The sequence below is a fragment of the Rhinoderma darwinii genome, chromosome 11 (assembly GCF_050947455.1).
Source record: "Rhinoderma darwinii isolate aRhiDar2 chromosome 11, aRhiDar2.hap1, whole genome shotgun sequence".
NCBI lineage: Eukaryota > Metazoa > Chordata > Amphibia > Anura > Rhinodermatidae > Rhinoderma > Rhinoderma darwinii.
The window spans coordinates 87,797,797-87,865,726 of record NC_134697.1 but is presented as its reverse complement, the minus strand read 5'-3'; the positions used below and the strand labels follow the sequence as shown (position 1 = coordinate 87,865,726).

Sequence of the window (67,930 nt, the reverse complement as noted above, 5' to 3'; positions counted from 1 at the left end):
AACTGCCTCCACACAGTATAATGCCACCATAACTGCCTCCACACAGTATAATGCCCCTATAACTGCCTCCACACAGTATAATGCCACCATAACTGCCTCCACACAGTATAATGCCCCCATAACTGCCTCCACACAGTATAATGCCCACATAACTGTCTCCACACAGTATAATGTCCCTATAACTGCCTCCACACAGTATAATGCCACCATAACTGCCTCCACACAGTATAATGCCCCCATAACTGCCTCCACACAGTATAATGCCCACATAACTGTCTCCACACAGTATAATGTCCCTATAACTGCCTCCACACAGTATAATGTCCCCATAACTGTCCTCCACACAGTATAATGTCCCTATAACTGCCTCCACACAGTATAATGTCCCTATAACTGCCTCCACACAGTATAATGACCCTATAACTGCCCCCACACAGTATAATGTCCCTATAACTGCCTCCACACAGTATAATGTCCCTATAACTGCCTCCACACAGTATAATGACCCTATAACTGCCCCCACACAGTATAATGCCACCATAACTGCCTCCACACAGTATAATGCCCCCATAACTGCCTCCACACAGTATAATGCCCACATAACTGCCTCCACACAGTATAATGCCCCTATAACTGCCTCCACACAGTATAATGCCCCCATAACTGCCTCCACACAGTATAATGCCCACATAACTGTCTCCACACAGTATAATGTCCCTATAACTGCCTCCACACAGTATAATGCCACCATAACTGCCTCCACACAGTATAATGTCCCTATAACTGCCTCCACACAGTATAATGTCCCTATAACTGCCTCCACACAGTATAATGACCCTATAACTGCCCCCACACAGTATAATGCCCCTATAACTGCCTCCACACAGTATAATGCCACCAAAACTGCCTCCACACAGTATAATGCCCCCATAACTGCCTCCTCACTGTATAATGCCCCTATAACTGCCACCACACAGTATAATGCCCCTATAACTGCCTCCACACAGTATAATGCCCCTATAACTGCCTCCACACAGTATAATGTCACCATAACTGCCTCCACACAGTATAATGTCACCATAACTGCCTCCACACAGTATAATGTCACCATAACTGCCTCCACACAGTATAATGCCCCCATAACTGTCCTCCACACAGTATAATGTCACCATAACTGCCTCCACACAGTATAATGCCACCATAACTGCCTCCACACAGTATAATGCCCCCATAGTGCCTCCACACAGTATAATGCCCCATAGTGCCTCCACACAGTATAATGTCACCATAACTGCCTCCACACAGTATAATGCCACCATAACTGTCCTCCACACAGTATAATGTCACCATAACTGCCTCCACACAGTATAATGCCACCATAACTGCCTCCACACAGTATAATGCCCCCATAGTGCCTCCACACAGTATAATGCCCCATAGTGCCTCCACACAGTATAATGTCACCATAACTGCCTCCACACAGTATAATGCCCCTATAACTGCCTCCACACAGTATAATGCCCCTATAACTGTCTCCAAACAGTATAATGTCCCTATAACTGCCTCCACACAGTATAATGCCCCTATAACTGCCTCCACACAGTATAATGCTCCTATAACTGTCTCCACACAGTATAATGACCCTATAACTGCCTCCACACAGTATAATGCCCCTATAACTGTCTCCACACTGTATGATGTCCCTATAACTGCCTCCACACAGTATAATGCCCCTATAACTGCCTCCACACAGTATAATGCCCCCATAACTGCCTCCTCACTGTATAATGCCCCTATAACTGCCTCCACACAGTATAATGCCCCATAACTGCCTCCACACAGTATAATGCCCCTATAACTGTCTCCACACTGTATGATGTCCCTATAACTGCCTCCACACAGTATAATGCCCCTATAACTGCCTCCACACAGTATAATGCCCCCATAACTGCTACCACACAGTATAATGCCCCTATAACTGCCTCCACACAGTATAATGCCCCATAACTGCCTCCACACAGTATAATGTCACCATAACTGCCTCCACACAGTATAATGCCCCTATAACTGCCACCACACAGTATAATGCCCCTATAACTGCCTCCACACAGTATAATGCCCCATAACTGCCTCCACACAGTATAATGTCACCATAACTGCCTCCACACAGTATAATGTCACCATAACTGCCTCCACACAGTATAATGCCACCATAACTGCCTCCACACAGTATAATGCCCCTATAACTGCCTCCACACAGTATAATGCCCCTATAACTGCCTCCACACAGTATAATGCCCCTATAACTGCCTCCACATAGTATAATGTCACCATAACTGCCTCCACACAGTATAATGCCCCCATAACTGTCCTCCACACAGTATAATGTCACCATAACTGCCTCCACACAGTATAATGCCACCATTACTGCCTCCACACAGTATAATGCCCCCATAGTGCCTCCACACAGTATAATGCCCCATAGTGCCTCCACACAGTATAATGTCACCATAACTGCCTCCACACAGTATAATGCCCCCATAACTGTCCACACAGTATAATGCCCCTATAACTGCCTCCACATAGTATTATCCCCCATAACTGCCTCCACACAGTATAATGCCCCTATAACTGCCCTCCACACCGTATAATGCCCCCATAACTGTCCTCCACACAGTATAATGTCCCTATAACTGCCTCCACACAGTATAATGCCCCTATAACTGCCTCCACACAGTATAATGTCCCTATAACTGCCTCCACACAGTATAATGCCCCTATAACTGCCCCCACACAGTATAATGTCCCTATAACTGCCTCCACACAGTATAATGCCCCTATAACTGCCTCCACACAGTATAATGTCCCTATAACTGCCTCCACACAGTATAATGCCCCTATAACTGCCCCCACACAGTATAATGCTCCTATAACTGCCTCCACACAGTATAATGTCCCTATAACTGCCTCCACACAGTATAATGCCCCCATAACTGCCTCCACACAGTATAATGCCACCATAACTGCCTCCACACAGTATAATGCCACCATAACTGCCTCCACACAGTATAATGTCACCATAACTGTCCTCCACACAGTATAATGTCCCTATAACTGCCTCCACACAGTATAATGCCCCTATAACTGCCTCCACACAGTATAATGTCCCTATAACTGCCTCCACACAGTATAATGACCCTATAACTGCCGCCACACAGTATAATGTCCCTATAACTGCCTCCACACAGTATAATGCCCCTATAACTGTCCCCACACAGTATAATGCCCCTATAACTGCCTCCACACAGTATAATGTCCCTATAACTGCCTCCACACAGTATAATGCCACCATAACTGCCTCCACACAGTATAATGCCCCTATAACTGCCTCCACACAGTATAATGCCACCATAACTGCCTCCACACAGTATAATGCCCCCATAACTGCCTCCTCACTGTATAATGCCCCTATAACTGCCACCACACAGTATAATGCCCCTATAACTGCCTCCACACAGTATAATGCCCCATAACTGCCTCCACACAGTATAATGTCACCATAACTGCCTCCACACAGTATAATGTCCCTATAACTGCCTCCACACAGTATAATGCCCCTATAACTGCCTCCACACAGTATAATGCCACCATAACTGCCTCCACACAGTATAATGCCCCTATAACTGCCTCCACACAGTATAATGTCACCATAACTGCCTCCACACAGTATAATGTCACCATAACTGCCTCCACACAGTATAATGCCCCCATAACTGCCTCCACACAGTATAATGCCACCATAACTGCCTCCACACAGTATAATGCCCCTATAACTGCCTCCACACAGTATAATGCCACCATAACTGCCTCCACACAGTATAATGCCCCTATAACTGCCTCCACACAGTATAATGTCACCATAACTGCCTCCACACAGTATAATGCCACCATAACTGCCTCCACACAGTATAATGCCCCATAGTGCCTCCACACAGTATAATATCACCATAACTGCCTCCACACAGTATAATGCCCCCATAACTGTCCTCCACACAGTATAATGTCACCATAACTACCTCCACACAGTATAATGCCACCATAACTGCCTCCACACAGTATAATGCCCCCATAGTGCCTCCACACAGTATAATGCCCCATAGTGCCTCCACACAGTATAATGTCACCATAACTGCCTCCACACAGTATAATGCCCCCATAACTGTCCTCCACACAGTATAATGTCACCATAACTGCCTCCACACAGTATAATGCCCCTATAACTGCCTCCACATAGTATTATCCCCCATAACTGCCTCCACACAGTATAATGCCCCTATAACTGCCCTCCACACAGTATAATGCCCCCATAACTGTCCTCCACACAGTATAATGTCACCATAACTGCCTCCACACAGTATAATGCCACCATAACTGCCTCCACACAGTATAATGCCCCATAGTGCCTCCACACAGTATAATGTCACCATAACTGCCTCCACACAGTATAATGCCTCCATAACTGTCCTCCACACAGTATAATGTCACCATAACTGCCTCCACACAGAATAATGCCACCATAACTGCCTCCACACAGTATAATGCCCCCATAGTGCCTCCACACAGTATAATGCCCCATAGTGCCTCCACACAGTATAATGTCACCATAGTGCCTCCACACAGTATAATGCCCCTATAACTGCCTCCACACAGTATAATGCCCCTATAACTGCCTCCACACAGTATAATGACCCTATAACTGCCTCCACACAGTATAATGCCCCTATAACTGGCTCCACACAGTATAATGCCCCTATAACTGTCTCCACACAGTATAATGACCCTATAACTGCCTCCACACAGTATAATGCCCCTATAACTGTCTCCACACAGTATAATGTCCCTATAACTGCCTCCACACAGTATAATGCCCCTATAACTGCCTCCACATAGTATAATGCCCCTATAACTGTCTCCACACAGTATAATGACCCTATAACTGCCTCCACATAGTATAATGCCCCTATAACTGTCTCCACACAGTATAATGTCCCTATAACTGCCTCCACACAGTATAATGCCCCTATAACTGCCTCCCCACAGTATAATGCCCATATAACTGCCTCCACACAGTATAATGCCCCTATAACTGTCTCCACACAGTATAATGTCCTTATAACTGCCTCCACACAGTATAATGCCCCTATAACTGCCTCCACACAGTATAATGCCCCTATAACTGTCTCCACACAGTATAATGTCCCTATAACTGCCTCCACACAGTATAATGCCCTTATAACTGCCTCCACACAGTATAATGCCCCTATAACTGCCTCCACACAGTATAATGCCCCTATAACTGCCTCCACACAGTATAATGCCCCATAGTGCCTACACACAGTATAATGCCCCCATAGTGCCTCCACACAGTATAATGCCCCATAGTGCCTTCACACAGTATAATGCCCCCATAGTGCATCCATACAGTATAATGCCCCCATAGTGTCCCCACACAGTATAATGCCACCATAGTGCCTCCACACAGTATAATGCCCCCATAGTGCCTCCACACAGTATAATGCCCCCATAGTGCCTCCACACAGTATAATGCCACCATAGTGCCTCCACACAGTATAATGTCACATAGTGCCTCCACACAGTATAATGCCCCCATAGTGCCTCCACACAGTATAATGCCACCATAGTGCTCCCACACAGTATAATGCCACCATAGTGCCTCCACAAAGTATAATGCCACCATAGTGCCTCCACACAGTATAATGCCCCCATAACTGCCCTCCACACAGTATAATGCCCCCATAGTGCCCCCACATAGTATAATTCCACCATAGTGCCTCCACACAGTATAATGCCCCTATAACTGTCTCCACACAGTATAATGACCCTATAACTGCCTCCACACCGTAGAATGCCCCTATAACTGCCTCCACACAGTATAATGCCCCATAGTGCCTCCACACAGTATAATGCCCCCATAGTGCATCCACACCGTATAATGCCCCCATAGTGCCCCCACACAGTATAATGCCCCCATAGTGCCTCCACACAGTATAATGCCCCCATAGTGCCTCCACACAGTATAATGCCCCCATAGTGCCTCCACATAGTATAATGTCACATAGTGCCTCCACACAGTATAATTCCCCCATAGTGCCTCCACACAGTATAATGCCACCATAGTGCCCCCACACAGTATAATGCCACCATAGTGCCCCCACACAGTATAATGCCACCATAGTGCCTCCACACAGTATAATGTCACCATAGTGCCTCCACACAGTATAATGCCCCCATAACTGCCCTCCACACAGTATAATGCCCCCATAGTGCCCCCACACAGTATAATGCCACCATAGTGCCTCCACACAGTATAATACCACCATAGTGCCTCCACACAGTATAATGCCCCATAGTGCCTCCACACAGTATAATGCCCCATAGTGCCTCCACACAGTATAATGCCCCATAGTGCCTCCACACAGTATAATGTCACCATAGTGCCTCCACACAGTATAATGCCCCTATAACTGTCTCCACACAGTATAATGTCCCTATAACTGCCTCCACACAGTATAATGCCCCTATAACTGCATCCACACAGTATAATGCCCCTATAACTGTCTCCACACAGTATAATGACCCTATAACTGCCTCCACACAGTATAATGCCCCTATAACTGTCTCCACACAGTATAATGTCCCTATAACTGCCTCCACACAGTATAATGCCCCTATAACTGCCTCCACACAGTATAATGCCCATGTAACTGCCTCCACACAGTATAATGCCCCTATAACTGTCTCCACAGTATAATGCCCCTATAACTGCCTCCACACAGTATAATGCCCCTATAACTGTCTCCACACAGTATAATGTCCCTATAACTGCCTACACACAGTATAATGCCCCCATAGTGCCTCCACACAGTATAATGCCCCCATAGTGCCTCCACACCGTATAATGCCCCCATAGTGCCTCCACACCGTATAATGCCCCCATAGTGCATCCACACAGTATAATGCCCCCATAGTGCCCCCACACAGTATAATGCCACCATAGTGCCTCCACACAGTATAATGCCACCATAGTGCCTCCACACAGTATAATGCCACCATAGTGCCTCCACACAGTATAATGTCACCATAGTGCCTCCACACAGTATAATGCCCCTATAACTGCCTCCACACAGTATAATGACCCTATAACTGCCTCCACACAGTATAATGCCCCTATAACTGGCTCCACACAGTATAATGCCCCTATAACGGTCTCCACACAGTATAATGACCCTATAACTGCCTCCACACAGTATAATGCCCCTATAACTGTCTCCACACAGTATAATGTCCCTATAACTGCCTCCACACAGTATAATGCCCCTATAACTGCCTCCACATAGTATAATGCCCCTATAACTGTCTCCACACAGTATAATGACCCTATAACTGCCTCCACACAGTATAATGCCCCTATAACTGTCTCCACACAGTATAATGTCCCTATAACTGCCTCCACACAGTATAATGCCCCTATAACTGCCTCCCCACAGTATAATGCCCATATAACTGCCTACACACAGTATAATGCCCCTATAAATGTCTCCACACAGTATAATGTCCTTATAACTGCCTCCACACAGTATAATGCCCCTATAACTGCCTCCACACAGTATAATGCCCCTATAACTGTCTCCACACAGTATAATGTCCCTATAACTGCCTCCACACAGTATAATGCCCTTATAACTGCCTCCACACAGTATAATGCCCCTATAACTGCCTCCACACAGTATAATGCCCCATAGTGCCTCCACACAGTATAATGCCCCCATAGTGCCTCCACACAGTATAATGCCACCATAGTGCTCCCACACAGTATAATGCCACCATAGTGCCTCCACAAAGTATAATGCCACCATAGTGCCTCCACACAGTATAATGCCACCATAGTGCTCCCACACAGTATAATGCCACCATAGTGCCTTTACAAAGTATAATGCCACCATAGTGCCTCCACACAGTATAATGCCCCCATAACTGCCCTCCACACAGTATAATGCCCCCATAGTGCCCCCACACAGTATAATTCCACCATAGTGCCTCCACACAGTATAATGCCCCTATAACTGTCTCCACACAGTATAATGACCCTATAACTGCCTCCACACAGTATAATGCCCCTATAACTGCCTCCACACAGTATAATGCCCCATAGTGCCTCCACACAGTATAATGCCCCCATAGTGCATCCACACAGTATAATGCCCCCATAGTGCCCCCACACAGTATAATGCCACCATAGTGCCTCCACACAGTATAATGCCCCCATAGTGCCTCCACACAGTATAATGCCCCCATAGTGCCTCCACATAGTATAATGTCACATAGTGCCTCCACACAGTATAATGCCCCCATAGTGCCTCCACACAGTATAATGCCACCATAGTGCCCCCACACAGTATAATGCCACCATAGTGCCTCCACACAGTATAATGCCACCATAGTGCCTCCACACAGTATAATACCACCATAGTGCCTCCACACAGTATAATGCCCCATAGTGCCTCCACACAGTATAATGCCACCATAGTGCCTCCACACAGTATAATGTCACCATAGTGCCTCCACACAGTATAATGCCACCATAGTGCCTCCACACAGTATAATGCCACCATAGTGCCCCCACACAGTATAATGTCCATATAACTGCCCCCACACAGTATAATGTCACCATAGTGCTTCCACACAGTATAATGCCACCATAGTGCCTCCACACAGTATAATGCCACCATAGTGCCTCCACACAGTATAATGTCACCATAGTGCCTCCACACAGTATAATGCCACCATAGTGCCTCCACACAGTATAATGCCACCATAGTGCCCCCACACAGTATAATGTCCATATAGCTGCCCCCACACAGTGTAATGTCACCATAGTGCCCCCACACAGTATAATGCCCCCATAGTGCCTCCACAAAGTATAATGTCACCATAGTGCCCCCACACAGTATAATGTCACCATAGTGCCCCCACACAGTATAATGTCACCATAGTGCCCCCACACAGTATAATGTCACCACAGTGCCCCCACACAGTATAATGCCCCCATAGTGCCCCCACACAGTATAATGCCCCAGAGTGCCTCCACACAGTATAATGCCACCATAGTGCCTCCACAGAGTATAATGTCACCATAGTGCCCCCGCACAGTATAATGTCACCATAGTGCCCCCACACAGTATAATGTCACCATAGTGCCCCCACACAGTATAATGCCACCATAGTGCCTCCACACACAGTATAATGCCACCATAACTGCCCTCACACAGTATAATGCCACAATAGTGCCTCCCCACACAGTATAATGCCACCATAGTGCCTCCACACAGTATAATGCCACCATAGTGCCTCCACACATTATAATGTCACCATAGTGCCTCCACACATTATAATGTCACCATAGTCCCTCCACACAGTATAATGTCACCATAGTGCCTCCACACAGTATAATGTCACCATAGTCCCTCCACACAGTATAATGCCCCCACACAGTATAATGCCACCATAGTGCCTCCACACAGTATAATGCCACCATAGTGCCTCCACACATTATAATGTCACCATAGTGCCCCCACACAGTATAATGCCACCATAGTGCCTCCACACAGTATAATGCCACCATAGTGCCTCCCCACACAGTATAATGCCACCATAGTGCCCCCACACAGTATAATGTCACCATAGTCCCTCCACACAGTATAATGCCCCCACACAGTATATTGTCACCATAGTGCCTCCACACAGTATAATGCCACCATAGTGCCCCCACAGTATAATGCCACCATAGTGCCTCCACACAGTATAATGCCACCATAGTGCCTCCACACAGTATAATGCCACCATAGTGCCCCCACACAGTATAATGTCACCATAGTGCCTCCACACAGTGTAATGCCACCATAGTGCCTCCACACAGTATAATGCCACCATAGTGCCTCTACACAGTATAATGCCACCATAGTGCCCCCACACAGTATAATGCCACCATAGTGCCTCCACACAGTATAATGCCCCCACACAGTATAATGCCACCATAGTGCCCCCACACAGTATAATGCCACCATAGTGCCTCCACACAGTATAATGCCACCATAGTGCCCCCACACAGTATAATGCCACCATAGTGCCTCCACACAGTATAATGCCACCATAGTGCCTCCCCACACAGTATAATGCCCCCATAGTGCCTCCACACATTGTCACCATAGTGCCCACACACAGTATAATGCCACCATAGTGCCCCCACACAGTATAATGCCACCATCGTGCCCCCACACATTATAATGTCACCATAGTGCCTCAACACAGTATAATGTCACCATAGTGCCTCCACACAGTATAATGCCACCATAGTGCCTCCACACAGTATAATGCCACCATAGTTTCTCCACTCAGTATAATGCCACCATAGTGCCTCCACACAGTATAATGTCACCATAGTGCCTCCACACAGTATAATGTCACCATAGTGCCCCCTCACAGTATAATGTCACCATAGTGCCTCCACACAGTATACCACAATAGTGCCTCCACACAGTATAATGCCCTCATAGTGCCTCCACACAGTACAACACCACCATAGTGCCCTCCACAGTATAATGCCAAAATAGTGCCCTAAACACACAGTATAATGTCACCATAGTGCCTCCACACAGTATAATGCCACCATAGTGCCCCCACACAGTATAATGTCACCATAGTGCCTCCACACAGTATAATGCCCCCACACAGTATAATGCCACCATAGTGCCTCCACACAGAATAATGCCACCATAGCGCCTCCAAACAGTATAATGCCACCATAGTTCCCCCACACAGTATAATGCCACCATAGTGCCTCCACACAGTATAATGCCACCATAGTGCCTCCCCACACAGTATAATGCCCCCATAGTGCCTCCACACAGTATAATGTCACCATAGTGCCTCCACACAGTATATTGTCACCATAGTGCCTCCACACAGTATAATGCCACCATAGTGCCCCCACACAGTATAATGCCCCCACACAGTATAATGCCACCATAGTGCCTCCGCACAGTATAATGCCACCATAATGCCTCCACACAGTATAATGCAACCATAGTGCCTCCACACAGTATAATGCCACCATAGTGCCTCCACACAGTATAATGCCACCATAGTGCCCCCACACAGTATAATGCCACCATAGTGCCTCCACACAGTACTGTATAATACCACCATAGTGCCTCCCCACAGTATAATGCCCCCATAGTGCCTCCACACATTATGTCACCATAGTGCCTCCACAGTATAATGCCACCATAGTGCCCCCACAGTATAATGCCACCATAGTGCCCCCACACATTATAATGTCACCATAGTGCCTCCACACAGTATAATGTCACCATAGTGCCTCCACACAGTATAATGCCACCATAGTGCCTCCACACAGTATAATGTCACCATAGTGCCTCCACACAGTACAACACCACCATAGTGCCTCCACACAGTATAATGCCCCCATAGTGTCTCCACACAGTACAACACCACCATAGTGCCCTCCACAGTATAATGCCAAAATAGTGCCCTAAACACACAGTATGTCACCATAGTGCCTCCACACAGTATAATGCCACCATAGTGCCCCTACACAGTATAATGCCACCATAGTGCCTCCCCGCTGCAGGTCTCCACTGGTCTGTGCGGTTTGTGACTTGGCGTAGGCAGGCTTGAAAACGTCACTGCATTGTGCCCCTCTGCGCCAAGCCGCTCACGGCAGGTGTCACAGTCTGACGGTTCCCTGCGTCCCGCTGGATGCTAGACGGTTGGGAGGTGTGAAGGATGGTTTATTTGCTTATATTCTCTGTATTAAATTACATTATGAATTACCAAGCAGGATGCCGAATTACTACGATATGTATTCTCCATTTTGTATTCTTCACATGATGTGAAAGTGATTATAATAATGTTTAAATGATTTAGTTTCGTGCAGCAGCCATCTTGTCCGGAGTTCCCATCTTGGTTCTTTTGTAGTGAATAAGAAAGACACTGTTCCTTTCGTATGTTTCTTAGTCAGTTAACTTTGACCTTGGCTCCCATACGAAGCTTGCAGAGAAGGAGGAGGGAGTGAGATGGGAGGGTGGCAAATATGCATGTGGCGATGCCTCCCCCATCTTACAGGAATATCCTTGCCAAGAGAGATAAGACACCTGTAAACCTGATGTGTGAAGAATTATAATGATGTATCTGGAATGTATCTTATGTCTGTAATTGGCTGAATAAGAAATATTGTCACATTGCCTCTGATTGGTTAACCTCAATCCTACACCCCTTCTGAATGATAGTATTGTAATTGAGTTTGGCAATAAACGGCAGAGGAGTTTTTTTGAGACTACCAGCAGCGTCTGTGTGTTATTTCTCCTCTCTCAATATATCGGCATGAAATATCCTGATTAGGATGCTGGATGAAGTGCCTGGCGTGAGTCTAATATATTTTGAGCCATTGACTTCCACGACAGAGGCATGTCTAAATACAAAGGTGTAGTGCATAGATACTGTAGCAGAACGAAGCTCAGTACATATATACAGCACCGGAACGAAGCTCAGTACATATATACAGCACCAGAACAAAGCTCAGTACATATATACAGCACCAGAACAAAGGTCAGTACACATGTACAGCACCAGAACGAAGCTCAGTACATAAATACAGCACCAGAACCAAGCTCAGTACATATATACAGCACCTGAACAAAGCTCAGTACATATATACAGCACCAGAACAAAGCTCAGTACACATGTACAGCACCAGAACGAAGCTCAGTACACATGTACAGCACCAGAACGAAGCTCAGTACATAAATACAGCACCAGAACCAAGCTCAGTACATATATACAGCACCTGAACAAAGCTCAGTACATAAATACAGCACCAGAACAAAGCTCAGTATATATATACAGCACCGGTGTGTCTACAACCACAATTTGAACAATGCCATCACATATCATAAACGGATCCACACTTGGATATTTTTTCAGGATCTCTTTGCAGATCCTCAACAAGAAGTATATCCTTTCCATGTTATTATAGTTGGGATAAAATTCTGGTAACAGTTTCCGACCTGATGAGTAATCCCCAACTTTAGTCCTTACCATGGAAACGACTGCTATATTTAGCGTACACTCCACCGGTGCCTTTGCATCCAAACCTGGAGTATTGGAACCCTGATCCTCTGAAGACATAGAAGTCGCTGCTCCTGTTTCTTCTGTACTGGGCCGAGACAGATCAGTGATGACCTAATGCAAATTCAAAATGATTTGCGCCTTCCCGAGTGTCACTATCATTGCATCCATCCATAGTCCCGTTCTTAAACTGATTTATCTCGGTGTACAATCTTAGCTCTTTGCCCATGTCAGAAAAAGGATCCCTGCTCATATAGCGGATCTGTCGCAGATTTTGCGCCTAGATTTGCGGGCGGAAAAAACGCAGTGGTTACAGGCAAGTGGATGAGATTTAAAAGATCATCCACATGCTACTGAACCTTTTTCCGCATGGAAATAAGAGCATGCTGCAGATTTGTAAATCCGCAACATACCAATTTTGTTCTGAATATTAAATCCGCAGGTAACAATGCAGATTTTGCTTCAGCGGCACTGCGAATACGATGTGGAAATCTGCAGCAAATCCGCCAATGTGCGCTGTGATCCACGACACTTAATGAAGGTAAATAAAATACGATTATTGACTAACACTATAACACATTCGCAACGTGCCGGCACCTAAAAGTTGGATTCACACATCGTGTAGTTGTTGCAGATTTTGGTGCCGTTTTTTTTAACCAAAGCCAGAAGTGGATGATGGAGGAAGAAGTTTTTGTTAATATTTCCTATTCCTTTTGAAGCCACTCCTGGCTTTGGCTCAAAAATCTGCAATAAATACGTGTTATGTGAATTCTGCTGAATACCTCCCTTTTGCAGATTTTTTTTTTGCCCTTCTTGATTGTACTTCGGGCTTCTTATGTGCATAAGCCTGGACCTCAGAGCAGTATGTAGTGGGGGCACTGGGTTAAACATGTTGTGTTTTGTTAGATGTTTAAGTATGGAGGAATCCATACTCGCTCTTTCCGCTGCCATCTTGGTTAGTGTTGTCCTGCTTGTCCTTCTGCGCTGCTTTAAAGAAGGTCCTTTTTCTTCCGGAACACCTTTTCCTGACCGGCTGGATCTCACCTGAACACCACCTACGTCTCTTTGGAAGCCTTGGTATGGATCGCCCCACAATTAGTTTGCGGAAGAACGGCACACAAGTTTATTGAAAATCTGGAAAAATAAAATGGAAATTATTTACGCGGTTTCTTTGTATTGTATTCTGAGTCAATGTCTAAAACGGTGCTACCCTGAACTTCAAGGTTTAGGCGTACAGTATAACATGTTTCACCGTATACGTATGTTACCCGTCTGTGCCTCTGTACCTTGTCTTCCTTCATGGCATACCTCAATTTCATGACTACAAAACACAAAAATAAATCAAAACCAGTTTGGGCTAGGCTCGCCTAAATGGTATAGGGTTGCATAGGTTACCTATTTTTCCCTTGTATTAGGAGTGGTATACAGTAAGATATGGACTTAGTGCTAGGGTTATAGGTGGTGGATATAGGACAGGAATAGTTGGCCTATAGTGTAGAGGGGCTGTGGGGAAGAGCAGGGTAGTTGAGGGCTATATATATATAAATATACACACACACACACACACACACACACACACACACAGTATATTTATGCCATGGATATATAATATATAGGGGTTGTTTATAAAGGTCTTGTAGTGCAGGGTTAACTTATTGCCTAGGGGGTGAAGTTATCAATGATCGTAGCCTTGGGGAGTTAGGGTGAAGTATAGTAGAGGGAAAATTGCTTGTTGCGTAGGGCCTGCGAAATGCTGATTATGGGAACCTAAGGCTCCCGTGCACCTTCAATTTCGTGTTGTGATACTGCTTCTCCCTGGTTTTGTGATCCGGCTGCTATTTCAACAAAAACCCCAGATCAGACCCCAAACCAGATTCCTTAATTAATTCAAACCAGATCCCTAAATTAATTCAAACCCCAGACCAGACACCATGATTTATTCAGACTCCCTCATAAATTCAGAATCCAGAAAAGTCCCCTAAATTAATCAGACCCTGGACAAGAGACCAAAAAAAAATTTAGACCGCAGACCAGACCCCATTTATTCACTCACTCACACACTGACACATACACTACACAGCTCCTGATACTGGGGCTCTGCTCACAAAGTCCTGATGCCAGCATGCTTTAGGACCTTGTGTGTATTGCATGATGGAGAAGTATCTGCCGGTATTTCTCAGCATTGAGGACACCATTAACCAAATCCTCAACTCCATTTCCTAAAATGCAGCCCGAAACTTGCAAGAAACCTCCACCGTGCTTCACATTATTGTACCGCTCTCCAGCCCTTCAGCGGACAAACTGTCTTCTGTTACCGCCAAATATTTCACATTTGACTCCTCAGTCCAGAGCACGTGCTGCCATCTTTCTGCACCCCAGTTCCTAAGTTTTCATGCATGGTTGAGTGGCTTGGCCTTGTTTCCACATCTAAGGTATGGCTTTTTGGCCGCAATTCTTCCATGAAGACCACTTCTGGCCAGACGTCTCTGAACAGTAGATGGGTGTACCTGGGTCCCACTGGTTTCTGCCAGTTCTGAGCTGATGGCACTGCCTGACATCTTCCAATTTTGAAGGGAAGTAAGCATGATGTGTCTGATCTGCTGCACTAAGTTTCCTTGGCCGACCACTGTGTCTACGGTCCTCAACGTTGCCCGTTTCTTTGTGCTTCTTCTAAAGAGCTTAAACAGCACATCTTGATTACCCAAATGGTTTTGAAATCTTTTCCTGGGAGAAACATTGCTAATGCAGTATAACTACCTTGTGTCTTGTGGCTGTGCTCAGTCTGGCCATGATGAACCTGTGACATGAAACGGTCTTCCACAACCTCACCTTTGTAGCAAGTTTGGCTGTTCCTCATCCAGTTTTAAGTCTCATACACAGCTGTTTGTTACAGTAAATGACTGTGCTTCAACCTACATATGAAAATGATGATCGTTATCGCCTGTTTGGTATAATTGGTTCATCATACACCTGACTATAATCCTACAAAATCCATGACTTTATGCAAGTGTACCTAGAAGAATTGATGATGTCTTGAAGGCAAAGGGTGGTCACACCAAGTATTGATTTGATTTAGATTTCTCTTCTGTTCAATCACTTTGTAGTTTGTTAAAGATTCCAAAAAATATGAACACTTCTTTTTTTTTTTTAAACCATTCTTACTTTGAAGCATTTTTCCACAACTGCCTAAAACTTTTGCACAGTACTGTCTATATATCTATACACACACGTACGCACGCACCTCTTAATGTAAAGTACTATAATGAAGATAACACAGAATGTAGTTTGGGAAATCTTTATTAAACAGCTATTCTAGGAGACCCCTTTAGACTGCAGTTACAGATGCAGCATTGCTTACAGATGATACTCAATTTAAATGAAAAATTATTCTTGTGACCACTTAAATCTACTATTTTCATGTCCTGTCACGATTCCATGCACTGTAGCGCTCCACTTTCTGGGAGGAACACATAGAACTGTTCATTCTAAGCCTCCTGGTTCATGACTAGATGCCAGGACTACAGACGACATACACGGTAAAAACAGTAGGAGAGGAGCAGTAGAGTTGGAATGTAATGGCAACCCCTGTTGTGTTACCTCAGCATCTGTTATCCATGTCACATAAGGAAAGATATACCATCTTCCCTCTGCTGGGACCCAATCCCATTTTCTCCAAAAATATACAGAGCTGTATAAATGAGCCCGAACTGTGAAATGGCTGAATAAAATATTAATACACTTTACGCAGGAACTTTTATTTCCAGTTAAGTTTATGATTTAGGGTAAAATGGTACTTAAAGAGTGTTTGTACAATAAAGTTACCTTCCAAACATTAGCAGCCATTTTGGACTTAAAGGGTTGAGTCTTCCAGCCATCAGGTCACCCAAAGCGCATATAAAATACACCACATCCTTACCATCTCCTGTCAACCTTGTGTATTTACGCTCATAGTCATGCCCCTGTGCCTACTGGGTAAAGTACATAAGGGGAAGACATATATTGAGGTAGGAACACCTACACATTCATGCCCTGGGAACTAGGATTTTTTCATTTATTTCAATGGAGAAAGCAGTCAGACGCAGCCTAGTAGACAACAGCTAGATAAGTATACAGTAAGACATGCACTTTTCAAATGAATAATATAACATGTTAATATTATATCCTGAGGCATAACTCTACAAGGAAATTCAGTTTCCATAAATCCACCTAAAAAAAACATAAATCCCCTATTCATCTGTCAGTTAATCCCTGGCTTACATGTGCAGGCCTAAATTCTAATCTAATCTACACACCCTATACCCATAGCTAACCCATCTAAAGTGACAACCGTTCTTTTTTTCATAAAAATTAATGAGGTGATCATCTGTTTACCGTACATTTCCAAACATGAACTTTCCCCTACAACTTTCCATTGCTGATGCCTCAAAGGGTGTACATGGTGACCCCACACTAACCCATCCCCAGACCCATTGTGCGTGCTAGCTCATGTGAGCTCTTACATCCAGGAGACGTACGTACAGCTCTCACACTTATCCCAAGTTTGGCAAAACAGTACTTGGGATAGGTGTCAGAGGAAAGGTCAAGAGCCGAAGCCTCCTTCCCCGAGTGAGAATTTTAGAATTTGGGCCTGGAGGGAAAAAAACGATTTCCCCCAGCCCCCCGTATGACTGGTGTGCCGCTGCCTCAAAACGTTCAATTGAGGTTAATCCATTTCCTATACTACCATGTGATGAGTGCAGAGGAAATAAAATTAGGATCTATGTTGGCGCTGCTGCGTGGTGTAGAAAGGATGAAGATCCAAAAGCCAGATAAAAGTAAAATGATTTATTGCTATGCAACGCGTTTCAACGCCGAACTGGCGTTTTCATCAGGCATGGGGAACATAAAAGAAAGGGCATGTATTTATACAGAAGAACAAGTCATCTGATTTGGGGCAGTTCAGACTGGGTAATTAGGTAAAAAACCGCCAAAAAGACATCAGGAAGGGGGGGGGGGGTCGGAGGGGGTTCAAAGTTCAAAGTTACATTTTATTATAATAACATTTGTTGGTGTTAAAACATATATACACAGTAAAATAAATTAAATAAACAAAGAGACGAGCTGTCATAATAAGGAGTTCTCTTTATGATGTGTCGGTGTGGAAAGGACGGCTGAAAGGATTTTGTTTGCGGGGGACGGCAAAATTTTATTATTATCAAAAGGTATAGGGAAGGAGTGGGAGGTGAGCAAGTAATAACTAGATACATATTCGTTTGCTTGTTTATTTGTTTTTATTAATGTAAGGTGTTGTGACATTGACATATACGTGTTTTGCGTGTATGAATGAACGTTGTTGTCTGTTGCCAAGGAGACCGCCTGTATTACAGTGGCCGACGCGGTCCAAAACGAGATGGAACGCACGGTGAACCGCAAAACGCCAAAGAACGCCGGACTGTGCTGCAGGGGAAATTGATGAAGAACGGAGAGAAGGCGAAAAAGAAGGGGGAGGTTGAGGTAAGTATAAATGAAGTACAAGTAATGAAGTAAGGATTTTATTATAGAAACGGCAATGCTATGTGTAGTGATTATTTTATTTTATTTTTTGTTTTCGTTTTGTGATTAGTTCATTTGGGAGATCATTTGAAAAATCGGAATAGTTCTGGAGGGTGAGAGTGGTAGGGAATGATTTTGCTGAGGCAATAATCGAATTTATTTGGAGTGAAAGTGGAAGGTTGGTTTTAATTGAATTTTGGGTTTGTTTTAGAGGAAAAATCCGGGATTAGTGGCGTATTATGGTTTTTTGAAAAACAACACAACCACAAATGCAGAACGGATGGTTGTCTAGTTGTCGAATTATAGAGGGAAATGAGGGAGTGAGAAATTGTATCATATTTCCGTATAGGGGCTATTTAATTGAGATACGTAGATTGATGGATATTGAGTTCAGGTATATGTTTATTGGTGGGATCCAGAGGTAATTTTAATGATTGGGATTGGTTCAGTATTTAGTCTAGGGATGACTCTGTAATGTCGTTTAGACCCAGTGGGTGTAATGTGGATCCCACCAATAAACATATACCTGAACTCAATATCCATCAATCTACGTATCTCAATTAAATAGCCCCTATACGGAAATATGATACAATTTCTCACTCCCTCATTTCCCTCTATAATTTTTCCTCTAAAACAAACCCAAAATTCAATTAAAACCAACCTTCCACTTTCACTCCAAATAAATTCGATTATTGCCTCAGCAAAATCATTCCCTACCACTCTCACCCTCCAGAACTATTCCGATTTTTCAAATGATCTCCCAAATGAACTAATCACAAAACGAAAACAAAAAATAAAATAAAATAATCACTACACATAGCATTGCCGTTTCTATAATAAAATCCTTACTTCATTACTTGTACTTCATTTATACTTACCTCAACCTCCCCCTTCTTTTTCGCCTTCTCTCCGTTCTTCATCAATTTCCCCTGCAGCACAGTCCGGCGTTCTTTGGCGTTTTGCGGTTCACCGTGCGTTCCATCTCGTTTTGGACCGCGTCGGCCACCGTAATACAGGCGGTCTCCTTGGCAACAGACAACAACGTTCATTCATACACGCAAAACACGTATATGTCAATGTCACAACACCTTACATTAATAAAAACAAATAAACAAGCAAACGAATATGTATCTAGTTATTACTTGCTCACCTCCCACTCCTTCCCTATACCTTTTGATAATAATAAAATTTTGCCGTCCCCCGCAAACAAAATCCTTTCAGCCGTCCTTTCCACACCGACACATCATAAAGAGAACTCCTTATTATGACAGCTCGTCTCTTTGTTTATTTAATTTATTTTACTGTGTATATATGTTTTAACACCAACAAATGTTATTATAATCAAATGTAACTTTGAACTTTGAACCCCCTCCTCCCCCCCCCCTTCCTGATGTCTTTTTGGCGGTTTTTTACCTAATTACCCAGTCTGAACTGCCCCAAATCAGATGACTTGTTCTTCTGTATAAATACATGCCCTTTCTTTTATGTTCCCCATGCCTGATGAAAACGCCAGTTCGGCGTTGAAACGCGTTGCATAGCAATAAATCATTTTACTTTTATCTGGCTTTTGGATCTTCATCCTTTCTACACCACGCAGCAGCGCCAACATAGATCCTAATTTTATTTCCTCTGCACTCATCACAATCAAGCGGTTACCTCGGCAACCGGTATCGGATCTGGCAGCAGCTAATACGTGGATTTCTACATTCAACTCCTCTAACCTCACGGTGAGCATTTATTATTTTTATTTCTCACCTACACCTCCTTTGATCCACACCAAGTGGCGCCGTGGTTTTTGCCCTCTCTCTATACTACCATGGAAATTTCACTCTTACTTACTTTTTCTGTTGTTAGAAAGTGCGTGTGTGTTGTGGGTGGGGGTGGATGCATGTACTAGAACACGTTGATTAGAATGGGACAGCATTGTCTTAATTCGGATGAAAACTGGAAGCGACACTTTTTTGAGTAACAAAGAACATAGTCTGAAAAAAACAAAATGCACCAATTTGAATGTAACAGCTGCTTATCTAGGCTCAGGCAGTACAACACCAAAATGTCATTCTATCATTGACCCTTCATCTGCAAGGCATAAGAAACGAATACCTTTCACAATATACTGTAACTGGAGATAGCCGGCTTTATCAGCCTAGATTATATCTACAGTGAAGGAAATAAGTATTTGATCCCTTGCTGATTTTGTAAGTTTGCCCACTGTCAAAGACATGAACAGTCTAGAATTTTTAGGCTAGGTTAATTTTACCAGTGAGAGATAGATTATATTAAAAAAAAACACAGAAAATCACATTGTCAAAATTATATATATTTGCATTGTGCACAGAGAAATAAGTATTTGATCCCCTACCAACCATTGAGAGTTCAGCCTCCTCCAGACCAGTTACACGCTCCAAATCACCTTGGTGCCTGCATTAAAGACAGCTGTCTTACATGGTCACCTGTATAAAAGACTCCTGTCCACAGACTCAATTAATCCGTCTGACTCTAACCTCTACAACATGGGCAAGACCAAAGAGCTTTCTAAGGATGTCAGGGACAAGATCATAGACCTGCACAAGGCTGGAATGGGCTACAAAAGCATAAGTAAGATGCTGGGTGAGAAGGAGACAACTGTTGGTGCAATAGTAAGAAAATGGAAGACTTACAAAATGACTGTCAATCGACATCGATCTGGGGCTCCATGCAAAATCTCACCTCGTGGGGTATCCTTGATCCTGAGGAAGATGAGAGCTCAGCCGAAAACTACACGGGGGGAACTTGTTAATGATCTCAAGGCAGCTGGGACCACAGTCACCAAGAAAACCATTGGTAACACATTACGCCGTAATGGATTAAAATCCTGCAGTGCCCGCAAGGTCCCCCTGCTCAAGAAGGCACATGTACAGGCCCATCTGAAGTTTGCAAATGAACATCTGAATGATTCTGAGAGTGATTGGGAGAAGGTGCTGTGGTCAGATGAGACTAAAATTGAGCTCTTTAGCATTAACTCAACTCGCCGTGTTTGGAGGAAGAGAAATGCTGCCTATGACCCAAAGAACACCGTCCCCACTGTCAAGCATGGAGGTGGAAACATTATGTTTTGGGGGTGTTTCTCTGCTAAGGGCACAGGACTACTTCACCGCATCAATGGGAGAATGGATGGAGCCATGTACCATCAAATCCTGAGTGACAACCTCCTTCCCTCCACCAGGACATTAAAAATGGCTCGTGGCTGGGTCTTCCAGCACGACAATGACCCGAAACATACAGCCAAGGCAACAAAGGAGTGGCTCAAAAAGAAGCACATTAAGGTCATGGAGTGGCCTAGCCAGTCTCCAGACCTTAATCCCATCGAAAACTTATGGAGGGAGCTGAAGATCCGAGTTGCCAAGCGACAGCCTCGAAATCTTAAAGGAACAGTGTCATCGCAAATAATTTTTTTATATGTTAAAGATGTTAGTGCTGTAATAAAAACGTTTATATTCATTTGTGTGTTTGTGTTTTACTGTTTCTTATTTTTACACTTTTTCTTCCCTATGGGGGCTGCCATTTTTTGTTCCATTTCTGTGTGTGCCGATTAACGACACACACAGACATGGAATACGGCAGCCACAGTCCCATAGGGACTGCGAACGGCTCCCGTCCCATTGACTGCCGTGTACGGCGTCTGTGTGGGAACTGCGCATGCGCCGCTCCCACACAGTCCTATTCGAAATTGGCGCCGTCCGGCGCCATTTTCCTGTGGACCGGAAGTCGCAGCCGGACAGTAATATTACTACTTCCGGTCGCGGCTTCCGGACTTGTGCACATGGAACAGCGGCAGCAAACGGAGCGGACGGGCCGGAGGGAGCCGCGGCGGCAGGAGCAGGTAAGAGATTTCAATGTATGTTAGTGTTTGTGTGTGTTTACTACTGTATGTAAACCTACTACACTGTGGGTTACCTCAAAAAATGGCGACACACAGTGTAGGAGGTTAAACCTTTCAAACCCCTCGTTTATCCCGGCACTAGCCAGGATAAAGGAGGGGGGGATGCTGAGAGCTCACTAGAGCGAGGGCTTTTAACCCAATGTTGCAATGCTGCAATTTGGGAACAGCCCCATCTAGTGACCAAAAATGGGTAGTATTATAAATTAGAAATAATTTATAATATTTCCTGGCTCGTGCCAAAAAAAAAAAAAAAATTTGAACAATGTTTAATCACCCACACACTAAATGTTTAATTTTTAAAAAAAAAACATGTTTTTCTGGCAACACATTCCCTTTAATGATTTACAGATGATCTGCAAGGAGGAGTGGGCCAAAATTCCATCTAACATGTGTGCAAACCTCATCATCAACTACAAAAAACGTCTGACTGCTGTGCTTGCCAACAAGGGTTTTGCCACCAAGTATTAAGTCTGGTTTGCCAAAGGGATCAAATACTTATTTCTCTGTGCACAATGCAAATAAATATATATAATTTTGACAATGTGATTTTCTGTTTTTTTTTTAAAATATAATCTGTCTCTCACTGGTAAAATTAACCTAGCCTAAAAATTCTAGACTGTTCATGACTTTGACAGTGGGCAAACTTACAAAATCAGCAAGGGATCAAATACTTATTTCCTTCACTGTATATTATGCTGAGACCTGGTGGCCAATATGAAAATTGCAAAATTTCTAAATTCCTTTCTATACGGATACTCATGATTGGCGGGATTCCCTGGGGTCAAACCTGCACCAAACATTAATAACTTATCCAAATGATAGGCCATACAAATGTTTAAGTCTGGAAAACCCCTTTAAGGTTTCAACCTTTAACAATTTTAAATGAAAGGTGACTTCCCCCTACAAGCTACTTTGATGCTGAATACTTAGGGTAGCTCGGCAAGGCAGCCATCGAGACATTGTATCAGGGAAGCTAAATAAAAAGGTTTGGTGGTCTTTTCCGTTCATTAATCTACACGCTCAGATCAGCCATAAAATATCTCCAATATTCACTTCATATAGAGAGAAGAGTCTTCGATGGTCTTGACAGAAAATGATCCACATCCTAATAAAACTAAGGCTCATCTTCAGCCTTAAAGCTCAAATTTTTCAAACCTGTATGAATCCTAAATTCATATAATATAAATGTCCTCTTGTGTGGAAGAGTGAGGGTTTTCGGTAGCATGAATCTGACTGTGCTGAAGAAGACGCGCCTGGGAACTGAAATATTTCCCACATTCGAGGCATGGGAAGGCTTTCTTTCTCGTATGGCATTTCTGATGCCTTTTGAGATGGGAGTTTCTAGAGAAACTCTTTCTACATATAGGACAAGAATACGGTCTCTCCCCTGTGTGAATTTTTTGATGCCTATGAAGATACGATTTACACGTAAAACTTTTGCCACACTGAGAACAAGAATATGGTCTTTCAGTCCTGTGTATCCTCTTGTGCTGGACAAGACTTGAGTTGGTGGAGAAACCCTTACCGCATTCGGTACAAAAATGTGTTCTCTCCATTAAAGAAGCCCTCCAATCCTTGGTGGGATCGCCTGGATCATTTAAGTATTCCTCGCCAAGGGTCTCGGAATAGGGCCTCTCTTCAAAGTGTGTTCGCTGATGTCTTTTAAGCTCGTAATTGCTAATATAACATTTATCGCATTCCGTGCAAGAGAAGGGCTTGTCCCCCGTGTGGACTCTCTGATGTCGGACGAGATGGGAGTTTATAGTGAAAGATTTACCACAATCCGAGCAAGAGTATGGTTTCTCTCCTGTGTGAATTCTCTGGTGAAGGGCAAGGTTTGCACTAGTGGTAAAACCCTTTTCACATTCGGAACAGTGATACAGTCGGGCACCTGTGTGGATCTTCTGGTGAAGAACAAGATTTGATTTGGTTGTAAAGCATTTGCCACATTCCGAGCACGGATATGGTTTCTCTCCCGTGTGTATCCTTAAATGTATAGCGAGATTAGAGTTATTTGTAAAACATTTGTGACATTCAGGGCAGTAATATAGATTTTCGCCGGTGTGAATCCTTTTGTGGATGGTAAGATTTGAATTGGTGGTAAACCGTTTTCCGCATTCGGAGCAGGAATATGGCCTCTCTCCCGTGTGTGTTCTTTGATGTATAAGAAGATGTGAGTTCCGGAAAAAACGTTTTCCACATTCCGAGCAGGAATATGGTCTCACGCCGGTGTGTATCATCTGGTGCCTATGGAGCTGGGACTTCCGTGTGAAGCACTTCCCACATTGAAGGCACATGAATGGTTTCGGTTTGGATGGATACATTTGACCATTTTGCTGTATATGGTTTACTCCCAAATAAATCTCTGCGAGATTTTCTTCATCACATAACATTGGTTCCTCCTTAATATGGTGAGATAAAGCTTGCTGAATATTATCTGATGTATATAGGTGTCTATCCTCCAGAATTATTTCTTCAAAAGAAAGTGGTTCTACCTTAATATGAGCAGATGGATATTGCGGTCTATGATTTGTGGAGGTATATACGTCGGTGTCTGTGACATTTTCTTCATCACATGAGACCGGCTCCTCTTTAATGTGAGTAGATTGATATTGCGGTGTTGAATCATCTGTAATTGTATAAATGATTGTATGTTCTGGATTTTCTTCCTCCTCGGAGGAGAATGATTCCACCTTAAAATAGGAAGCTGGATAATGTTGTTTGTGAGCTGGGGGTGTATATATCTGGCATTCTTTGAGACCAATTTTTTGACATAGTTCCTCTTTAATATAAGGTGATGAGTACGGTTGTTTTTTATTAGTTGTTATATATACGTCGGCGTCAGTAAGACTGACTTCTTCACACGATGGAGATGACTCCGTGACGTTCTCTAGACACTTCACTACATGTGACGATGAGCATTTTGGAGTCTGAATACTTAAAACACTGGGATCGTCGTTCATACAATCCAGTGAAGAAACAGGGATGTGGGATGTGTGGGATATTTTTGTGGCTTCAGTAAGATCTATGGGAGAGAAACAAATTGTGCTTAGAATAATTTTACAATTAAAGCGGACCCGTCACTTCTCCGGACATGTCTATTTTAGTAAATACTTGTATTCCCCATAAAAGATAAATTCTTAAAGTGTAGCTAAACGTTTGACAAACTTCTGACATGACAGAAGTTTGGATTGGTGGGGGTCCGAGCACTGAGACCCCCACCAATTGCTAGAACGATCTGTTCGGCTTTTTCCGGAAAGCCGATGTATCGGTGTACAGGCTCATAGACTTTCTATTGAATCCGTACTCCGATACATTTATTTCCGGAAAAAGCCGAACAGACATGAAGCGGCTGAGCGCTCACACAGGACCTTCAGCTGCTTTGTTCTAGCGATTGGTGGACAGTGTCAGTCTGTGTAGGGACACACCCGCAACTGGTAACACCAGTTGTCAATTTATTCATAAATTTCAAGGAGAAATAACAGAGGAGCGGCACAACGCAGCAAATCTGTCCTGGGGCTAAAGAGCTGTTCAAACGTGCGGCTCAGTTATTTATATACTGCAGAATTATGAAATAAATCTACAAACAAAATCTACAATAAAAAGTGTGAGAGCGGCTTTTCTATGTTGCTTTGTGGATAGGTGATCAAATTAAATTAAAGGCCAAAGCCTCAGGCTGCACTACCGAGCCATTCTAATGACAACCTATCCTGGTCCCATTTCTGCCATCTACATCAATGTACCAACATATAATCATAGAACTGCCACGATTCCATTAAAGCAAGATGTAGATAGTTATGCGGATGTTGGTTTGGATCTTCACTACGTCTCTGTGACGACATCTGACAGAAAATATGAGGTCTTTATATATGTCAACATCATCCAAGCCCTATCATCACTGGTGTCCCATTAATATCCTGTAGGGGGTGTGGTCATCATTGTAACATTATGTCACTCTGTGTATATTTCCTATACTGACTCACATGACATCACTGCTGTGGTGTTACAGTCGGCACAGGCTTCAGCTGCGGCCAAGCAGGGGACATTGGAGATCTATGTAACGGCACCATTCAGCTAAATGAAACTTTGGGAGCTTATGGAGCTCCATGACTCTGACCAAAAGTTGACTTTTTAGTTTTTGACTGGAATGACCCCTTATCCTGACATCACAGTGCAAATATTGATCTAAGGGCACAGCATTAAAATTAAGCTTTACACTTTATAGAAGCTCAGGTTGGGTGCACAACTGCTTTGGGTTTTCCGTTGTTCTGGTTCGTCACAGGACCAGAACAATGAAAATACCAGTAGTGCCGGTTCCGTTGCACGACAGACACCACCAGCTGCCGACGGCAGGCATTGACTTTAATGGGTTAGGTCAGGGTGTCCGTGGTTTTGGCTGCGCTATCGTTTCTGGTATTTTTGGCTGGACCTGTGACTAAGGCCCCTTACGGAGCCTCTAACACAGATGTGAACGAGGTCTAACTGTACGATCCATAGGACTTGGTTGGCTTTTTGACCAAGATCTCATTTAACGTTTATGAGATAATGGAACAATTGCATAAGCACATATATATATATACCTATAACCTGGTGGTCTTCATATTGATCTCTAAAATTCCTATATTCAAATTGACTAGATACCCAGTGGTCATGTAACTTCACAAAGCACTATGTTCAATAAAACCCGAAGTTTAGCTATGACTTAGTTATGACATCAGCTTAATAAACTGAAAAAAAGTCTCTGCTTACCCAATGATGAAAGTGGCCGGTGAGTCTTCATCAAAACCTCCTTGTAGAGATTCTTGTGTTCTTCTAAATACTCCCACTCCTCCATGGAGAAATGGACAGTGACATCCTGACATCTAAGAGGAACCTAAAACACACAATGATGTCATCAGGTAGACATCTCCCTCAGCATTAGTGCATGATATCCCAGCATTCCCAGCGGCGCTCACCTCCCCAGTCAGCAGCTCCGTCATCATGTTGATGAGTTCTAGAATTGTCTGCTCCTCGTTTCTGCCCCATCCTCGTGATAAACAGGGGTGTCTCTTGGGTTTCACGGGGTCACTGGACTTCTTCAGAGGTCCATAGTCCTAAGTTATTAGAATATACATGTCACAATCTTGGTCGATCTACATTCAGTAGCTGCAACAACACAAAGGATCTTCCAAAATGGAAGTTTAATGTGTGCGAAGTTCACACCTTTCGGCTCCCTGCTCTACCACTGGTCTCACCTGTATCTGAGGACACAGCAACAGTTGAAACCCCTGAAAAAATAAATGAAGAACCTGATTTGCGCAAGATGACGACTGTTAATTGCGCTGAATTTCTGTTTCTGGGGTTTTTTTTTTCATTAGTTGCCCAGAACTACCCGAGCGCTTCTGCCACTTTGTTTTAGGAATTGGGGTCTCGGTGCTCGGACCCGCAGCAAACAAAACTTCTGACAAGTCACTATGAAGTTTTACAGAAGTTTAATTTTCAAAGGAAACCAGGGCTTGTACACGTATAAGGATCTCATTTCAATTTCCCTCCTCCCTATACAAATTCGAAGTCTGAGCACTAATAAGGAGCGTGAACGTGCACAGATTTTTCATCGGACTTGTAAATAATCGTTCAGATCGACAATCAGCGCAGGATAAATGTCTTCTCTCCATTTCTGTCCACAAAAACTGACGGCCTGTCCTCAGGATAGGCCATGAATATGCGATCAGTCTGGGTCTGACTCCCGGCACCCCCGCCGATCAGCTGTAATGAAGGTGCGGCAGTGATCGGACCCGGACTGATCACATATTGATATCCTGAGGACAGGCCATCCATTTTTTTGGGACTGGAAAACCCCTTTGACACTGAAGCTCATGTATGGACCAGGGTAAGAATTGCGTCATGTATAGCCTTTATTAATATGTGATGGTGCGTGCGGTGCGAGGGATCGGTGCGACTCATTCATAATCCGGGTGCCAGTAAACATCTGCGTCACTGCTCGTCATTTCCTCCTTTTAATAGAGAGAGAAAAACCCGAGAACAAATACGGTGCGGATATTACAGGTGAACATAACGTCGGTCAGAGAAAGTCTATGCAAAGATCACAGTCACCGACTTCCTCCGACCATATCCAGACATCGAAGGAGGCAGGTGCGATATCAGGCGGCTCTTGGCTCCGCTGGGGCCCCAGTTCTAGTCGAAATATAAAGCCAAGATTCTTGGCTTTACGATGACACCGGAACCAGCGGTGATATTCCCGTCACAGCACAGGACGCATTGTATCGTCATTCCCAGGACCGCTCACCTCCCAGTGTTATGAAGACGACCCCGGTCCTATTAGGGCATATGGACATGACAGAGGGGAACCCTCGACCCGTTCAGTATTACAGGGGGAACGCCTGGCCGGCCACGGATGCCCCCTGCGGTTTGCCAGGGGTGACGGGAGCCTGACCTGCATGTGTGACAGAACTCCCAGAATCCCTCACCTCTCCAGTCAGCAGGTAGATGATCTCCAGGGTGAGGTGCAGCACCCTCTCGGTCACATGAGTCTCGCCCTTGTCCATCCTCGGTACGAGCGAGGTCCCGCTGGTTTGGGGTTTCGCACGTTGCCCTCCTGTCCGTTACATACAGGAATAAAACAACACAAGTCAGTCTATCAGGTCACGCCATTACTATCCCATATTAGACTGTTAGCTCTTGTGGTTGGGAAACTCTTTGTAAATAATGAAGCCCCTAACTTGTCATTGTGCGGTGTTCCATTGTGGTACAGCGATAACTACAGCGCCCCTACTGGCTGCAGGCTGTCATGACACTGGAGATGTATAAAATGAAGCCCCGGCATCCTGTATTATGTGACGTGGTATATAAATGGCGACCTTTTCACATTCCACCATGGCACAATGCCGCCCGTCCATTCACCTGCGCTTATTAGCACCGAGGACGCGCATCAGCCGCTTCTCCGAACTCCTCACGACAGGAAGTTTAGCCGCCACTTCCGGCCTCTGTGGTGCGCGCCTGCCATGCGTTCCGCCTAGTGCGTTCCATTGAATACATGTGCGGTCTGTTTATTCTTCCGCCGCGTCCCGCTTCTATGGTTCCGTCCGAAATAATCACGACCCTAGAGGTCCCTGGCATCGGTGAAGGAGAGTTCATTACTGTAAATCATGACTGTTCATGGTGATATTACAACGTTATAAAAGTGGGTGCCATTATCTGATGCTTCAGCTGAAAATCCCAGTCCTGCCTTCTTGTTCCTCATTATCGACAAGTTCTTTCATAGATGTTGCAATAAATACAGCTTGAAGATTATCGATTACATCTCAGTCCATGACTCGATAATAGCTGCGTGTCCAGCGTTCACTGTAGCCGTCAGTCTTGAAGACCTGACGGATTCGGCTTTGACAGCAAGATACAGCTTCTATGTATACAGGATACATAGAAGCTGTATCTCAAAAAGTATTTTTTTTTAATAGAAACCAATAGTTGTTCAAAATGAAATAAAACTGATTTATTTAAAAAAATAATAATAAAAATGTCTTCGAGGAACGCTGCATAACGAGAGTGTTACGATTGTGGGGTATGTGGACCCAGTAGGCCGCTCCACCGTGGCAGCTGGCCAAACAACAGTCCATGGAAAGTATGAGAGTCCTGACAGACACCGGATGTAGCAGATGCTTTGTCGCAGGTGATTCGTGGCACAGACTACGCTGGACATGGCAGATCGGACAAACACGACTCCAACACTAGACTTCAGCTCAGGAACAAACACAGATACAGGGTACGGGTAGCAGGATACATCTAAGGGACCATTTGCTTAAACTAACATAGGGAGACAACAACAACGCTCAGGCAAGGAGAGGAAGGGCAGAGCCCTTTTTATAGTCCAGGGTGAAAAGGGATTGGGTAGGGAACATTTCACATGTGCATGCGCTGGCCCTTTAAGGCCTGGGATGAGCACACGCACCCTAGTGGAGACAGAGGAACAGTGCAGCCACGTGTGCTGGCGTCTCAAGGGATGGAGACGCCGGCAAGCTCCAAGTGTCTTACGGTCGCCGATGAGTATAACGTGCCGGTGGTCAGCAACCGCGGGCACAACAGAACGCACATGCTAACCTCCCCCAAATGCTAAACCCTAGCCCCTTCACACAAAAAAAAAACATGACACGAGATTTGGCTAAAAGGTTATGGCAGAAACCAATTTGTTTATTAATCCATATACAAATACAATTACAAAGTAGGGGAGCCCAGCCCACATTACGACACCTCAACCTCACCAGCCGGACCACAGTCAGTCATTCGTTGGCAATCAGCGGCTTTGCTATGACTATCAGCCGCATGGCCATGTCCAGTCTCGTCCTGGGCCCAACTTATACCATGCCATTGCTCGTTGAAGCGTCGGGATTCCACCTCACAATTTCATCATCCTAGCAAACAAAAATACTTAAAGGGGTTGTCCGAGATTTTATGACTTTGTGTAAATGCTTGTAATATATAAATGTAAATACATCTGTAATATACTTAGGTTTTCCAAAGTGGCCCCGTCGCTCTCTGCTCTGGCTCTGCCGCTTTGTTGATCTTGAATTCTTTGCTGGGTATACGACACGTCACTTGTCACGTGGTGTATATCGGCTTGTTTTGCTTCACAGCCCGTAACGCGCATGCGCTGTCAATGCTGCTCTCGAGATAACAGCAGGGGCTGCGCATGCGCATTACAACAGAACAAGCCGATATACACCACGTCCCAAGTGACAAATCGTATACCCGGCAAAGAATTCAAGATCAACAAAGCGGCAGAGCCGGAGCAGAGAGTGACGTCACCAGTCAAGTTCCCCATTAAATCTCGGACAACCCCTTTAACACTACCACTACTTTTTCTTCACCAAAGTGCGGGAGGGTGGATAAATCCAAAATGGTCCTCCCTAGTCCATCCGCCGGTCACACCTATACACCCCCAAAACCCCCGCCCCTCCTTTCTACCTGGCCGTCAGCTCTCTTCTACTTTCTGCAACAAAAGCGACTAATTGTCCGTAGCACACACCCCGCACTAACACCTACGCCCCAGCTCCCTTTTATCGAAACTGTCTCTCATGCCAAAATCACGGTCACAAACACCACATTAACCATTTGTCAGATTGCAATGGCCCCTCTTATGGCTTTTTGCACTAAGCCGACGGCACTCGTTGCTCTTTCTCTAAATGCGGGCATGGTTTAGGATGCACAACCCGAGGTACCCAGCCTTGTCGCAGCTTAAAGAAGAGGGCTGACCCCCATAACCATCAGTTTTTCTATATAAAAATAATATTTTATCAGCATTTATATAACTTTATGTGCTTAGTGACAACACTTTGCTGCCAGAGTAGCAAGACAGGAAGTGTAATCATGGGGACACAGGCAGAGAAGTTTTTTCCACTGACAATCTGTAACCTCAATTATAACGTACATATTAAAATATTATAGGGGCTTTTCTATACGGTGCAGATGTATAAACGTTTGATCAGCGGGTCCAGCAGATGTGCACCTATGCCATGAATATGAAAAAAGAAATAAAAGTTGAATTCCGTGTCAGTTGCAAATATTTTAAATCGTTCCGAACATTTCAGGTGACTTTTTAAAATGAGCTGTCATGTGTGTACATAAAGAATAACACTATTTCTGGCCATTATATGACTTGTATGTGGCATTGTTAAGCAGTTTTCCCCTCTGCAGCCTCGACCTCTAATTCTTAGTAGTCTCTGAGCTAGTGGGCGGGGCCTAACTGTTATATCTACTATACACTGCACATAGAGAAGAGAAGAATCCTGTTCTATCACATATATAAAAGCTGCAGCAACATGGAGGACATTATACAGCAGTCAGGAGAACTGTAGGTGAGAATCCAGCACTGGAGTGAGATATAACTCTTACTAGAAGTTGCAGAATGTCTATGTCTCCTCACTCTGCTCCGTCCTCCGCTCTTCATAGACTTCAATAGACAGTATGTGTGTGTGTCTCTCACTCTGCTCCCTCCCCCTGCTCTCCCTCTTAATAGACTCTATGGGCAGCGTGTCTGTGTCACTGCTTCAGCTGCTCTTTCTCCCTCCATAGACTTCTATGGGCAACAGTACCGGTGTCTCCCTCTCCTCTCCCTCTTCATATACCTCTATGGGCAGCAGCGTCGGTGACTCTCTTTCGTCCTGCGCTGCCCTGTCCATAGACTTCTATGGGCAGCCTCTCTCTGCTCCCTCCTCCTGCTTCCCCTCTCCATAGACTGTTGGTAGGCTGTGAAGATACACAGTGCAGTCCACATCCTCTGCTCTGTAACTAGAGATGGATTTTGCTTGACAAAGGAGAGTGAACAGCAGATTACAGGAAGGGATAAAACAGCTACATTTTAACAGTAAGTAAATTACAAAGTTGTTCTATATCAGGTAAACTATTAGGCTGCATTCACACGACTATGAAAAAAAAATGGCCATTACAAACTGATCTTCAACTGATGTTTTTCATGAACATTTTTCATCAGTGTGTCTCTAAATTTTCATCAATTTCCAGTCCGTCTGTCTGTTTTTAATGGCCGTTACAAAAACTGACAGATTTCATTTGTAAGTTTTTTTTTTCCCCAAACCCCCTGAAAACACCACAGTGCCCATGTAGATAGTGCCATTGTGCCCACATAAAGTGTCTTAGTGCCCACATATAAAGTGTCTTAGTGCCCACATATAAAGTGCCGGTACCCACATAAATAGTGATAGTGCCCATGTAGATAGTGCCACATTGCCCCTGTAGATAGTGCCACTGTGCCCACATAAAGTGTCTTAGTGCCCACATATAAAGTGCCAGTGCCCACATAGATAGTGCTACAGTGCCCATGTAGATAGTGCCTCGGATTTTCCATTTTTGGACCAGGTCAACTTTTGAAGGGCGAGTTTAAGACTGGGCCATCTCTTTTTTTAAAGCACGGGTATCATGAAAAAAAATATTTTTATGTTATTGCTTTTATGTCATTAAAATAAATTTTATTTATTTGTGTTTTTGTGTTGTACTTTTTTCTTTTTTCTTCTTATTTATGGGGGCTGCCATTTTTTTTTTCATCTCTATATGTGTCGATTAAAGACACATACAGAGATGGAATACGGCACATACATCCCCATAGAGAATGCGAACGGGAGCCGTTCAATTCACTATAGTGTACGCCGTCTGTGTGGGAACGGTGCATGCGCCACTCCCACACAGTCCAAAAGGAAGGTCTTCGGCCGAGCGACATCCGGCGCCATTTTCATGTGGACCGGAAGCCGCGGCCGGACAGTAAGATGACGAGTTCCGGTTGCGGCTTCCGGGCATGTGTTCTGAAGCAAGCACTAGGAGCGGAGGGAGCAGACGGACCGGAGGGAGCGGTGGCGGCAGGAGCAGGTAAGTTAGGTCTGTGTATGTTCATGTTATACTGTGTGATTACCACTGTATGTAATCCTCCTACACTGTGCATTCGCTCAAAAATGGCGGCACACAGTGTAGGAGGCTTCAACATTCAACCCCCTCCTTCGCCTGGCATTAGCCAGAATAAGGAGGGGGGCTTGTGTGAGGACACTAGAGCGAGTGAGTTTTCTCAAATTTTGCAGCATAAAGCAATGAGTTTGCTTTACCATATGCAATGCTGCAATTTTGGGAATTGCTCCCTCTAGTGACCAGCACTAGGAAATGTTATAAATTAGAATCAAATTTATAATATTTCCTGACTTGTGAAAAAAGAAAAAAAATTAGAACAATGTGTAATCATTTATATACTAACAGTTTAACTAAAAAAATAAAAATAATTTTCTAGCGACACATTCCCTTTAAGTTTAGTGCTGTGCTTTATAAAAGTACCCCGGAGGACGCACTTAAGTGCCTCCGATTGCATTGTGAGGGGAATGGGGGAGAGCGCGTGATTAGCTAGGCAGTGGGTTATAGTCTGGGTAATGTCTGTGTTACAGACGGAGTCCAATAAAGACTTATTTACTCTCCAAGACCATGGATCTTTAGTGCGGAAGGGAAATCGAAGTGTCCAATATACCGGAGAATGATCCGACCAGAGGAAATTTGCTATGGACTATGAAATTAGTTGTAGGGGGATATGGTCCAGGCGGATGCATGTGCCATGTGGGTGTGAATAGAAGCTAGTCCTTATCAGAGGGATGTCACACAATTGCAACTGTATGAGTGCTCTTGACCCTTTTAATGGCCTATAAGGTAAACTGGATTGACCTCTAGAGTCCAAAGTCGGATACAGCGTAAGGTTGGGGTCCCCGCAGAGCAACACAGTCCCCCATACCAGAGGAAGGGCAGTAATTATCAAATCATGGAGGAACGGGACCTGGCCCTGATTATCTTAAAGTGGTTCTCCTGAAAGCAAATAATATGTACATTACGACGGTGGAAATGGTAGAATACTTTTATATTGTTTCTCATATTGAGAGCAATAAAACTTCTTTCATGAATGGGCTACTGATGTTGGGGGAGGGGGTCTGGCTCGTCATCTCCGTCCTAGTTCATCTCGAAGGTGTTGAATGTGGTTGAGGTCAGGGGTCTGCGCGGCCAGTCAACTTCTTCCACATCCAACTCACCCTTTATGGTCTTTATGGACCTTGAGTACTGGGGCGCAGGTCATGCTGGAAACCCAAAAGGGCCGAACCCCAAACTGTTCCCATAAAGTTGGAAGCTACAATTGTCCAAAATATCTTTGTCTTCTGAAGTATTAAGATTTCCCTTAAAAAAACATCCCTATTAATCCTGAGCTAAATTAAAACTCAACCTTTATTAGCAGAAATTATAATCACGGTAATTCAGAATTTTGTCCCTATAATGTTCTAGTTAAAGACCCTACAATCTCCACTCATTAAACTACTAGGGGTCCAATCCCTGAGTAATTATAGAACCTACAACAATGATGAGCACACAAGGCTACAATATACAACATGACCACTTTATAGCATCCAAAAAATCTTCTAAAATTGCTGAATTAAAAGGAAAGCGGCAATGGGCACCTATTAAAGGGTTCGCCCGCTACTGAACAACTGACAACCTATCCAGCGGATAAGTCATCAGTAGATCATCGGTGCGGGTCCGGCACACAGACCGTTAAGCCGCTCCGGCTGCCTCCTGGCAACGGATGATATGATCCATTATGCGATATACGGAGACAGAAGCAGTTGGCCCTGTACATAGCGGAGCGGCCGGGCAGCGCTGCTCCGATTCACTGTAATGCAGCTTGACCGCTGTTCAGTGGCAGAGCCAACTACGCCTGGCATGTACATTCAGTGCTCGGAGGCAGCCGGAGCGGCTTAACCGTGCGGGGTTCGGGTGTCGGACCCCCACAGATCGCATACCAGTGGATAGGTCATCAATAGTCCAGTAGTGTACAACCCCTTGTACTTATGCTGAGACCGGCGTCCATCCCTCGGAGCGAGTCCGTACACCGCTTCCAGGAAAGACGATCAGTAACGAAACAGTGCAACGCTCACCCGAGGACTCCTGCCGCTTTGTTTTAGCGATTGGTGGGGGTCTCAGTGCTCGGACCCCCACTGATCAAAACGGTGCACTATTAAATGTCAAAAGCTTTTTTAAAGGTTTTGTTACCCTTTACAGCCTTCAGACACCGGTCATACGTAACATACTCTAGCAGAATATTTCCTACTTTTTTATCTTAGAATTTCATCTGTAGAATTCGTCATTTTAGTTATAACTGAATTTGGCTGACTTTTCGTGCCTTAGCTGGGAACTATAGGGATAGGCGCTGTATAATAAATATATCATTATATCGGCCTATTATTGGCCCCAGGTTCATTCCTCCGAGGGTGCAGTGTATGTATGAGGAGTCCAATGTCCTCGACATTCATCCGTCACCGAGAATACAACAGCTTCCGCTATCTACATTATTAGAACAGGAAGTTCCGGTCTTTGCGTTCCACAGACCGGATGTTCCGCTCCCTTCAATCCTCCGCCGTAGTACTGCTTTAACAGTTCCGCTTTCACATAGGTTAGAAATGTTTCGTGTCGTGGTACTGATAATGGTCATATCACAGGGTATCTCCGCCATTTCTTCTCTTATATAACATTTGACTATTATCTAGCGCAAACGATAGTTTTGTGGTTGCAGCTTCTGCTATAGAGCGCGGCGGCCATTTTGTTGAAGTCCGGAAGTGTGAGTGCTATGGGAAATGTGTATGTTGTGACCATTAGATGTTTCTTGGTCCCCTGTCAGCAGACTGCATGTGGAGGTAACAGACCTATACTCATTACTATTATTATTTATTAGTATTAGGGTAATGTTTATGGTTTTGCCTTTTCCTGTAAATCAGTGATGACATGGTAACCATAGAGATGTCAAACCTGACAGATCTCCCAGGAGAGCACTAGACAATGGCACTGACCTCATCAGGTGTCAGCAGCCCAGCAGTGCAGCAGAGGACTCAATACGGGGGAGCAAAATAGGGACATGTTATGGAGATGCTCCTACAGAAGGTTCTGGTCTGTGGGGGGCACTGTAGCTTGAATTATTGTTTTGGCGCTAGTACTATAACGGGGAATAATTTCTTGGGGGGGGCACTAGGGGTGGAACTATTGCATGGCCGCTACTACAGCAGGTAATAGTGTACGGCAGGTACTATATTGAGGTTCACTGTGGCTAGAACTATTGTACGGGCACTACAACAGGAGGTACCAGTCTATGGTACCAACTTTCAATTATTGTAAAGAGGGAGAACTTCCCCCTCCCTTTAAGCCACACCTCTAACCTCGCCCAATCCCCACTCATACCATACACATTCCGTTCAGCCCACAAAGTAAATGTAAAGGATCTGCCAGACACCGCTTCTGTGTCGACGCCCGTGGTTAATCAGTCTGCACCTGCTCCTAGGTCTGATAGAGTGACTCGATCTGCTACCACTCAGGCTGGTAGACTCAGGAGTGGGAGAACCTATCACAGCCTGGCCAGACGGTTCTAGCTCCCGCCCTCGGGCTATTTATACCTTCATTTCCTGCTTGTCTCTGCCTGTTATTCTTTCCTGTTTCCTGGCTCTGCTGCTCCTGCTATTATTAGTGTCCCTGCTTCATTTTGACCCTGGCTTTACTGACTACGCTCCTGCTCTGTGTTTGGTACCTCGTACACTCCTGGTTTGACTCGGCTCGTTCACTACTCTTGTTGCTCACGGTGTTGCCGTGGGCAACTGCCCCATTTCCCTTACCTTCTGTGTACCCTTGTCTGTTTGTCTGTCGTGCACATATTGAGCGTAGGGACCGTCGCCCAGTTGTACGCCGTCGCCTAGGATGGGCCGAGCAAGTAGGCAGGGACTGAGTGGCGGGTATATTATGGCTCACCTGTCTTCTCCCTACCCCGAGTAAAGCCACCTATTGTTCAATAAATAATTATTATTATTATATATCTTCTATCTTTCATTGACTTTCCACCACAACCACGCAGCAGCGCCCTATAGGATCCTCCTTTTTTCTTCCTTCATATGCTTCAATTAGCGGTGACCATTCGTTTTCACCGGTTTTGGATCCTGGCAGCAGCACAGTGGAGTTATTTATTGCCTTTACCAACTACTACGTGGTGAGCACATTAACTACGTTTTACATTTATTTTTAGTCTGATTGACCTGCACTATGTGGCGCCGTGCCTTTTGCTTCTTTATTTTCTCCCTACCCCGTCACTACAGAATAATGCCCCCATAGAGCTTCCCACACAATATAATGCCCCCATAGCTGCCCCACACACAGTATAATGACCCCGCCTAGCTGCCCCGACACAGAATAATGCCCCTATACCTGCCTCCACACAGTAGAATGCCCCTATAACTGCCTCCACACAGTATAAATCCCCTATAACTGCCTCCACACAGAATAATGCCCCTATAACTGCCTCCACACAGTATAATGCCGCTATAACTGCCTCCACACAGTATAATGCCCCTATAACTGCCTCCACACAGTATAATGCCCCTATACCTGCCTCCACACAGTAGAATGCCCCTATAACTGCCTCCACACAGTATAATGCTCCTATAACTGCCTCCACACAGAATAATGCCCCTATAACTGCCTCCACACAGTATAATGCCGCTATAACTGCCTCCACACAGTATAATGCCGCTATAACTGCCTCCACACAGTATAATGCCCCTATAACTGCCTCCACACAGTATAATGCCCCCATAACTGCCCTCCACATAGTATTATCCCCCATAACTGCCTCCACACAGTATAATGCCCCTATAACTGCCTCCACACAGTATAATGCCCCTATAACTGCCTCCACATAGTATTATCCCCCATAACTGCCTCCACACAGTATAATGCCCCTATAACTGCCTTCCACACAGTATAATGCCCCCATAACTGCCCCCACACAGTATAATGCCCCTATAACTGCCTCCACACCGTATGATGCCATAACTGCCCTCCACACAGTATAATGCCCCTATAACTGCCTCCACACCGTATAATGATGCCATAACTGCCTCCACACAGTATAATGCCTCCATAGCTGCCCCATCCAGTATAATGCCCCTATATCTTTCCCCCACACAGTATAATGCTGCTATAGCTACACCCACACAGTATAATGACCCCTATAACTGCCCCGACACTGTATAACGCCCCTATAACTGCCTCCACACAGTATAATGCCCCCATAGCTGCCCCCCACAGTATAATGTCTCTAGATGCCCGCCACACAGTATATGTCCCTATAGCTACCCCCCACTAAGTATAATGTCTTTATAGCTGCCCCCACACAGTATAATGCCCCCATATTGGGGCATGAGTATATTGTATATGCGCTGTCATGGGTGGCACCATTGTATTGGCCCTTTCTGAAATCGGTAGCACTATTAAAAAATATTAGAACTTTCCATCGTACAAAAAACTAGTGGAAGAGTTATATATTATTTCTTTATATTTAGAAGAACATAATGATCTCATTGAGGACGTCGTGATGGAGATTCACCAGACCCTCATATCAGGTAAGAGAGTAGACTCTGTAGACTGGAGTTAGCGACAATTAAAGTAAAGCTCTAACTACGTCGCCTTTCTCTCGAACAGATTTTCCTAGAGTTGAGGAATCATCTTCATGTAATGGGGAATATTCATCAGACGATACAGAACAAGAGCCGTCTTCTTATGTCGGGGAAGAACCAGCCTTGCGTGATGAAGAAACGGATATGTATATGTCTCCTCATATTAAGGAAGAATCTATTTCAGACGAGGAGGAGGAGGAGGAGAATCTCACAGACACTGACATGCATACCCCTAGGGAACATGTAGATTATATGTCTCTAAATATTAAGGAAGAATCCATTTCTGGTGACGAGGAGAATGTCACTGATTATTCACAAGATCCATATCTTCACATTAAGGAGGAATCATTCTCCTGTGATGAAGGAGATGACGCTGACGGTTTTTCACCCACAGATCATAATCAACAAGATCCGTTGGGTGATACGAAACGGGAATCGCTTCCTGATGAAGGAGAAGACCTTCGTACACGGCAGACAGGCCACGTGACTAAAGGAAAAACATTCAAATGTTCGGAGTGCGGTAAATGTTTTCTGAAAAACTGTTTTCTTTCTGTACATCTGAGAATCCACACAGGAGAGAAACGATTTCAGTGTTCTGAGTGTGGGAAGCGTTTTTTGGACAGTTCCCATCTTGTGGTCCATCGAAGAATTCACTCCGGTGAAAAACCTTATCCTTGTTCTCTGTGTGGCAAACATTTTCGTAGCAAGGGGCATCTTGTCTCGCACGAAAGAGCTCATGCGGGAGACAAGCCATATTCATGTTCTGAATGTGGGAGATGTTTTTTATGGAAAGGTCAGCTGGTGGTTCATCAAAGAACACACACTGGAGAGAAGCCCTATCAATGTCCTCAGTGTGGAAGAAGGTTTATTGCAAAAGACAAGATGGAGAGGCATCAAAGAATGCATGCCAAAGATAAATCATTCATATGTTCCCAGTGCGGGAAAAACTGTAGGGATAAATCGGCCCTTTCAACACATGAAAAAATTCACCTGAAAGAGAAGCCGATCATCTGTTGTGAATGCGGGAAGGGTTTTTTAACCAACACCCAACTTATTATACATCAAAGAATCCACACGGGGGAGAAGCCATTTCAATGCTCGGACTGTGGAAAAGAATTCCCGGCGAGAAGCAACTTAAACCGACATTACAAGACCCACACTGGCGAGAAGAAGCATAGGTGTACCGATTGCGGGAAGCGTTTCTTTGAAAAGTCATCGCTGCTTGTGCATCAGAGAACTCATACAGGGGAGAAGCCATATGCCTGTTTTGATTGTGGGCTGACATTTTCTGACAAAAGGACGCTGAAAACACATGAACTGAGTCACACGAAGGATCAACGCCCCTTTGTTTGCACCCAGTGTGATAAAAGGTTTGCTCAGAAGTATAGTTTAAGGAGGCATCAAAGAGGTCACACGGTTGACAAATAATACAAAAAGGGTGTCTGTGTTCTATAGCTACATTGTCACTTGCAGGACAAGAGAGTCAATTATATGACCTAGGAAAATAAATGTAGACGTCATTGGGTTTTTCACTTACAGGTACAAACTTATAAGTACAATAAAAAGAATACTTGGTTCTGTTTCCTTGATGCTTTTTCAAGGGTTCTTAAAACCAGATTGAAGAAAGGTATTGGGTGGAATTACCCTGTTAACCCCTTAGTGACCAACAATACGCCTTTTCACGTTGGTCACTAAGGGGCCTTAGGCTAGGCTGATGAATTTTCACGTGAGCCTAGTCTAAGTCCTGCACGGGTCTCCCGCGCAGGCTAGAGCCGTGGCTCTGCTGTCTGATGACAGCTGAGCTCCTTCTCCAACGCCCGTCATCGAAGTTTACTTCGATCGCGGCCGTTTAACCCATTAAATGCCGCCGTCAATAGCTCCCTCTGTCACCCATCGGCGGCCTGCAAATGCAATCGCGGGTCTCCGATGAGGTGTCATGGCAGGTCTGCCCTGGACATATGCCTGTTAGGACGCCCCGGAGGCACGTCCTAACAGATTGACTGTCAGATTTACACTGACAGGCAATTATGCTCTGGTATACGAAGTATACCAAAGCATTATAGCAGCGATCTAAAGATCGCACAGTAAAGTCCCCTAGTGGGACTAGTGAAATAAATAATACATGTGAAATAAAGATTATTTATAAAAATGACAGTAAAAAGTGGTTTTATTTAGTAAAAGTGTAAAAAATAAATAAAAGTACACATATATGGTATTACCGCGACCGTAGTGACTCCATTAATAAAGTTAATATGTAATTTAAACTGCAAGGTGAACACCGTAAAAAAAAAACGCAAAAAACAATGGCGAAATTGCAATTTTTTTCCATTGCCCCCCCAAAAAAGTCATAATAAATAAGTCCCATGCACCCCAAAACAGTACCAATCAAAACTACGTCTCGTCCCACAAAAAACAAGCCCACAAAATCACTACATTGATGGAAAAATAAAAAAGTTACGGCTCTTGGAAAGCGACGATACAAAAACAAATAATTTTAGTTCAAAAGTGTTTTTATTGTGCAAAAGTCGTAAAACATAAAAAACCTCTACATATGTGGTATCGCCGTAATCGTACCGACCCATAGAATAAAGGTAACATGTTATTTACGCCGCACAGTGAACGGCGTTGTCGTGGAAATCCATCGCTCAAAATATATTAGACTGAAATTTATACGAGTACAAACAGACTCTCAAGGCCAGACTCCATTAGTCAGTATCCTAATTAGGATATTTCACCCATATATATCGAGAGAGGAGAAGAAAACACACAGACACGCTGAAATGTTCAAAATGCTCCTCTGAAGGATTTATTACCAAACTCAAACTGTTAAACTAAAATTCAGAAGGGGTGTAAGCTTGAGGTAAACCAATCAGAGACAATCAGTAACAATATTTGTTATTCAGTAAAAAGCATACAATAAAATACATCCCAGATACATCATTATAATTCTTCACACATCAGGTTTACAGGTTTCTTATCTCTCTTTTGGACAGAATGTCCTCGTGGAGATGGGGGAGACCTTCCCTCACGCATACTTGCCATCCTCCCATCTCCCTCCCTGTCCAACTTCACATGGGAACCAAGGTCAAAGATAAAACATACAAAATCAACATTACTTGTATTAAAGGAACAATGACTTTTCTATTCACTACAAAAGAACCAAGATGGGAACTCCAGACAAGATGGCTGCTGCACGAAACTAAATCATTTAAACATTATCATCACTTTCACATATTACATATCTTAGTAATTCGGCCTCCTGCTTGATAATTCACAATGTAATTTCATACAGAGAATATAAGCAAATAAATCATCCTTCACAAACCTCCCTTTTTCTCATATTAAATTACAGAAATTATATATTATGATTATGAAACTCAAACAATATATCAATAGGGCCACAACTAATATGATGCCATCACCAATGTCCGGTTAGGGTATGGGGTCCCACCAGTGTATTGACAAGTCATGTACATCATCGTCCTCTTCTTCTCCTGTCTTCTGATTAGAACACTTGATACTGCTGACGGATTCACTCAGGTCTTTGGTCCTTACTTTGAACTTGGGAGTAATTAGGAAGGCCTATGAGGGAGCGAGAGATGCAGACAGGCAGAGTCTTCTTGTCCCTAGAAAACGAAGAGAAGAGAGAGTTACGAGACTCATAGGCACTTATGATTCCAAACAATGTGAAATTATGCAAATCCTGAAAAGGTACTGGCGTATTCTTAGTACTGATGCAGACTTGGTAGATCAGATTACACAATGGCCTTCAGTCACGTTCCGGAGAGGAAAAAACATTAGGGATAGAGTCATGCATAGTTGTTTTGACCCTATTACACAAAAAGGAACATGGCTGGACAGACAGATACCAGGTACACATAGATGTAGCTGCAAGGCCTGTGATTTCATCCAAAGAGGAAACAAATTCAAGAGTCTCGCTACGAAAGTTGAGTACGACATTCGTGATTTTGTTAATTGTAAAACAGCAGGGGTGGTTTACCTGATCACATGTCCATGTCCACTGAATTATGTGGGCAAAACGGTGCGACAGTTCCGGCGCCGGATCAGAGAGCATGTTGGAGATATTGTTCATTCTAGGGATACTTCTACATCCAAACATGTACATGCTAAACATCAGGGTCGTGCAGAGTGCTTAAAATTTCAGGCAATTGAACTCATAAGGCCTCCTAAACTGGGAGGTGACTGGGATAACCTCATTCTGCGTAAAGAAGCCCAGTGGATTTATAGATTGGCGTGTGTACAACCAGAGGGTCTAAACGAGCAGACAAATTATGCGTGTTTTATTTAAATATGCATTTTTATCGTCTGTTTATCCTTTCAAGGCAGCCAAATACATATGGCTGTTATGTCAGGTGTTTTTCCAGTAAAAATGCATATTGTTATCTGGGCCAACATGCAAAGTCTTTCTCAGCAGGTGTTTCAATAATACTTCGTTGTGTGGTTGACACTACATTTATCTATACAATATGTACTTACAGGGAAGGTGTTTTATCAATGGCAGTCCGGTTGCGGGTTTGAGCTATCCGCAATATCTATCCAAATCCCTAAATATCGTTATACTCCTTTCTGATAATGGCTAGTTCTTGGCAGCATGGGCGATGCGTCTGCGGTCTCCACTGCGCCTGCGCGTTCGTTTTTGATGCGGTCGATGTTGGTTCCGGGTTTGTCAGCTGACAGCCTGGAGTCACATGGACAGGCGTCACGAATTTGGGGGGTGAGTGTGATTGGCTGGTTCGTTTGGCACTGCCGAGTACAGGGGGAGGAGTTAGTTGTTTATAGTAACTCACGCTGACATCTATGCGAGCATGCTTCCGTGGTGTACAGCAGAATATCTGCTGTTGAACTAATATCGCTGGCATCCCGGCCAGAGTGACCAAGCTACAGACCCCTGATGATAAGTATAGAAACGCGTAGGGTCGGTTGTTATGAGGAATTTTAGCATAGGGAACAATAGCATTGTTGTATACCTTAGGATTAGGAGTTTCCGGTGCGGTTGTCACGGACTCTAGTGTGGTTTGGGGTCAAAACTATTGTTATGCCCATGTTTAAATGCTGATTCCGGATTGATATCTTTATAATATAGTCATAGAGGGTTCACAAACTGAATCAGGACTCAGTATTTATTGTTTAATACGTTTTTAATACACACGGTGGGGCTTTTTCACGGTGGTGATTGTACCCCTGTTTTTAGAGAGTTATAAAATAAAGTTATATTTTACTCATTTATCACTTCAGTGAATCTACTTACTTTGAACTTTGCTGATGTCATCAGGACTTGGTTTGGTCCTTCTCATCTTTCAGACCCCGTCTCTTTTAGTTTACGTCACCGGGCTGTACACAACACCTCATGCTGTGAGCCTGGTGTGAGATCCCACATAGGCGGATTAGTGGAGTGTTATTGTGACGCCACAAACCCTCCGCTCATATGTCTTCTTCCTCTGGTAAGTTACTTGTCTGGACGGCTGCTTGGAATTGTGACACTGCCGTCAGTTCATGACAAACGCGTTGTACTGGCTCCGGCTGCGGCTGCCGCACCTCAGTAATGGAGTTCATCGTATTAAAAATCTTTTAGTTCATGTTTACTGGCACTTGCTGGGGAACCCCAACCCTTGTCAATTGTTACTAATCTGGTGATAACATCTACGTACTATAAAAGTTGTTCTAAGTACATACAATAACAATGTCAGGCCCTTAACCCCTTCCCAACATTTGCCGTACATGTACGTCATGGAAAGCATTGACTTCCCGCATCTTGCCGTACATGTACGCCGAATGTTTGGGACCGGCTAAGAAGCTGAGCCGGTGCCATCATCACCGGATCTCAGCTGTATCTTACAGCTGACATCCGGCTGTAACGGCTCAAACGCGATCGCTGCACTTAAGGTGTTTGCAGCTCATCAGAATCCCAGTAATGAAATTGCCGGGGTTCCGGTGGCTGCAATGGCAACCGGAGGCCTAATACTGGCCTCCCGCTCTGCCTAGCACCAAAGCCGGTCAAGATCCGCCCGGCGGCGGAGCCTGATCGGCTTCCGTAGCTGCCGGCAAGATGGCGCCGGGTCAGGAGCTGATCCGGCGTCATCAGCGGTGGAAGTCAGCTGTACTGTACAGCTGACATCCACCTGTAACGGCAGGAACCGGAGCTTGCTCCGATCCCTGCCATTAACCCCTTCGATGCAGCAATCGAAAGCGATTGCTGCATCGTAGCGGTTACTAGCAGATCGCCAGCCCTGACAGGCAATCAGGACTGGCAACTGCTGTTATGGCAACAGGAGACACAATGGTCTCCTGCTCTGCCATTACGGAAGCCGATTTAGGCCCCACCGGGAGGCGAAGCCTAATCGGCTTGCAGTCAGTGAATGATTGACAGATCTAATACATTGCACTACATAGGTAGTGCAATGTATTAGAAAAAAAAAAATATGACCTTTGAAAAAGTGTCAAAAAAGTATAAAAAAGTGTAAAAAAAAGTGCAAATAATAAAAGTTTGAAAACAATAAAAGTTTCAAGTAATCAAATAAAACACAATCCCCCTTTTACTCTTATCAAGTCCTTTATTATTGAAAAATAATAATAAACCATATGTATTTGGTATCGCCGCGACCGTAACGACCTGAGGTATCAAAATATTATATTATTTATTGCACGCGGTGAACAGCGTAAAAAAAAACGTTACCAGAGTTTGTTTTTTAGTCACTTTGCCCTACAAATGTTAGAATAAAAAGTGATCAAAAAGTCGCACGTATCCAAAAATGGTACCTATAAAAACTATAGCTCGTCCCGCAAAAAACAAGCCCGCATACACCTCCGTCGACAAAAAAATTAAAAAGTTCTGGTTCTCACAACTTGGCGACAGAAAAAATACATTCTTTTTACAAAAGTAATTTTATTGTGCAAAAAGTTGTAAAACATAAAAAAGTGCTATAAATTAGGTATCGCCGGAATCGTACTGACCCGCAGAATAAAGTTAACATGTAGTTTATAATGCGTGGTGAACGCTGTATAAAAAAAAACGAAAAAAGCTGTGCCAGAATTGCGTTTTTTAGTTTACCTGGCATCCCAAAAAATATGATAAAAGGTGATCAAAAAGTTGCATGTACCACAAAATGGTACCAATAACTACAGCTTGTCCCGCAACAAACCAGCCCTCATACCGCTACGTCTATGAAAAATAAAATTAGTTATGGCTCCAATAAGTCAGGAAATAAAAAAATATGCAGTTGTGCCCGAGAGGAACATTTCTTCTGTTTGAAGAGGCGATTTATCAAGGACCTAAAATTAGGGAACCAGGAAAGGGAGGGCCCAAACATATCCGCTGGAAGCGACGGTGCCCGTATTATACCAGGACAACACTTCCTAGCAAAATTCCCCAAACTACAAAGGCGCGGAGTGTGGATCAAAAGGGGGATAATAAAGGACGCCATATATCAGTGCGACACCGGCCTGTGCAGAAAGGATTGCTTCACAGCGTAACACACATCTATGGATTATTTTATTGTTTTTTTTTACCCCATTATTATACCACCTGACTATGCCCCTTATATACTCCGCCCGGCTTACATATGCCCTACATTATAAACGGAAACACCAGTAAGACTCCAAACAAAACTACTACCAAGCAAAATCTACGCTCCAAAAGCCAAATGGCATTTCCTCCCATCTGAACCCTACAGCGTCCCCAAACAGCAGTTTCCTTCCACATATATGGCACCGTCATACCCGGGAGAACCCTTTTAGCAATTTTTGGGGTGTGGGTCTCCAGTGGCATAAGCTGGGCACAACATATTTGCCACTGAATGGCATATCTAGGGAAAAATATAAATTTTTAATTTGCACCATCCACAGCGCATTCATTTATGGAAAAGACCTGTGGGGTGAAAATGCTCACTACACCCCTTAATAAATGCCTTGAGGGGTGCAGTTTCCATAATGGGGTCACTTCCCAGGGGTTTATTTTTATTATTTCACATCTGAGCCTCTGCAGTTGTGAACCAATACTTTGTAAATCGCCAAATTAGGCCTCAATTTTACATGGTACGCTTTCACTCCTGAGCCTGGTCGACTGTCCAGGCAAGAGATTAGGGAAACATGTAGGGTGTTTCTAAAACCAGGAAACCCAGCATAATAATTAAAGAGCTGTCTTGTTATGGTGGCACAAGCCGGGCACCACATATTGTCCACATATCTGTGAAAAAAATCCCATTTTCACTCTGCAACATCGAGTTCACACTAATTTCTACAAAACACCTGCAGGGTTAACATGCTCACTACACCCCTAGGTAAATGCATTAAGGGGTGTAGTTTCCAAAATTGGGTCACTTCTGGGGGTTTCCACTGTTTTGGGCCCACATCTGCACTCCAAATGGCGGTCCTTCCCTTCTGAGCCCTGCCGTGTGCCCAAACAGCAATTTATGACCACATATGGGGTATTGCCGTACTCGGTAGAAATTGCTTTACAAATGTTGGGTTCTTTTTTTTCCTTTATTTGTTGCAAAAATGAAAAAATTTGCGCTAAAGTTACATCTTATTGAAGAAAAAGGATTGTTTTTATTTTCACTGCCCAATTCTAATAAATTCTATGAAACATCTGTGGGGTCAAAATGCTCACTACGCCCCTAGATGAATTCCTCAAGAGGTATAGTTTCCTAAATGGTGTCACTTTTTGGGCGTTTTCATTGTTTTTTCCCCTCAGGGGCTTTGCAAATGTGACATGGCCGCCGCAAACCATTCCTGCTCAATGTGATCTCCAAAAGCCAAATAGCGCTCTTTCCCTTCTAAGCCAAGCCGTGTCTCCAAAAAGCCGTTTATTACCACATGTGGGGCATTGTTTTACTCGGGAGAAATTGCTTTACAAATTTTGTGGTGCTTTTTCTCCTTCAGTCCTTGTGGAAATGAGTAAAAATAAGCTAAACCTACATTTTCTTTGAAAAAATGTTGATTTTTATTTTCAGGGCCTACTTCCAATAATTTCTGCAAAAAACCTGTGGGGTCAAATCGCTCACTATACCCCTAGATAATTTCCTCAATGGGTGTAGTCTCCAAAATGGGGTCACTTGTGGGGGGTTTCCACTGTTTTGTCTCCTCAGGGACTTCGTAAATGTGACATGGCCTCCGCAAACCATTCCTGCTAAACTTGAGCTCCAAAAGCCAAATAGCGCTCTTTCCCTTCTCAGCCCTGCCGTGTCTCCAAACAACCGTTTATTACCACATGTGGGGTATTGTTTTACTCGGGAGAAATTGCTTTCCAAATTTTACGGTGCTTTTTCTCCTTTAGTCCTTGTGGAAATGAGAAAAAAAATCGCTAAACCTACATTTTCTTTGAAGAAATGTTGATTTTAATTTTCACGGCCTACTTCCAATAATTTCTGTAAAAAACCTGTGCGGTCAAAATGCTCACTGTACCCCTAGATAATTTCCTTGAGGTGTGTAGTTTCCCAGATGGGGTCACTTTTGGGGGATTTTGACTGTTTTGGCACCGCAAGAGCCCTTCAAACCTGACATGGTGCCTAAAATGTATTCTAACAAAAATAAGGCCCCAAAATCCACTAGGTGTTCCTTTGCTTCTGAGGCCGGTGCTTCAGTCCAGTAGCACGCTACGGCCACATGTGGGATATTTCCTAAAACTGCAGAAACTGGGCAACAAATATTGAGTTGCATTTCTCTGGTAAAACCTTCTGTGTTATAAAAAAAATTGTACTAAAAATGTATTTCTGCAAAAAAATATGAAATTTGTAAATTTCACCTCTACTTTGCTTTAATTCCTGTGACATGTGTAAAGGGTTAAGACATTTTCTAAATGCTGTTTTGAATACTTTGAGGGGTGAAGTTTTTAAAATGGGGTGACTTTTTGGGGGTTTCTAATATATAAGGCCCTCAAAGCCACTTCACAACTGAACTGGCCCCTGTAAAAATGGCCTTTTGAAATTTTCTTGAAAATGTGAGAAATTGCTGCTAAAGTTCTAAGCCTTGTAACGTCATAGAAAAATAAAAGGATGTTCAAAAAACGATGCCAATCTAAAGTAGACATATGGGGGATGTTAATTAGCAACAATTTTGTGTGGTATAACTGCATTTAAATTGAGAAAAATGCTAATTTTTGCAATTTTTCGCTAAATTTTGGTGTTTTTCACAATTAAATACTGAACATATCGAGCAAATTTTGCCAGTAACTTAAAGTCCAATGTGTCACGAGAAAACAATCTCAGAATCGCTTGGATAGGTGAAAGCATTCCGGAGTTATTACCACATAAAGTGACACATGTCAGATTTGAAAAATGAGGCTCGGTCAGGAAGGTCAAAAGTGGCTAAAGAGGGAAGGGGTTAAACTAAATCAAACAAACAAACACCTTTTATATAAGAAAAACTTCTCTGCTCCAATGGACATGGCACCTAGAAGATGTGTAATTATTGGGTACATTTCATTTGCACTTGGTGTCACGCTTTCCAGCAGGATTTGTACCTTGATCTGAGCTGATTGCCTGGAACATCTCCAGCTCACCAAAATATACACAGATTCCACATGTTTATCTGACAAATGTCGCAAACCAATTTTTCTTACTCTAATTTGTATTGCATGGGAAGGCCTCTCAAGGTCTGTTCTCTTCATGGGAGGCGGGTATGATAAGGTTGGCACCGGTCTGCCAGGACTGTTCTGTAGGCAAATCAAACAGCTCTAACAGAATTTAGCAGCAACAGCTGTAAAGCCTGGGACATACCAATTAGATCTTACCAAATCGATCCTTGCAGTCTTGGGGCATATGTGAGGTCATACATCATCAATGCAAAAGCTATCAAGAGTGCCTTGGGTGTTACCGGTTCACCTTCCCTTATCCGTCCACATTCTGTTAGAATCTGGTTCTCACGCCTTCCGCTCCCAGTTGGACTCTTCCTGTGGAGAACAAGCTTTTTCATTGTATAAACATTAATTGATCTTAATCAAATAATTAATTTGAAGAAAAACATTAACAAATAACATCTTTACATCAAACGTTCACATTGAGCAATAACTAGAAATGATACATGCAAACTCATTTTTCTTCTTTATATATATATATACACATATATATACACACACACACACACACACACACACACACACACACACACACACACAAACACTGCACAGAATTTTCCTTTCACAATAACAACGACAAAAAACAAATAACCAAAAATGTTTTCAAATGGGAATATTCCACTTCTGTGCCTTTTATCTGACGCATGACTCTAATAGTCCAATGCTAAGGCTGGTCCAGAACTTTACATGAAACTTAACTTCAGTATTTAATATTCCCACAACACTTCTTAAATACAATTATTAAACAAACTAACTTTGGAATAACATCTGGAGAACTGCTGATATCTTATTGTACAAACATCAGTTCAATACTTGGGATAACATTGTTCCCCTGTCACTTACACACAACGTCTGCAGTGGGGAAAATACAGGCCGGGCTTCAGGTCCCCCCTGAGAACAGGTCTACACACACGAGCACATTGTCATACACTTCTACCTCGGGTAGTTGTATGTTCTGCAGTCGCTGGGACGGGTAATCTGGCCGGGCTGCACTTTTCACAGGTACCTTTGCTGTTTTACCTATGTCATGCCATGCGCACATCATGCCGGCTGCTACAAACCTAGTGGTGGCATTATTGTATCCAGGGACAAGCCAATTTACTGATACCTGGCTGCACATACCCTTGTTGTCAGGTCTGTCTTCTCTTGCTCTCTCAATTGGCTTACCCGATGATCCAATAAAGTTCCTACTACCAATGGGCCCATAATTGTGGGCGATGCCAAAAGCGTACCTAGAGTCAGTGTAAATGTCGGCCGTCTTACCTTCTGCCAGGTTACAGCCTCAGCGAGCACCTCCAGCTCCGCTCCTTGAGATGAACAAGAAGGTGAGAGTGGTTTCTGGGTAATTTACCTTGTGCCTCGTATCCTGTTCTACACATACTGTATATGATGAAGTATGTCTACATTACAAATTTACATTGGAAACCCATGTCACATATAGATAGAACATTTCAAAAGGGTGGAGTTTTATTGTTCCACATTTATCTGATGATCCAGAACACTTGTAAATCCCACCCACCAGGTCCTGTAAATACCTGATTAATACAAAAACAAACAAAATATGTTACTGAAATCTGGCATAAAATAAACAATATTCAAACAATTTTTTTTTCGTTCACAAGATCCTTTAAATCTAAACACATAGCTCATTATGGAGATTATGATAATTTGCCGAATAAACTGATCTACAGAAAAAGAGAGGCTGGAGACACTTGGGCCTCATGCACACGAACGTGTTTTTTGCGTCCGCAATTCATACGCAAAAATGTGGATGGATTGTGGACCCATTCAACTCTATGTGCCCATACACACGACCATGGAAACAGGGCAACGATCGACGATGAACAAGCAAGCGCTTGTTTCTGGGTTGATCTGCTCGTTACGCGACCAATAAAATAGTCGCTTACACAGTTTACACAGGGAGATGTACTGCCGACATGATGGGAATGTATGAGTACGAGCGATCGTTACCGATCATTGCTCTTTGTGAAAGGAGCAAGCGAGCGCCGATCAACAAGCTGTCTCGTTGATCGGTGCTCTTTTTCACGGCCAATATCGGGCAGTGTAAAAGGACCTTTACTAGAGAATGCTTTGATCTGGCCGCCAGTCTACAAGAAAGTTGCTTCTGCAATAGATGGCATTTTCCTTCTGTAACGTGCTTTAGAATGTGATAATTCTTGATTTGGGTCAGGGGTGGACATAGACAGCAGAAGGACCATGTGCAAAAAAAAAAAAAGCCACGTACTGCCTGACTACTAACTGTTCATTGAGTTCCTCTCTCTTAGCTCTTAAGCAAATCCTTCAGTGGTGTGACAATTTCTCAGGTAGATTGCAAACTATCGTTAAGGCCCCATGCACACGGCCGTAGTTTGTATCCGTAATTCCGAACCCATTCATTTTTATTGGCCACGGACACCTTTATTTACGGATGTGTATCCGGGCTGTAGAAATGATCTGAATAATATAGAACATGTCCTATTCCTGTCTGCAATCGCGGCATGGGCTCGCCCATAGAAGTCTATGGGCGTGTGCAAAATTGCAAACGGCTCCGAATGTGCGCCCGTAATTGCGTAAGCGTTGCTATGCGACGGCGTTCCCCGCAAAAATGGCGCCTGAGCGATCATGTGACCTTTTCAAGGGGTTGGGACATGTTGGTGACTTCATTTGTAGCCTCCCTTTTTTTTTTGCGGATCCGTAAATATGTATGCACTACAGACCGTATTTGCGGACAGTGTGCCAGTTGTGCGGATGACTACGGATCCGTATTTGCAGACAATAAAAAACACTGCGGTCGTGTGCAATAGGCCTGAGTGTAAACTTAGACAAAGCGGTCGGAAGATGCGACAAATTTATCAAAGAGCACGCTGAAAGATACATTTTGTGCATTTAGCTAGACATGTTAGACACTTTCTTCCTTATACCTTGGTTGGCTTAGTTTACACCAGTTTACGGAATAGTTGTGGGGTTGGCGTAGGTCAACAACCCGAAAAGTAGGGTTTTCACACATATCTCGCTACTGCTCACATTACACACAGACAGCTCTGCTTCATGCACATCACACACAGTCAGCACTGCTACATACACATTACTCGTGCAGAGCCATACTGCATGCACGCACAATACACACACAGCCCTATACAGACAGTGACAGCATGACATCACACATAGTAACTACACAAGCACCACCCCCTCCACAGCCTCACTGATCATATGTCCCTGACATCATCAAAGGTCCTTCAGCCACTAGAATCTGTCATCCGCTGCTGTGTTTCTGTCCTCATACTGGAAAAAGGAGACCAAAGTGTTAATTTAAAGAACCTTTTATAAATATAACAATTTTCCTGATTTCCCAGTGGAGTTACGGGATTGTTGCTCGGTATGTTTTCTGGATTTGCTTTAATTTATGCATATTTCTCATGTATTTTCCATAGCGGTGTCTGAGTATATGTTCATCTGTATTTTTAGTGCATTGTGGCAGCCCCAGTAAAACAGCCCCATTTGCTAAAATCTGTTTTGGGACACGTTACTGTTCCCCTTGCTTTTTCCTTGTTCATGAATGGAATGCCAGAATTACAGTGATGACTGACACTTACAAAGGTACAGCAGTAGAGATCGGGATCAGCTAACTCTGCAGATTTTTATGCCATTCAGGTGGAAAGCTGGGTGGCAGTCCCTATGTGTAGTGGAATGATGTCCATTATCGATTGTACCTCCACCTTATGCCTCATGCACATGACCGTTGTGCCACTCTGGCCGTTTTTTATGGCACCTGATAGTCTTCATGGACCCATTCACTTTAGCGAGTGAATCGGGTAAGTAAAAAATGGTCCGGGTCTCCGATCCGAGGAAAGGTAGAACATGTCCTATCTGTCCTCGGATCACTGACGGGAATCGGACGGGGCACACGGTCGGGCACATGAGGCGTAATGCAGTATCCCCGACAATCCACCAGTAACTCTATAGTCAAGACTGGTGACATTATTTACCAGGCAGGGCGACACAGTAATCTTTGTTCATGTAAGGGCCTGTTCACATCAGCGTTCGGGGTGCATTTATCTGTTCCGTTCAACCTTTCCGTCAGAGGAACAGAAGAACGGAAACTATCGCTTTCGTTTGCATTACCATTTAATTCAATGGTAATGCTTCCAATTCAGTTTGTTTTCCTACTGTAAAAGGTGCCGTTTTTTTTCACGGAAACAATAGCGTAGTCGACTACGCTGTTGTTTACGTGAAAAATACAGAATAGTATCTAACATGTCTAGCAAGAGTTGCCAAATACAGTGGAGGAAATAAGTATTTGATCCCTTGCTGATTTTGTAAGTTTGCCCACTGTCAAAGACATGAACAGTCTAGAATTTATAGGCTAGGTTAATTTTACCAGTGAGAGATAGATTATATATATAAAAAAAAAAAAAAGAAAATCACATAGTCAAAATGATATATATTTATTTGCATTGTGCACAGAGAAATAAGTATTTGATCCCCTAGCAACCATCAAGAGTTCAGCCTCCTCCAGACCAGTTACACGCTCCAAATCAACTTGGTGCCTGCATTAAAGACAGCTGTCTTACATGGTCACCTGTATAAAAGACTCCTGTCCACAGACTCAATTAATCAGTCTGACTCTAACCTCTACAATATGGGCAAGACCAAAGAGCTTTCTAAGGATGTCAGGGACAAGATCATAGAACTGCACAAGGCTGGAATGGGCTACAAAACCATAAGTAAGACGCTGGGTGAGAAGGAGACAACTGTTGGTGCAATAGTAAGAAAATGGAAGACATACAAAATGACTGTCAATCGACATCGATCTGGGGCTCCATGCAAAATCTCACCTCGTGGGGTATCCTTGATCCTGAGGAAGGTGAGAGCTCAGCCGAAAACTACACGGGGGGAACTTGTAAATGATCTCAAGGCAGCTGGGACCACAGTCACCAAGAAAACCATTGGTAACACATTACGCCGTAATGGATTAAAATCCTGCAGTCCCCACAAGGTCCCCCTGCTCAAGAAGGCACATGTACAGGCCCGTCTGAAGTTTGCAAATTAACATCTGGATGATTCTGAGAGTGATTGGGAGAAGGTGCTGTGGTCAGATGAGACTAAAATTGAGCTCTTTGGCATTAACTCAACTCGCCGTGTTTGGAGGAAGAGAAATGCTGCCTATTACCCAAAGAACACCGTCCCCACTGTCAAGCATGGAGGTGGAAACATTATGTTTTGGGGGTGTTTCTCTGCTAAGGGCACAGGACTACTTCACCGCATCAATGGGAGAATGGATGGAGCCATGTACCGTCAAATCCTAAGTGACAACCTCCTTCCCTCCACCAGGACATTAAAAATGGCTCGTGGCTGGGTCTTCCAGCACGACAATGACCCGAAACATACAGCCAAGGCAACAAAGGAGTGGCTCAAAAACAAGCACATTAAGGTCATGGAGTGGCCTAGCCAGTCTCCAGACCTTAATCCCATCGAAAACTTATGGAGGGAGCTGAAGATCCGAGTTGCCAAGCGACAGCTTTGAAATCTTAATGATTTACAGATGATCTGCAAAGAGGAGTGGGCCAAAATTCCATCTAACATGTGTGCAAACCTCATCATCAACTACTAAAAACGTCTGACTGCTGTGCTTGCCAAAAAGGGTTTTGCCACCAAGTATTAAGTCTAGTTTGCCAAAGGGATCAAATACTTATTTCTCTGTGCACAATGCAAATAAATATATATAATTGTGACAATGTGATTTTCAGTTTTTTTTTAAATATAATCTATCTCTCACTGGTAAAATTAACCTAGCCTAAAAATTCTAGACTGTTCATGTCTTTGACAGTGGGCAAACGTACAAAATCAGCAAGGGATCAAATACTTATTTCCTTCACTGTATATCATACCTTGTGCGCCATTGTGATAAATTTGATGATGTTTCTGCCTCCCTGGTCTAGTTTTTTCCTGTCTGTACATGGCAGCCGTCAAGGGGAAGTTTGGAGCATGCTCCCGGGCTGAGCGCGCTCAATACTCAGCAGGTGTTGGCTGTATAATACAGGCGACACCTCACTGCAACAGTCGGACTCAAAGATCACTTTGATTCCGCCGTTTCTCCACTTAAATGCCGCGGTAATCTCTGATCCTGGCCATTAGTGGGTCAACGGGTTAACTAGTAAAACCCGACAAATTATTAGCTCACTGAGAGAGCAGGTTACAGCTGCTGTCCATAGTTGTCTATGTAGGGGGGAGAAGGGAGTAGGATCGACTCTTCTCTCTGTGTGCAGTGTATGGGAGACATCATAGCAGTTAGTCTATTCCCCCTCTGGAGCTGTCCAGGCAAAACTGACAATTAAAAATGGAGCCTGCAGAAAGGAAAACTGCTGAAAAATACAGATACAGTACAAGTCATATAATGACCAGAAATACGGTTAGGGTATGTTCACATGCAGTGACCAAAAACATCTGAAAATACAGAGCTGTTATCAGGCAAAAACAGCTCCTGATTTTCAGACGTTTTTGAAGCAACTCGCGTTTTTCGCTGTGGCAGGGGAGACAGGCTGAAGCTGCATCGCTTAGGATACACAGACTCTGCAGTGTTAGGGACAGAAGTTCTATGTCACTGATCTATCACTTGCTGTACTTAGATAGGACTTGGAGCAGAGCAAGTACAGTGTCATGAGACTTAGCCCCCTCTGCAAAGCAGGATGCATCATAGGAAATGTAGGCTTCAATAGGGGAACCATATCAGAGGGGAAGGAACCAAGATGGCAGACCATACATAAAAGGCACATCAACTACAACAGGTATACACAAGAGCCTTTAGAGTATTTTTTATTACTAATAGCAGCCTATGCTGCACTATATAGGCAAGAGGTGGTTGAGCATGAATGTGTCTATTTCCATTGTACTATATGGGAGAAACTCCCATAAACTACAGTGGAGAGAACCATGCTTTTCACGATCTGTGGGTTTGTGGACCCACTGGGCCCTTCCGCCATAGTGGGATAGCAGCTGGCCAAACAGGGTACCACAACAAAGTATTTAGTCCGAGAACAAGGGTACCTGTGGTAGTTCAGACAGTAGTAATGGCTAGGCTCAGATGGGACCTTGGCAGCAGACACCAGGTACGGTGTAACACAGCAGGCGTGGAGGCGCACGACTCCAACTCTTCAAGGACACGAAACCAGGTATAGCACGGGATACAGGTAGCAGGGCACAGGAACACTGGGAACGCGAAAACACTAAGGCACCATCTGCAAGACTAACACGGGTGAACACAACAACGCTCAGGCAATGAGTGAAAGGGCAGAGCCCTTTTTATAGTCCAGGGGGGTTATGGGTTAATTACAGATTTCTGACATGTACGTGTACTGGCCCTTTAAGGCCGGGCGCGAGCGTTCGCGCGCACCCTATGGGAGCCAGTACAGTGATGCGGAAGTGAGTGCCGATGTCTCTCAGGAGGGAGATGCCGCCCAGCACTCACTCGTCCATGGCCGTCGGGGGGTAAGTTAGAACGAAGGTCCGCGGCTGTGGACGTTACAATGCTTATGCGCAGTCTTCCTCACTGTATCTTGAATCTTCCTCACTGCAGTGCCGAATGGATAAGCAGGGGATCCTCATACTCTCAATAAGTTGAAGTCGTAGAGGTAGAACCCCACCTATCAGACATTTATTGTATATACTATCCATATTTTTCGAAGGGAATACCCCTTCAAGTTGTATTGTGGCCCTTGTAAGTGGTACAATCTGACAATGTGGCTCTCAGACCAAGAAACGTTGTGCAATACTGTATTAGAACCACAAGGGGACTTGAACATGCGATTGTTTGTTTACTTACATAATACAACTGTACTACTTATGTATTATGTATCATGTATTATGCCTATTAGGCCTCGCCTCTGGTAGGACCTAATAGGCTCACGTCCATGGCAGATATGGGGGACTTTGTATGCTAAAGCTGACACCGCTGATGGCCATGCAAGCGGCGTACACTTATGGCGCTGTGCGGGAAGTACCAGCTACCAGTCGTTAATGTACAGCGCCGTACAGACCAGTTGTCAAGTTGCTTCGTTTTTCATTTTAGATGGATTGGGACAATTTAGAAAAATTGGTTGCGAAGGTGAACATAACCTTTAATAGTCGTATTTACTACTGACTTGCTATCAATGTTCTTTAATTTTTTTTTAGTCGTTAATCTACTGATATAGATCTTGAAAAATAAAGTCAAGACGTACAAAGTAGATTCCTCTGATGTTAATCGGACAATGGACATAAATAAGGACAAGATTGCTGGGAGAATATTAAATCTAACCCTTGAGGTCATCTATCTACTGACTGGAGAGGTGAGATATCTGGGAATTATGTGGCATGACAATACTCAGTTCTGAATAAACCGGGACATTACATGCATCTTTAGTACGGTCCGTTATCACAAGGAGATATTCTGCCCGTTAATACAAGCGCCGATTCACAATACAGCATGTCGATTGGCGCTTGTTTGCTCAACTGGAATGAAGAAATGATTGCCAGGGAGATGTGCTGCCAGCTAGCAACCATTTTTCTGGCCGCTTAAAAGGTCTGATTAGTCGTCGAACGAGCGTATGCTCGTTCATTGGCTGATCGCTGCCCTGTTTACACATGGCAATGATCGTTGGCAAGTGTTCGTCTGAATGCTCATTCACCCGATCACTGGCCCATGTAAAGGAGTCTTTAGCCTCTGTTCGAAAATCTCCCGTTCTATCTACTGAACGTAATACCCGACTTATGCTGCCAAATGCCATACAGTTCCAGACCTCATCCTAAGGAAAAAAATAACGAAAACATTTTTTTTGTGGGGTGGTCAACCGTATAGGTTAAGCACAACCTACCTACTCCTGCCTGCCAAAAGAACACGTTCAATGTGGCGGGAGTATTTTACGGCACGTGTGCTGAACGTTCATACCACACATGGTGCAAACATAGCCTTAGTAAAACGTTTTTTTGAGAGAGTTGAAAAATAAGGTTAGGTTAGCCTAAGTGGTGACTCCACCATGATATTTATTAGTGTTTTTAATTCGTAGGGTTATATTTTCACAAAGAAGACATGTGATAACCATGAGATTTGTGGTAATAGCTCAGGAAGATGGACCAGGACTCAAAGCCCCATCGGAGCGCCTCCTCCTCACTCGGTGACACAGGAGAAAAACAACGAGCAGAATATCTTACAACTCACCAACAAGATTGTACATCTCCTAACTGGAGAGGTGAGGACTAATGGGATTGCGGGGACATTATAATAGAAGACTACGGAAGGTGTCTGGATTGTATCATTGTGTGGGTCACGTTCCTATTCACATAGGTTTGGGAGTATTTAGAAGGACACAAGGATCTGTACAAGGACGTCATGACGGAGAACCACCGGCCCCTCACATCACCGGGTAAGAAAAGACTTCCATTCACTGTAAGGAGAGCACAATTTTGAGGGTCACCTACCAACCCCCATCATCTGCCCATAACACAAAGATAATCCGTCACCTTGTGTTATTCTTTCTTACAGGTGGATCCAGTTGGAGAAATCCACAAGTAAGATGTCCCAGTCCTCCTTATTCCAAGAACTGCCCAAAGGAAGATCATCGTATCCTACAAGACTGTCAGGTATTATGGAATGGAGTCCTTACCACAGGAGTGGAGCGCCTTGAAAAATTCTCCTTTTATATCAATTCGACTTTGAGCTACTTTAGCGTATTGTCTTTCGATCAATTAGGATGAAGATATGATTGATATTAAAGTTGAAGTACTAGAGGAAGAAGAAGAGACGTATGAGAGGAGAGACGAGCAGTACAGGGAAGAAACACCTACAGATATCGGCCCTGGTGAGTAATAATGTATAAACACATGGATGTCCCAGCTCCAGGGGCCTTCAGTCTCACCATCCTTATACACCATGACTAATATTGCAACTGTAGTTACAGCTTTCTATATACGCTTGTACTGGGCCATCATTTTGGGACCACAGAGCAGCTTCAATTGATGTTGGAGGTATAGTGAAGCCATCCAGAGGTCCCACACTAATGGCTCAGTATAAGGCCCCATGCACACGACCGTGTTCGGTCCGTGATATACGGTCCGCATGTCGGCTGCATGTCCCGGACCGAACACAGTGCAGGGAGTCGGGCTCCTAGCATCACACTTATCTATGACGATAGGGGTCACTGCCTGTCCGCGGAACTACTGTCCCGTACTGTAATCATGTTTTAGTGTGTGACAGTAGTTACGTGGATAGGCAGTGACACCTAGCGTCATAGATAAGTATGATGCTAGGAGCCCGGCTCCCTGTACTTTGTACGGTCCGGGACAAGCGGCCGACATGCGGACCGTATATCACGGACCGAACACGGTCGTGTGCATCAGGCCTAAGAGTAATAAGTGGTGCGCACATAGTGTACCCCCCACCCCATTCCACAGCATTATGCTAGAATTTGCGGCAGGCCTGCCTGCTCCAAAATGGGGGAGCCGGCTGAGGAGGAGAGGATGGGCCAAGAGGACGCAGGGTATGACTACACAGGTCATTTCATGTATAGGGCGAGGCGGGAGCAATAGGGCCTAGACATGTAAGACACTTTGCACTTTACATCAGTATATTGTGCACATGTTGTTAATAAATTTGGCGCATTTTATTACTGCTCTTAGCCACCCCGTTTTAAAAAAGTTTTTAAAACGCAGAATATGGTGCACGGCGTGCCTGCCACTTTTTTGATTAGATGAATTCTGGCACTTTTTGCTTAGTAATTCTTCCCCATTGTCTGGTCAGTACACGGTCTAGTGTAAATGCTGCCGCCGGTCAGTCCACAGTCTAGTGTAAATGCTGCCGCCGGTCAGTCCACAGTCTAGTGTAAATGCTGCCGCCGGTCAGTCCACGGTCTAGTGTAAATGCTGCCGCCGGTCAGTCCACGGTCTAGTGTAAATGCTGCCGCCGGTCAGTCCACGGTCTAGTGTAAATGCTGCCGCCGGTCAGTCCACGGTCTAGTGTAAATGCTGCCGCCGGTCAGTCCACGGTCTAGTGTAAATGCTGGCGCCGGTCAGTCCACGGTCTAGTGTAAATGCTGCCGCCGGTCAGTCCACGGTCCAGTGTAAATGCTGCCGCCGGTCAGTCCACGGTCTAGTGTAAATGCTGCCGCCGGTCAGTCCACGGTCTAGTGTAAATGCTGCCGCCGGTCAGTCCACGGTCTAGTGTAAATGCTGCCGCCGGTCAGTCCACGGTCTACTGTAAAAGCTGCCGCCGGTCAGTCCACGGTCTAGTGTAAATGCTGCCGCCGGTCAGTCCGCGGTCTAGTGTAAATGCTGCCGCCGGTCAGTTCACGGTCTAGTGTAAATGCTGCCGCCGGTCAGTCCACGGTCTAGTGTAAATGCTGCCGCCGGTCAGTCCACGGTCTAGTGTACATGCTGCCGCCGGTCAGTCCACTGTCTAGTGTAAATGCTGCCGCCGGTCAGTCCACAGTCTAGTGTAAATGCTGTCGCCGGTCAGTCAACAGTCTAGTGTAAATGCTGCCGCCGGTCAGTCCACAGTCTAGTGTAAATGCTGTCGCCGGTCAGTCAACAGTCTAGTGTAAATGCTGCCGCCGGTCAGTCAACAGTCTAGTGTAAATGCTGCCGCCGGTCAGTCCACAGTCTAGTGTAAATGCTGCCGCCGGTCAGTCCACAGTCTAGTGTAAATGCTGCCTCCGGTCAGTCCACAGTCTAGTGTAAATGCTGCCGCCGGTCAGTCCACAGTCTAGTGTAAATGCTGCCGCCGGTCAGTCCACGGTCTAGTGTAAATGCTGCCGCCGGTCAGTCCACGGTCTAGTGTAAATGCTGCCGCCGGTCAGTCCATGGTCTAGTGTAAATGCTGCCGCCGGTCAGTCCACGGTCTAGTGTAAATGCTGCCTCCGGCCAGTCCACGGTCTAGTGTAAATGCTGCCGCTGGTCAGTCCACAGTCTAGTGTAAATGCTGCCACCGGTCAGTCCACAGTCTAGTGTAAATGCTGCCTCCGGTCAGTCCACAGTCTAGTGTAAATGTTGCTGCCAGTCAGTCCACAGTCTAGTGTAAATGCTGCCGCCGGCGGGTATGCTCATGGGTGTGGGTACAACTATGTGGCATAACTTTTTTTTTTTTTTTATAGGTCAAAAACTTGATGGAATGCTCTATTTCTAGTTCTAAACTGGACACTATGTATTCTACGATGAGGAATGCATATACAGTATATTTATGTCCAGGCATTCTGATGTTTGTTGCTACAATGGCAATTTTATTTATTTTTTTACATCAAGTAAGGCAATGTACACAATGTGTCAGAGGCTGTTAGGGGCCTCCGTCACAGATCCGGCAGGGTTTACTGGAGACAATAGCGCAGTATGCTGTGCTATTGTATCTGGTAAAATCACGGACAACCCGAGTGAACCTTTTAAAGTCAATGGGTTCCGATGGAAACCGACGGTGTCCGTTGTGCAACGGAACCGTTGGTTCCATTATTCCCTTGTTCTGCTGCTCGGATGGAGCAGAACGATGAAACAGCACAACGCAGGTGTGAACAGAGCCTTATCCTGAAAATCTGCACTTCAGCATCATGTGGGTTCTGGAGATGCCTGAATAACTGACTTTTATATCGTATATATTGCTGTACCTCTCAGAATTATTTTTTTCTTTCTGCTTTTAAACTTGTTCTTATTGCAAACATTGATATTTTGTAGGAGACGTACAGAATACCAGGGTTGGTATTGAAGAAGGTCCCATTTCATCTACTATTTGTAACATTGCAGAAGATTCTGTGGTTGAGGAACATCAGGTTCTTTGTGGAACAGGTGTACTATGTGACATCACTCTCCACGGGAGAAGTTTTGATGCACAGTGCACATCTCATACGTGTAGTGACTTCTTTCCCTGTTTCGACTGTTTTACAAAAAATTCAAGTCTAATTCCACAAGATACTGTTGACATAGGAAAAAATCAATTTTTTTGCTCTGCCTGTGGAAAATGTTTTACCAAGAAATCAAATCTGGTTCGTCATCAGATTATTCATACGGGCGAAAAGCCGTTCCCTTGTCCTCAATGTGGGAAGAGCTTCAAGACAAAGAGTGATCTGGTCAAGCATGAAAAAACGCACACGGGAGAGAGACCTTTTTCATGCCTTGAATGTGGGAAACGTTTCTCAGGAAAATCGAACCTTTTTTATCATCAGCTTATCCACACAGGGGAGAAGCCATATCCATGCTCTGAGTGCAGCAAGTGCTTTACACGTAAACAGCAGCTTCTTGTTCACCAGAGGACACACACGGGGGAGAAACCATTCCAATGTTTGGAATGCGGCAGAAGTTTTAGTAACAAGTGTGATCTTGTTTTCCATGAGAAGACTCACACTGGAGAAAGACCGTTTTCATGTTCGAAATGTGGGAAAAGTTTCATTCGGAAGTTCCGTCTTGTTCATCACCAGAAAACTTGTGGACATGAAGAGACCTAAGTATGGAATTGGGGAACACACCAAATTAAAAATCAACAAAAGCCTCGAAGGCAAAGCCAAGTGGTTATCCAATAAAGACAACCCCTGTCCATGGACGTCCTCGAAGGGCAGCCGCTCTGTAAGAATGTCTGTCATGTAATACTACAGGGTTCTTACGAGCCCGGGGCTTCCGCCAGCTGTGGTACCGGGAGCTGATCGCCTTGGTGGCTCTTACTTGAAAGGGGTTACTTTTAAAATTCTGTACTTTTCTTGCTGATTATGGAAAACTCTAAAGTATATAAAAACAAAGTTCATTGTATTCAGGGTGAAGGTCAAGCTTAAAGGTTTTGTTTTGAGATTTTCTTATTGATGACCTATCCTTTTAGGTCAAAGTACAATTCTTTCCTTTATATTTCCTCTTCCTTTTGAATTCACTCCCGGCTCAAGAAACGACATCAAAAACTGCACCAAAAACCGCATGTGTGATTACAGACTAAGATGGACGTTAGTATATAAATTGATTGTTGTATTAAGACACATTATAATATATTTATTGCTTGTACTGCTGTGTATTTGTACCACTACTTGTTATTTGACACTGTCGTAGGAACTTGGTTAGATCTGATCTTGAAATAAGGGGTAGGCTGAACAAGATTTGGGCCAGATATTTTACATAAAGAATACCACTAAACCAGGAGCTGGTTCCTTTCATTTTCCAGGATAATATGTCCTAGATATTACTATTATATATATTTATATTTAAGAAACATCCAACGCTGGATCGGCGTTGGCAACTTCCTCTTCAATTTTTTTCTGGACAACTGAACCAAAGATCACAGACAGCTCAACATTTTTACAGACTTTTTTAGAGACCATGCCCTCAACTTAATGCCCTTAACTCACAAAAAAAAAAATAGAGGTTGTCCAGTAGATTAAAAAAAAGGATCTAGCAGTAGAATGTGAATAAACCGCACAATTGTTACCGGTTACAGCCCAGCTGATCCAGCGCCAATACTTCATTTACACTGCTGCATTATTGCGGTGATGTACTTACTGGTTTAATTGCTGCTGCCACGTGAACAAAGACTGTCGGGGAACGACGAGAGCATTGGTGCTGGAGCCGCCTGGGATTTCACAGATGGATATTTTTCTAACTCTTGAACACAGTCCCTTTAATTCAGACCCTGGTGGCAGGTAAAGCTAAAGATTATTGCTTGCACTGCGCATATCATAAATTGCAAACGTAAAAAAAGGCCATCAATTTACAGAAGTGGTACTGTGCAGTGTCCATATATACAGAATAATACGGATACTGAGAATTACACCCAGTATACAGGACAGCAGAAGTAGTACTGTGCATTGTCCATATATACAGAATAATACAGTTACTGAGAATTACACCCAGTATACAGGACAGGAGAAGTGGTACTGTGCAGTGTATATATATATATATATACAGAATAATACAAATACTGAGAATTACACCCAGTATACAGGACAGGAGAAGTGGTACTGTGCAGTGTATATATATACAGAATAATACAGATACTGAGAATTACACCCAGTATACAGGACAGGAGAAGTAGTACTGTGCAGTGTCTATATATACAGAATAATACAGATACTGAGAATTACACCCAGTATACAGGACAGGAGAAGTGGTACTGTGCAGTGTCCATATATACAGAATAATACAGATACTGAGAATTACACCCAGTATACAGGACAGGAGAAGTGGTACTGTGCAGTGTCCATATATACAGAATAATACAGATACTGAGAATTACACCCAGTATACAGGACAGGAGAAGTAGTACTGTGCAGTGTCCATATATACAGAATAATACAGATACTGAGAATTACACCCAGTAAACAGGACAGGAGAAGTAGTACTGTGCAGTGTCCATATATACAGAATAATACAGATACTGAGAATTACACCCAGTATACAGGACAGGAGAAGTAGTACTGTGCAGTGTCTATGAATACAGAATAATACAGATACTGAGAATTACACCCAGTATACAGGACAGGAGAAGTGGTACTGTGCATTGTCCATATATACAGAATAATACAGATACTGAGAATTACACCCAGTATACAGGACAGGAGAAGTGGTACTGTGGAGTCTATATATATATAATAATACAGATACTGAGAATTACACCCAGTATACAGGACAGGAGTAGTGATACTATGCAGTGTCCATATACACATAATAATACAGATACTGAGAATTACACCCAGTATACAGGACAGGAGAAGTGGTACTGTGCAGTGCATATATACAGAATAATACAGATACTGAGAATTACACCCAGTATACAGGACAGGAGAAGTGGTACTGTGCAGTGTCCATATATACAGAATAATACAGATACTGAGAATTACACCCAGTATACAGGACAGAAGAAGTGGTACTGTGCAGTGTATATATATATATATATATATATATATATATATATACACAGAATAATACAGATACTGAGAATTACACCCAGTATACAGGACAGGAGAAGTGGTACTGTGCAGTGTCCATATATACAGAATAATACAGATACTGAGAATTACACCCTGTATACAGGACAGGAGAAGTTGTACTGTGCAGTGTCCATATATACAGAATAATACAGATACTGAGAATTACACCCAGTATACAGGACAGGAGAAGTGGTACTGTGCAGTGTCCATATATACAGAATAATACAGATACGGAGAATTACGCCCAGTATACAGGACAGGAGAAGTGGTACTGTCCAGTGTATATACAGAATAATACAGATACTTAGAATTACACCCAGTGTCCATATATACAGAATAATACAGATACTGAGAATTACACCCAGTATACAGGACAGGAGAAGTGGTACTGTGCAGTGTCCATATATACAGAATAATACAGATACTGAGAATTACCCCCAGTATACAGGACAGGAGGAGCGGGTGTGTGCTGTCTGTGTGTTGGAGGAAGCTCTTTCCGGGTGTCGGCTCTTTCCTCTCCAGGGAGAGAGTTTGCAGCTTGGGATGAGAGGAAGTTCTTCCCAGCCAAGTGCTTCTCAGCCTCCTGTTACCCGGTCTAGGCCGGCGGGTAGCGGGAGCGTTCAGCAACCGGCCGAAGTTGTGGGGGTGAGAAGATCTAGTCGGGGTCACAGCGATGTGGCCCCGATCCTGCCCCCGCCTGAAACCAGGACAGAAAGCCAGGAAAGCCGCAAGGTTCCTGGTGTTGCAGCCAGCAGGATCGCTCCTGGAGATGTGCAGCAGAGCACCCATGATGGTGTGGAGGCAGATTGGGGTGAACTACGTGCCACGGAGTCAACAACCACCTTCAGCTCCCGTGTTGCGGAGTGCCTCCGTGGGTATGAGGACGCCGGGAAGGCAATTCGGAAGCTCCAGGAGGAGCTGAAAGCAGCCCGGGTTCGGTCGCACGCCACTTCTGGAGCAAAGAGGTTGGTAGTAATGGCGACTATCAGGGATCTCAAATCTGAGGTGGATGCCCTGAAAGAAAAGCGAGGATTTATTTTGGAGAATAGTGGACCTTTCAAGGAGAAACTCCTTAATGATGATCGGTTCCGGGCAATGAAGGGTGTCTGTGACCCTGGAAAGCAGACGGATGATGAGGGTGAGGAGGAGGAAATGTGTCCGGGTGCGTCTGGTCAGCGGAGTACGTGCAGCGAGCTGCCTGCAGAGCAAGTGGCTTTACCCATGGACTCCAGCTCAGCCGGTGAGGGGGACACCTGTGACCAGGACATCAGTAGCAGCAATTCAGGTGGGAGGCTGATGGCGGAAATACGGCAGCTCCAGTCTCCGGTGAGCCTGCAGCATTTTTCTTTTGGCGCGGACTTGGGTCCAGAGGAGAAAGTTAATGCCAAGCGCGCAGCAAAGCGCCAAGCCCGGCGGCGACTAAAATCCAGAAAGGCTGGAAAAATCGTGGAGGAGGTCAGTTTTAAGTTTGTTCCCCACCCAGTGCTACCCCAGCTGGCCGCAGGGTCAGCTCGCTGCACAAGCCCCGTGATCCAGCCTAGCCCGGGCCCTGAAGTGGGTCCGGTGCAGGAAGGCGGGGAGATTAATGATGGCGTGATAATGGAGGCTGATGTCCCTGCTTGTCGTAGTAGCGGTGGCGTTTTTGGTGGTGTTTTTAAGGCGTCGATAGCGCCAGATGTTGGTGGCCCAGCGTTGGGTGCAGAACAAAGCTCTGGTGCTCAGGTTTCCTCTT

At 44.2% G+C, this 67,930-nt stretch overlaps 3 protein-coding genes across 6 annotated transcripts; 2 read left to right on the top strand and 1 right to left on the bottom strand.

Annotated features, from left to right (window-relative positions):
- Positions 1-22,770: 22,770 nt before the first annotated feature.
- Positions 22,771-29,675, bottom strand: LOC142663688 (uncharacterized). The gene is made up of 5 exons (XM_075842454.1): positions 29,582-29,675; positions 29,149-29,276; positions 27,637-27,774; positions 27,431-27,554; positions 22,771-25,706 (listed from the first exon to the last, which is right to left on the bottom strand). Exons 2-5 carry the CDS (start codon positions 29,224-29,226, stop codon positions 23,854-23,856), a joined length of 2,193 nt encoding a protein of 730 aa, XP_075698569.1. The 5' UTR covers positions 29,227-29,276; positions 29,582-29,675; the 3' UTR covers positions 22,771-23,853.
- A 7,154-nt stretch (positions 29,676-36,829) lies between these two features.
- LOC142663721 (uncharacterized) lies at positions 36,830-41,275 on the top strand. Of its 3 annotated transcripts, none has more exons than XM_075842515.1 (4): positions 36,830-36,894; positions 38,097-38,228; positions 39,580-39,639; positions 39,719-41,275. In XM_075842515.1, the coding sequence occupies exons 3-4, from the start codon at positions 39,612-39,614 to the stop codon at positions 41,119-41,121; spliced, it is 1,431 nt and encodes a 476-aa protein (XP_075698630.1). In that variant the 5' UTR covers positions 36,830-36,894; positions 38,097-38,228; positions 39,580-39,611; the 3' UTR covers positions 41,122-41,275. The 3 variants fall into 3 exon arrangements, with proteins under 3 accessions (XP_075698630.1, XP_075698631.1, XP_075698629.1); XM_075842516.1 differs by having other exon boundaries at positions 36,839-36,894; positions 38,100-38,228; XM_075842514.1 differs by lacking the exon at positions 36,830-36,894 and having other exon boundaries at positions 37,240-38,228.
- A 12,251-nt stretch (positions 41,276-53,526) lies between these two features.
- LOC142663731 (uncharacterized) lies at positions 53,527-64,412 on the top strand. 2 transcript variants are annotated; one of them, XM_075842544.1, is made up of 7 exons: positions 53,527-53,660; positions 58,454-58,608; positions 59,326-59,508; positions 59,604-59,682; positions 59,802-59,899; positions 60,009-60,117; positions 62,972-64,412. In XM_075842544.1, exons 2-7 carry the CDS (start codon positions 58,531-58,533, stop codon positions 63,736-63,738), a joined length of 1,314 nt encoding a protein of 437 aa, XP_075698659.1. In that variant the 5' UTR covers positions 53,527-53,660; positions 58,454-58,530; the 3' UTR covers positions 63,739-64,412. The 2 variants fall into 2 exon arrangements, with proteins under 2 accessions (XP_075698659.1, XP_075698660.1); XM_075842545.1 differs by lacking the exon at positions 53,527-53,660 and having other exon boundaries at positions 58,237-58,608.
- The last annotated feature ends 3,518 nt before the right edge of the window (positions 64,413-67,930 follow it).

Excerpts from the sequence above, each read along its gene's own strand:
- LOC142663688 (XM_075842454.1), bottom strand. The coding sequence starts at position 29,226 with ATGGACAAGGGCGAGACTCATGTGACCGAGAGGGTGCTGCACCTCACC. Across the intron at positions 27,555-27,636 it reads CGGAGCTGCTGACTGGGGAG|GTTCCTCTTAGATGTCAGGA; the intron begins GTGAGCGCCGCT and ends TGTGTGTTTTAG. Across the intron at positions 25,707-27,430 it reads CCGGCCACTTTCATCATTGG|ATCTTACTGAAGCCACAAAA; the intron begins GTAAGCAGAGAC and ends TCTCTCCCATAG.
- LOC142663721 (XM_075842515.1), top strand. The coding sequence starts at position 39,612 with ATGGAGATTCACCAGACCCTCATATCAG. Across the intron at positions 39,640-39,718 it reads TCACCAGACCCTCATATCAG|ATTTTCCTAGAGTTGAGGAA; the intron begins GTAAGAGAGTAG and ends TCTCTCGAACAG.
- LOC142663731 (XM_075842544.1), top strand. The coding sequence starts at position 58,531 with ATGGACATAAATAAGGACAAGATTGCTGGGAGAATATTAAATCTAACC. Across the intron at positions 59,509-59,603 it reads TACATCTCCTAACTGGAGAG|GTTTGGGAGTATTTAGAAGG; the intron begins GTGAGGACTAAT and ends CTATTCACATAG. Across the intron at positions 60,118-62,971 it reads ACCTACAGATATCGGCCCTG|GAGACGTACAGAATACCAGG; the intron begins GTGAGTAATAAT and ends GATATTTTGTAG.